Raw genomic sequence first — 72,089 nt, 5'->3', positions numbered from 1 at the left:
AACATTGTGATGAAAAATGCCATGGAGCATTGTCATGACAAGGGTCATGGAGCATTGTGATGACAGCGGTTATGGAGCATTGTGACTACAGGGGGCATGGAATATTTTGCTGAGAGGGGTCATGGGGCATTGTGATGACAGGGGGCATCGAGTATTGTGATGAAAGGCATACTGCAGCATTGTGATGAAAGGGGTCATGGATTATTGTCATGAAAGGGATCATGGTGCATTGTGATGACATGGGCCCTGGAGCATTGTGATGAAAGGCGTACTGGAGCATTGTGTTGTCAGGTATCATGGAGAATTGTGATGTGAAGGGCCACGGAGCCCTGTGATGACAGGGGTCATGGAGCATTGTCATGACAAGGGCATGGAGGATAGTGATGACAGGTGTTATGGAGCATTGTGATGACAAGTGCGATGGAGCCTTGTGATGACAGGGGTCATAGGGCAGTGTGATGACAGGAGTCATGCAGCATTGTGATGACAAGCGCCATGGAGCATTTTGATGACAAGGGAAATTTAGCATTGTGATGAAACGGGTCATGGAGCATTGTGATGAATGTGGTCATGGAGCATTGTGATGACAGTGGCCATGGAGCATTGTGATGACAAGGGCCATAGAGCATAGTGAAAATAAGTGTCATGGAGCATTGTGGTGATAGGGGTCGTGGATCATTGTGATGAAAATGGTACTGGAACACTGTGATGAAAGGGGTCATAGATCATTGTGATGATAGCGATCATGGAGCTCTGTAATGAAAGTGGTCATGGAGCATTGTGATGAAATGGGTCAGGGAGCATTGTGATGACAAGGGCCATGGTTCACTGTGATGACAGGGGTTATGGAGCATTTTCATGACAACAGCCAAGGAGCACTGTGATGATACTCGTCATAGGGCATTGTGATGACAGCGTTCATGGAGCATTGTGATGGCAAGGGCCATGGAGCTTTGTGATGACAGGGTTCATGCAGCATTGTGATGACAAGCACCGTAGAACATTGTGATGACAAGGGCCATTTAGCATTGTGATTCAACGGCTCATAGAGTATTGTGATGAATGTGCTCATGGAGCTTTGTGATGACAGTGGGCATTGAGCATTGTGATGACAAGGGCCATAGAGCATTGTGATGATAGGAGTCATGGAGCGTTGTGATGCAATTGGTCATGGAGCATTGTGATGCAACGGGTCATGGAGCACTGTGATGACAGGGGTAAGGGAGCATTGTGATGAAATGAATCATCGAGCATTGTGATGACAGGTGTCATGGAGCACTGTGATGTCAAAGACCATGGATTCTTGTGATGACAGGGGTCATGGGGCATTGTGATGACGGGGGCATGGAGCATTGTGATGACAAGCACCATGGAGCATTGTGATGACAAGAGCCACTTAGCATTGTGGTGAAACGGGTCATGCAGCATTGTGATGAATGTGGTCATGGAGCATTGTGATGACAAGGGCCATGGAACATTGTGATGACAAGGGTCATAAAGCATTGTGATGACATGGGTCCTGGCGCATTGTGATGACAGGAACCATGGAGCATTGTGATGAAAGGGGGTATTGGAGCATGGTTATGAAAGGGGTCATGGAGCATTGTGATGATAGCGATCATGGAGCATTGTGATGATGTTGGTCCTAGAGCATTGTGATGAAAGGGATCATGGAGCATTGTGATGAATGTGTTCATGGAGCACTGTGATGAAAGTTCATGGAGAATTTTGATGACAGGGGTCATGGAGCACTGTGATGAGACCGGCCATGGAGCATTGTGATGACACGGGTCTTGGATCATTGTGATGACACGAGCATGGAGCCTTTTGATGACAAGATCCATGGTGAATTGTGATGACAGGTGTCGTTGGGCATTGTGATGTCAGGGGTTATGGAGCATTGTGGTGATAGAGGGCCTGGAGAATTGTGATGAAAGGGGTAATGGTGCATTGTGATGAAAGGCGTCATGGAGCATTGTGATGACAAAGGTCAGGGAGTATTGTGATGACAGGAGTCATGTGGCATTGTGATGACAGTTGTCTTGGAGCATTGTGATGACAGGTGTCATAGTGCTTTGTTATGACAGGGATCATGGTGCATTGTGATGATACTGTTCATGGAGCATTGTGATGACACGTGCCAAGGAGCATTGTGATGAAAGGGGTCCTGGAGAATTGTGTTGACATGGGTCACGGAGCATTGTGATGAAAGGGGTTATGGAGCATTGTTTTGACGGGGTCATGGCACATTGTGATGACATGGCTTATGGAGCATTGTGATGTCAGAGGCCATGGAGCATTGTGATGAAAGGAGTCATGGAGCATTGCGATGACCCAGGCCAAGGAGCATTCTAATGAAAGTGGTCATGGAGCATTGTGATGAAAGTTGTCTTGAAGAATTGCGATGAAAGGGGGCATGGAACATTGTGATGAAAAATGCCATGGAGCATTGTCATGACAAGGGTCATGGAGCATTGTGATGACAGCGGTTATGGAGCATTGTGACTACAGGGGGCATGGAATATTTTGCTGAGAGGGGTCATGGGGCATTGTGATGACAGGGGGCATCGAGTATTGTGATGAAAGGCATACTGCAGCATTGTGATGAAAGGGGTCATGGATTACTGTCATGAAAGGGATCATGGTGCATTGTGATGACATGGGCCCTGGAGCATTGTGATGAAAGGCGTACTGGAGCATTGTGTTGTCAGGTATCATGGAGAATTGTGATGTGAAGGGCCACGGAGCTCTGTGATGACAGGGGTCATGGAGTATTGTCATGACAAGGGTATGGAGGAATCTGATGACAGGTGTTATGGAGCATTGTGATGACAAGGGCGATGGAGCCTTGTGATGACAGGGGTCATAGGGCAGTGTGATGACAGGAGACATGCAGCATTGTGATGACAAGCGCCATGGAGCATTTTGATGACAAGGGAAATTTAGCATTGTGATGAAACGGGTCATGGAGCATTGTGATGACAGTGGCCATGGAGCATTGTGATGACAAGGGCGATGGAGCCTTGTGATGACAGGGGTCATAGGGCAGTGTGATGACAGGAGTCATGCAGCATTGTGATGACAAGCGCCATGGAGCATTTTGATGACAAGGGAAATTTAGCATTGTGATGAAACGGGTCATGGAGCATTGTGATGAATGTGGTCATGGAGCATTGTGATGACAGTGGCCATGGAGCATTGTGATGACAAGGGCCATAGAGCATAGTGAAAATAAGTGTCATGGAGCATTGTGGTGATAGGGGTCGTGGATCATTGTGATGAAAATGGTACTGGAACACTGTGATGAAAGGGGTCATGGATCATTGTGATGATAGCGATCATGGAGCTCTGTAATGAAAGTGGTCATGGAGCATTGTGATGAAATGGGTCAGGGAGCATTGTGATGACAAAGGCCATGGTTCACTGTGATGACAGGGGTTATGGAGCATTTTCATGACAACAGCCAAGGAGCACTGTGATGATACTCGTCATAGGGCATTGTGATGACAGCGTTCATGGAGCATTGTGATGGCAAGGTCCATGGAGCATTGTGATGACAGGGGTCATGCAGCATTGTGATGACAAGCACCGTAGAACATTGTGATGACAAGGGACATTTAGCATTGTGATGAAACGGCTCATAGAGTATTGTGATGAATGTGCTCATGGAGCTTTGTGATGACAGTGGGCATTGAGCATTGTGATGAAAAGGGCCATAGAGCATTGTGATGATAGGAGTCATGGAGCGTTGTGATGCAATTGGTCATGGAGCATTGTGATGCAAGGGGTCATGGAGCACTGTGATGACAGGGGTAAGGGAGCATTGTGATGAAACGAATCATCGAGCATTGTGATGACAGGTGTCATGGAGCACTGTGATGTCAAAAACCATGGATTTTTGGGATGACAGGGGTCATGGGGCATTGTGATGACGGGGGCATGGAGCATTGTGATGACAAGCACCATGGAGCATTGTGATGACAAGAGCCACTTAGCATTGTGGTGAAACGGGTCATGCAGCATTGTGATGAATGTGGTCAAGGAGCATTGTGATGACAAGGGCCATGGAACATTGTGATGACAAGTGTCATAGAGCATTGTGATGACATGGGTCCTGGCGCATTGTGATGACAGGAACCATGGAGCATTGTGATGAAAGGGGTATTCGAGCATGGTTATGAAAGGGGTCATGGAGCATTGTGATGATAGCGATCATGGAGCATTGTGATGATGTTGGTCCTAGAGCATTGTGATGAAAGGGATCATGGAGCATTGTGATGAATGTGTTCATGGAGCACTGTGATGAAAGTTCATGGAGAATTTTGATGACAGGGGTCATGGAGCACTGTGATGAGACCGGCCATGGAGCATTGTGATGACTCGGGTCTTGGATCATTGTGATGACACGAGCATGGAGCCTTTTGATGACAAGATCCATGGTGAATTGTGATGACAGGTGTCGTTGGCCATTGTGATGTCATGGGTTATGGAGCATTGTGGTGAGAGAGGGCCTGGAGAATTGTGATGAAAGGGGTAATGGTGCATTGTGATGAAAGGCGTCATGGAGCATTGTGATGACAAAGGTCAGGGAGTATTGTGATGACAGGAGTCATGTGGCATTGTGATGACAGTTGTCTTGGAGCATTGTGATGACAGGTGTCATAGTGCATTGTTATGACAGGGATCATGGTGCATTGTGATGATACTGTTCATGGAGCATTGTGATGACACGTGGCAAGGAGCATTGTGATGAAAGGGGTCCTGGACAATTGGGTTGACATGGGTTACGGAGCATTGTGATGAAAGGGGTTATGGAGCATTGTTTTGACGGGGTCATGGCACATTGTGATGACATGGCTTATGGAGCATTGTGATGTCAGAGGCCATGGAGCATTGTGATGAAAGGAGTCATGGAGCATTGCGATGACCCAGGCCAAGGAGCATTCTGATGAAAGTGGTCATGGAGCATTGTAATGAAAGTTGTCTTGAAGAATTGCGATGAAATGGGGCATGGAACATTGTGATGAAAAATGCCATGGAGCATTGTCATGACAAAGGTCATGGAGCATTGTGATGACAGCGGTTATGGAGCATTGTGACTACAGGGGGCATGGAATATTTTGCTGAGAGGGGTCATGGGGCATTGTGATGACAGGGGGCATCGAGTATTGTGATGAAAGGCATACTGGAGCATTGTGATGAAAGGGGTCATGGATTATTGTCATGAAAGGGATCATGGTGCATTGTGATGACATGGGCCCTGGAGCATTGTGATGAAAGGCGTACTGGAGCATTGTGTTGTCAGGTATCACGGAGAATTGTGATGTGAAGGGCCACGGAGCCCTGTGATGACAGGGGTCATGGAGCATTGTCATGACAAGGGCATGGAGGATTGTGATGACAGGTGTTATGGAGCATTGTGATGACAAGGGCCATGGAGCCTTGTGATGACAGGGGTCATAGGGCAGTGTGATGACAGGAGTCATGCAGCATTGTGATGACAAGCGACATGGAGCATTTTGATGACAAGGGAAATTTAGCATTGTGATGAAACGGGTCATGGAGCATTGTGATGAATGTGGCCATGGAGCATTGTGATGACAAGGGCCATAGAGCATAGTGAAAATAAGTGTCATGGAGCATTGTCGTGATAGGGGTCGTGGATCATTGTGATGAAAATGGTACTGGAACACTGTGATGAAAGGGGTCATGGATCATTGTGATGATAGCGATCATGGAGCTCTGTAATGAAAGTGGTCATGGAGCATTGTGATGAAATGGGTCAGGGAGCATTGTGATGACAAGGGCCATGGTTCACTGTGATGACAGGGGTTATGGAGCATTTTCATGACAACAGCCAAGGAGTACTGTGATAATACTCGTCATAGGGCATTGTGATGACAGCGTTCATGGAGCATTGTGATGGCAAGGTCCATGGAGCATTGTGATGACAGGGGTCATGCAGCATTGTGATGACAAGCACCGTAGAACATTGTGATGACAAGGGCCATTTAGCATTGTGATGAAACGGCTCATAGAGTATTGTGATGAATGTGCTCATGCAGCATTGTGATGACAGTGGGCATTGAGCATTGTGATGACAAGGGCCATAGAGCATTGTGATGATAGGAGTCATGGAGCGTTGTGATGCAATTGGTCATGGAGCATTGTGATGCAAGGGGTCATGGAGCACTGTGATGACAGGGGTAAGGGAGCATTGTGATGAAATGAATCATCGAGCATTGTGATGACAGGTGTCATGGAGCACTGTGATGTCAAAGACCATGGATTCTTGTGATGACAGGGGTCATGGGGCATTGTGATGACAGGGGCATGGAGCATTGTGATGACAAGCACCATGGAGCATTGTGATGACAAGAGCCACTTAGCATTGTGGTGAAACGGGTCATAGAGTATTGTGATGAATGTGGTCATGGAGCATTGTGATGACAAGGGCCATGGAACATTGTGATGACAAGGGTCATAGAGCATTGTGATGACATGGGTCCTGGCGCATTGTGATGACAGGAACCATGGAGCATTGTGATGAAAGGGGGTATTGGAGCATCGTTATGAAAGGGGTCATGGAGCATTGTGATGATAGCGATCATGGAGCATTGTGATGATGTTGGTCCTAGAGCATTGTAATGAAAGGGATCATGGAGCATTGTGATGAATGTGTTCATGGAGCACTGTGATGAAAGTTCATGGAGAATTTTGATGACAGGGGTCATGGAGCACTGTGATGAGACCGGCCATGGAGCATTGTGATGACACGGGTCTTGGATCATTGTGATGACACGAGCATGGAGCCTTTTGATGACAAGATCCATGGTGAATTGTGATGACAGGTGTCGTTGGCCATTGTGATGTCAGGGGTTATGGAGCATTGTGGTGAGAGAGGGCCTGGAGAATTGTGATGAAAGGGGTAATGGTGCATTGTGATGAAAGGCGTCATGGAGCATTGTGATGACAAAGGTCAGGGAGTATTGTGATGACAGGAGTCATGTGGCATTGTGATGACAGTTGTCTTGGAGCATTGTGATGACAGGTGTCATAGTGCATTGTGATGACAGGGATCATGGTGCATTGTGATGATACTGTTCATGGAGCATTGTGATGACACGTGCCAAGGAGCATTGTGATGAAAGGGGTCCTGGACAATTGTGTTGACATGGGTCACGGAGCATTGTGATGAAAGGGGTTATGGAGCATTGTTTTGACGGGGTCATGGCACATTGTGATGACATGGCTTATGGAGCATTGTGATGTCAGAGGCCATGGAGCATTCTGATGAAAGGAGTCATGGAGCATTGCGATGACCCAGGCCAAGGAGCATTCTGATGAAAGTGGTCATGGAGCATTGTGATGAAAGTTGTCTTGAAGAATTGCGATGAAAGGGGGCATGGAACATTGTGATGAAAAATGCCATGGAGCATTGTCATGACAAGGGTCATGGAGCATTGTGATGACAGCGGTTATGGAGCATTGTGACTACAGGGGGCATGGAATATTTTGCTGAGAGGGGTCATGGGGCATTGTGATGACAGGGGGCATCGAGTATTGTGATGAAAGGCATACTGCAGCATTGTGATGAAAGGGGTCATGGATTATTGTCATGAAAGGGATCATGGTGCATTGTGATGACATGGGCCCTGGAGCATTGTGATGAAAGGCGTACTGGAGCATTGTGTTGTCAGGTATCATGGAGAATTGTGATGTGAAGGGCCACGGAGCCCTGTGATGACAGGGGTCATGGAGCATTGTCATGACAAGGGCATGGAGGATAGTGATGACAGGTGTTATGGAGCATTGTGATGACAAGTGCGATGGAGCCTTGTGATGACAGGGGTCATAGGGCAGTGTGATGACAGGAGTCATGCAGCATTGTGATGACAAGCGCCATGGAGCATTTTGATGACAAGGGAAATTTAGCATTGTGATGAAACGGGTCATGGAGCATTGTGATGAATGTGGTCATGGAGCATTGTGATGACAGTGGCCATGGAGCATTGTGATGACAAGGGCCATAGAGCATAGTGAAAATAAGTGTCATGGAGCATTGTGGTGATAGGGGTCGTGGATCATTGTGATGAAAATGGTACTGGAACACTGTGATGAAAGGGGTCATGGATCATTGTGATGATAGCGATCATGGAGCTCTGTAATGAAAGTGGTCATGGAGCATTGTGATGAAATGGGTCAGGGAGCATTGTGATGACAAGGGCCATGGTTCACTGTGATGACAGGGGTTATGGAGCATTTTCATGACAACAGCCAAGGAGCACTGTGATGATACTCGTCATAGGGCATTGTGATGACAGCTTTCATGGAGCATTGTGATGGCAAGGTCCATGGAGCCTTGTGATGACAGGGGTCATGCAGCATTGTGATGACAAGCACCGTAGAACATTGTGATGACAAGGGCCATTTAGCATTGTGATTCAACGGCTCATAGAGTATTGTGATGAATGTGCTCATGGAGCTTTGTGATGACAGTGGGCATTGAGCATTGTGATGACAAGGGCCATAGAGCATTGTGATGATAGGAGTCATGGAGCGTTGTGATGCAATTGGTCATGGAGCATTGTGATGCAAGGGGTCATGGAGCACTGTGATGACAGGGGTAAGGGAGCATTGTGATGAAACGAATCATCGAGCATTGTGATGACAGGTGTCATGGAGCACTGTGATGTCAAAGACCATGGATTCTTGTGATGACAGGGGTCATGGGGCATTGTGATGACGGGGGCATGGAGCATTGTGATGACAAGCACCATGGAGCATTGTGATGACAAGAGCCACTTAGCATTGTGGTGAAACGGGTCATGCAGCATTGTGATGAATGTGGTCATGGAGCATTGTGATGACAAGGGCCAGGGAACATTGTGATGACAAGGGTCATAGAGCATTGTGATGACATGGGTCCTGGCGCATTGTGATGACAGGAACCATGGAGCATTGTGATGAAAGGGGGTATTGGAGCATGGTTATGAAAGGGGTCATGGAGCATTGTGATGATAGCGATCATGGAGCATTGTGATGATGTTGGTCCTAGAGCATTGTGATGAAAGGGATCATGGAGCATTGTGATGAATGTGTTCATGGAGCACTGTGATGAAAGTTCATGGAGAATTTTGATGACAGGGGTCATGGAGCACTGTGATGAGACCGGCCATGGAGCATTGTGATGACACGGGTCTTGGATCATTGTGATGACACGAGCATGGAGCCTTTTGATGACAAGATCCATGGTGAATTGTGATGACAGGTGTCGTTGGCCATTGTGATGTCAGGGGTTATGGAGCATTGTGGTGAGAGAGGGCCTGGAGAATTGTGATGAAAGGGGTAATGGTGCATTGTGATGAAAGGCGTCATGGAGCATTGTGATGACAAAGGTCAGGGAGTATTGTGATGACAGGAGTCATGTGGCATTGTGATGACAGTTGTCTTGGAGCATTGTGATGACAGGTGTCATAGTGCATTGTGATGACAGGGATCATGGTGCATTGTGATGATACTGTTCATGGAGCATTGTGATGACACGTGCCAAGGAGCATTGTGATGAAAGGGGTCCTGGACAATTGTGTTGACATGGGTCACGGAGCATTGTGATGAAAGGGGTTATGGAGCATTGTTTTGACGGGGTCATGGCACATTGTGATGACATGGCTTATGGAGCATTGTGATGTCAGAGGCCATGGAGCATTCTGATGAAAGGAGTCATGGAGCATTGCGATGACCCAGGCCAAGGAGCATTCTGATGAAAGTGGTCATGGAGCATTGTGATGAAAGTTGTCTTGAAGAATTGCGATGAAAGGGGGCATGGAACATTGTGATGAAAAATGCCATGGAGCATTGTCATGACAAGGGTCATGGAGCATTGTGATGACAGCGGTTATGGAGCATTGTGACTACAGGGGGCATGGAATATTTTGCTGAGAGGGGTCATGGGGCATTGTGATGACAGGGGGCATCGAGTATTGTGATGAAAGGCATACTGCAGCATTGTGATGAAAGGGGTCATGGATTATTGTCATGAAAGGGATCATGGTGCATTGTGATGACATGGGCCCTGGAGCATTGTGATGAAAGGCGTACTGGAGCATTGTGTTGTCAGGTATCATGGAGAATTGTGATGTGAAGGGCCACGGAGCCCTGTGATGACAGGGGTCATGGAGCATTGTCATGACAAGGGCATGGAGGATAGTGATGACAGGTGTTATGGAGCATTGTGATGACAAGTGCGATGGAGCCTTGTGATGACAGGGGTCATAGGGCAGTGTGATGACAGGAGTCATGCAGCATTGTGATGACAAGCGCCATGGAGCATTTTGATGACAAGGGAAATTTAGCATTGTGATGAAACGGGTCATGGAGCATTGTGATGAATGTGGTCATGGAGCATTGTGATGACAGTGGCCATGGAGCATTGTGATGACAAGGGCCATAGAGCATAGTGAAAATAAGTGTCATGGAGCATTGTGGTGATAGGGGTCGTGGATCATTGTGATGAAAATGGTACTGGAACACTGTGATGAAAGGGGTCATGGATCATTGTGATGATAGCGATCATGGAGCTCTGTAATGAAAGTGGTCATGGAGCATTGTGATGAAATGGGTCAGGGAGCATTGTGATGACAAGGGCCATGGTTCACTGTGATGACAGGGGTTATGGAGCATTTTCATGACAACAGCCAAGGAGCACTGTGATGATACTCGTCATAGGGCATTGTGATGACAGCTTTCATGGAGCATTGTGATGGCAAGGTCCATGGAGCCTTGTGATGACAGGGGTCATGCAGCATTGTGATGACAAGCACCGTAGAACATTGTGATGACAAGGGCCATTTAGCATTGTGATTCAACGGCTCATAGAGTATTGTGATGAATGTGCTCATGGAGCTTTGTGATGACAGTGGGCATTGAGCATTGTGATGACAAGGGCCATAGAGCATTGTGATGATAGGAGTCATGGAGCGTTGTGATGCAATTGGTCATGGAGCATTGTGATGCAAGGGGTCATGGAGCACTGTGATGACAGGGGTAAGGGAGCATTGTGATGAAACGAATCATCGAGCATTGTGATGACAGGTGTCATGGAGCACTGTGATGTCAAAGACCATGGATTCTTGTGATGACAGGGGTCATGGGGCATTGTGATGACGGGGGCATGGAGCATTGTGATGACAAGCACCATGGAGCATTGTGATGACAAGAGCCACTTAGCATTGTGGTGAAACGGGTCATGCAGCATTGTGATGAATGTGGTCATGGAGCATTGTGATGACAAGGGCCAGGGAACATTGTGATGACAAGGGTCATAGAGCATTGTGATGACATGGGTCCTGGCGCATTGTGATGACAGGAACCATGGAGCATTGTGATGAAAGGGGGTATTGGAGCATGGTTATGAAAGGGGTCATGGAGCATTGTGATGATAGCGATCATGGAGCATTGTGATGATGTTGGTCCTAGAGCATTGTGATGAAAGGGATCATGGAGCATTGTGATGAATGTGTTCATGGAGCACTGTGATGAAAGTTCATGGAGAATTTTGATGACAGGGGTCATGGAGCACTGTGATGAGACCGGCCATGGAGCATTGTGATGACACGGGTCTTGGATCATTGTGATGACACGAGCATGGAGCCTTTTGATGACAAGATCCATGGTGAATTGTGATGACAGGTGTCGTTGGCCATTGTGATGTCAGGGGTTATGGAGCATTGTGGTGAGAGAGGGCCTGGAGAATTGTGATGAAAGGGGTAATGGTGCATTGTGATGAAAGGCGTCATGGAGCATTGTGATGACAAAGGTCAGGGAGTATTGTGATGACAGGAGTCATGTGGCATTGTGATGACAGTTGTCTTGGAGCATTGTGATGACAGGTGTCATAGTGCTTTGTTATGACAGAGATCATGGTGCATTGTGATGATACTGTTCATGGAGCATTGTGATGACACGTGCCAAGGAGCATTGTGATGAAAGGGGTCCTGGACAATTGTGTTGACATGGGTCACGGAGCATTGTGATGAAAGGGGTTATGGAGCATTGTTTTGACGGGGTCATGGCACATTGTGATGACATGGCTTATGGAGCATTGTGATGTCAGAGGCCATGGAGCATTGTGATGAAAGGAGTCATGGAGCATTGCGATGACCCAGGCCAAGGAGCATTCTGATGAAAGTGGTCATGGAGCATTTTGATGAAAGTTGTCTTGAAGAATTGCGATGAAAGGGGGCATGGAACATTGTGATGAAAAATGCCATGGAGCATTGTGATGACAAGGGTCATGGAGCATTGTGATGACAGCGGTTATGGAGCATTGTGACTACAGGGGGCATGGAATATTTTGCTGAGAGGGGTCATGGGGCATTGTGATGACAGGGGGCATCGAGTATTGTGATGAAAGGCATACTGCAGCATTGTGATGAAAGGGGTCATGGATTATTGTCATGAAAGGGATCATGGTGCATTGTGATGACATGGGCCCTGGAGCATTGTGATGAAAGGCGTACTGGAGCATTGTGTTGTCAGGTATCATGGAGAATTGTGATGTGAAGGGCCACGGAGCCCTGTGATGACAGGGGTCATGGAGCATTGTTATGACAAGGGCATGGAGGATTGTGATGACAGGTGTTTTGGAGGATTGTGATGACAAGGGCGATGGAGCCTTGTGATGACAGGGGTCATAGGGCAGTGTGATGACAGGAGTCATGCAGCATTGTGATGACAAGCGCCATGGAGCATTTTGATGACAAGGGAAATTTAGCATTGTGATGAAACGGGTCATGGAGCATTGTGATGAATGTGGTCATGGAGCATTGTGATGACAGTGGCCATGGAGCATTGTGATGACAAGGGCCATAGAGCATAGTGAAAATAAGTGTCATGGAGCATTGTGGTGATAGGGGTCGTGGATCATTGTGATGAAAATGGTACTGGAACACTGTGATGAAAGGGGTCATGGATCATTGTGATGATAGCGATCATGGAGCTCTGTAATGAAAGTGGTCATGGAGCATTGTGATGAAATGGGTCAGGGAGCATTGTGATGACAAGGGCCATGGTTCACTGTGAAGACAGGGGTTATGGAGCATTTTCATGACAACAGCCAAGGAGCACTGTGATGATACTGGTCATAGGGCATTGTGATGACAGCGTTCATGGAGCATTGTGATGGCAAGGTCCATGGAGCCTTGTGATGACAGGGGTCATGCAGCATTGTGATGACAAGCACCGTAGAACATTGTGATGACAAGGGCCATTTAGCATTGTGATTCAACGGCTCATAGAGTATTGTGATGAATGTGCTCATGGAGCTTTGTGATGACAGTGGGCATTGAGCATTGTGATGACAAGGGCCATAGAGCATTGTGATGATAGGAGTCATGGAGCGTTGTGATGCAATTGGTCATGGAGCATTGTGATGCAAGGGGTCATGGAGCACTGTGATGACAGGGGTAAGGGAGCATTGTGATGAAACGAATCATCGAGCATTGTGATGACAGGTGTCATGGAGCACTGTGATGTCAAAGACCATGGATTCTTGTGATGACAGGGGTCATGGGGCATTGTGATGACGGGGGCATGGAGCATTGTGATGACAAGCACCATGGAGCATTGTGATGACAAGAGCCACTTAGCATTGTGGTGAAACGGGTCATGCAGCATTGTGATGAATGTGGTCATGGAGCATTGTGATGACAAGGGCCAGGGAACATTGTGATGACAAGGGTCATAGAGCATTGTGATGACATGGGTCCTGGCGCATTGTGATGACAGGAACCATGGAGCATTGTGATGAAAGGGGGTATTGGAGCATGGTTATGAAAGGGGTCATGGAGCATTGTGATGATAGCGATCATGGAGCATTGTGATGATGTTGGTCCTAGAGCATTGTGATGAAAGGGATCATGGAGCATTGTGATGAATGTGTTCATGGAGCACTGTGATGAAAGTTCATGGAGAATTTTGATGACAGGGGTCATGGAGCACTGTGATGAGACCGGCCATGGAGCATTGTGATGACACGGGTCTTGGATCATTGTGATGACACGAGCATGGAGCCTTTTGATGACAAGATCCATGGTGAATTGTGATGACAGGTGTCGTTGGCCATTGTGATGTCAGGGGTTATGGAGCATTGTGGTGACAGAGGGCCTGGAGAATTGTGATGAAAGGGGTAATGGTGCATTGTGATGAAAGGCGTCATGGAGCATTGTGATGACAAAGGTCAGGGAGTATTGTGATGAGAGGAGTCATGTGGCATTGTGATGACAGTTGTCTTGGAGCATTGTGATGACAGGTGTCATAGTGCTTTGTTATGACAGGGATCATGGTGCATTGTGATGATACTGTTCATGGAGCATTGTGATGACACGTGCCAAGGAGCATTGTGATGAAAGGGGTCCTGGACAATTGTGTTGACATGGGTCACGGAGCATTGTGATGAAAGGGGTTATGGAGCATTGTTTTGACGGGGTCATGGCACATTGTGATGACATGGCTTATGGAGCATTGTGATGTCAGAGGCCATGGAGCATTGTGATGAAAGGAGTCATGGAGCATTGCGATGACCCAGGCCAAGGAGCATTCTGATGAAAGTGGTCATGGAGCATTGTGATGAAAGTTGTCTTGAAGAATTGCGATGAAAGGGGGCATGGAACATTGTGATGAAAAATGCCATGGAGCATTGTGATGACAAGGGTCATGGAGCATTGTGATGACAGCGGTTATGGAGCATTGTGACTACAGGGGGCATGGAATATTTTGCTGAGAGGGGTCATGGGGCATTGTGATGACAGGGGGCATCGAGTATTGTGATGAAAGGCATACTGCAGCATTGTGATGAAAGGGGTCATGGATTATTGTCATGAAAGGGATCATGGTGCATTGTGATGACATGGGTCCTGGAGCATTGTGATGAAAGGTGTACTGGAGCATTGTGTTGTCAGGTATCATGGAGAATTGTGATGTGAAGGGCCACGGAGCCCTGTGATGACAGGGGTCATGGAGCATTGTCATGACAAGGGCATGGAGGATTGTGATGACAGGTGTTTTGGAGCATTGTGATGACAAGGGCGATGGAGCCTTGTGATGACAGGGGTCATAGGGCAGTGTGATGACAGGAGTCATGCAGCATTGTGATGACAAGCGCCATGGAGCATTTTGATGACAAGGGAAATTTAGCATTGTGATGAAATGGGTCATGGAGCATTGTGATGAATGTGGTCATGGAGCATTGTGATGACAGTGGCCATGGAGCATTGTGATGACAAGGGCCATAGAGCATAGTGAAAATAAGTGTCATGGAGCATTGTGGTGATAGGGGTCGTGGATCATTGTGATGAAAATGGTACTGGAACACTGTGATGAAAGGGGTCATGGATCATTGTGATGATAGCGATCATGGAGCTCTGTAATGAAAGTGGTCATGGAGCATTGTGATGAAATGGGTCAGGGAGCATTGTGATGACAAGGGCCATGGTTCACTGTGAAGACAGGGGTTATGGAGCATTTTCATGACAACAGCCAAGGATCACTGTGATGATACTGGTCAGAGGGCATTGTGATGACAGCGTTCATGGAGCATTGTGATGGCAAGGGCCATGGAGCATTGTGATGACAGGGGTCATGCAGCATTGTGATGACAAGCACCGTAGAACATTGTGATGACAAGGGCCATTTAGCATTGTGATTCAACGGCTCATAGAGTATTGTGATGAATGTGCTCATGGAGCTTTGTGATGACAGTGGGCATTGAGCATTGTGATGACAAGGGCCATAGAGCATTGTGATGATAGGAGTCATGGAGCGTTGTGATGCAATTGGTCATGGAGCATTGTGATGCAAGGGGTCATGGAGCACTGTGATGACAGGGGTAAGGGAGCATTGTGATGAAACGAATCATCGAGCATTGTGATGACAGGTGTCCTGGAGCACTGTGATGTCAAAGACCATGGATTCTTGTGATGACAGGGGTCATGGGGCATTGTGATGACGGGGGCATGGAGCATTGTGATGACAAGCACCATGGAGCATTGTGATGACAAGAGCCACTTAGCATTGTGGTGAAACGGGTCATGCAGCATTGTGATGAATGTGGTTATGGAGCATTGTGATGACAAGGGCCATGGAACTTTGTGATGACAAGGGTCATAGAGCATTGTGATGACATGGGTCCTGGCGCATTGTGATGACAGGAACCATGGAGCATTGTGATGAAAGGGGGTATTGTAGCATGGTTATGAAAGGGGTCATGGAGCATTGTGATGATAGCGATCATGGAGCATTGTGATGATGTTGGTCCTAGAGCATTGTGATGAAAGGGATCATGGAGCATTGTGATGAATGTGTTCATGGAGCACTGTGATGAAAGTTCATGGAGAATTTTGATGACAGGGGTCATGGAGCACTGTGATGAGACCGGCCATGGAGCATTGTGATGACACGGGTCTTGGATCATTGTGATGACACGAGCATGGAGCCTTTTGATGACAAGATCCATGGTGAATTGTGATGACAGGTGTCGTTGGCCATTGTGATGTCAGGGGTTATGGAGCATTGTGGTGAGAGAGGGCCTGGAGAATTGTGATGAAAGGGGTAATGGTGCATTGTGATGAAAGGCGTCATGGAGCATTGTGATGACAAAGGTCAGGGAGTATTGTGATGACAGGAGTCATGTGGCATTGTGATGACAGTTGTCTTGGAGCATTGTGATGACAGGTGTCATAGTGCTTTGTTATGACAGGGATCATGGTGCATTGTGATGATACTGTTCATGGAGCATTGTGATGACACGTGCCAAGGAGCATTGTGATGAAAGGGGTCCTGGACAATTGTGTTGACATGGGTCACGGAGCATTGTGATGAAAGGGGTTATGGAGCATTGTTTTGACGGGGTCGTGGCACATTGGGATGACATGGCTTATGGAGCATTGTGATGTCAGAGGCCATGGAGCATTGTGATGAAAGGAGTCATGGAGCATTGCGATGACCCAGGCCAAGGAGCATTCTGATGAAAGTGGTCATGGAGCATTGTGATGAAAGTTGTCTTGAAGAATTGCGATGAAAGGGGGCATGGAACATTGTGATGAAAAATGCCATGGAGCATTGTCATGACAAGGGTCATGGAGCATTGTGATGACAGCGGTTATGGAGCATTGTGACTACAGGGGGCATGGAATATTTTGTTGAGAGGGGTCATGGGGCATTGTGATGACAGGGGGCATCGAGTATTGTGATGAAAGGCATACTGCAGCATTGTGATGAAAGGGGTCATGGATTATTGTCATGAAAGGGATCATGGTGCATTGTGATGACATGGGCCCTGGAGCATTGTGATGAAAGGCGTACTGGAGCATTGTGTTGTCAGGTATCATGGAGAATTGTGATGTGAAGGGCCACGGAGCCCTGAGATGACAGGGGTCATGGAGCATTGTCATGACAAGGGCATGGAGGATTGTGATGACAGGTGTTATGGAGCATTGTGATGACAAGGGCGATGGAGCCTTGTGATGACAGGGGTCATAGGGCAGTGTGATGACAGGAGTCATGCAGCATTGTGATGACAAGCGCCATGGAGCATTTTGATGACAAGGGAAATTTAGCATTGTGATGAAACGGGTCATGGAGCATTGTGATGAATGTGGTCATGGAGCATTGTGATGACAGTGGCCATGGAGCATTGTGATGACAAGGGCCATAGAGCATAGTGAAAATAAGTGTCATGGAGCATTGTGGTGATAGGGGTCGTGGATCATTGTGATGAAAATGGTACTGGAACACTGTGATGAAAGGGGTCATGGATCATTGTGATGATAGCGATCATGGAGCTCTGTAATGAAAGTGGTCATGGAGCATTGTGATGAAATGGGTCAGGGAGCATTGTGATGACAAGGGCCATGGTTCACTGTGAAGACAGGGGTTATGGAGCATTTTCATGACAACAGCCAAGGAGCACTGTGATGATACTGGTCATAGGGCATTGTGATGACAGCATTCATGGAGCATTGTGATGGCAAGGTCCATGGAGCCTTGTGATGACAGGGGTCATGCAGCATTGTGATGACAAGCACCGTAGAACATTGTGAATGACAAGGGCCATTTAGCATTGTGATTCAACGGCTCATAGAGTATTGTGATGAATGTGCTCATGGAGCTTTGTGATGACAGTGGGCATTGAGCATTGTGATGACAAGGGCCATAGAGCATTGTGATGATAGGAGTCATGGAGCGTTGTGATGCAAGGGGTCATGGAGCACTGTGATGACAGGGGTAAGGGAGCATTGTGATGAAACGAATCATCGAGCATTGTGATGACAGGTGTCCTGGAGCACTGTGATGTCAAAGACCATGGATTCTTGTGATGACAGGGGTCATGGGGCATTGTGATGACGGGGGCATGGAGCATTGTGATGACAAGCACCATGGAGCATTGTGATGACAAGAGCCACTTAGCAGTGTGGTGAAACGGGTCATGCAGCATTGTGATGAATGTGGTCATGGAGCATTGTGATGACAAGGGCCATGGAACATTGTGATGACAAGGGTCATAGAGCATTGTGATGACATGGGTCCTGGCGCATTGTGATGACAGGAACCATGGAGCATTGTGATGAAAGGGGGTATTGGAGCATGGTTATGAAAGGGGTCATGGAGCATTGTGATGGCAGGTGTCATGGAGCATTGTGATGGCAAGGGCCATGGAGCATTGTGATGACAGGGGTCAGGCAGCATTGTGATGACAAGCACCGCAGAACATTGTGATGACAAGGGCCATTTAGCATTGTGATGAAACGGCTCATAGAGTATTGTGATGAATGTGCTCATGGAGCTTTGTGATGACAGTGGGCATTGAGCATTGTGATGACAAGGGCCATAGAGCATTGTGATGACAGGAGTCATGGAGCGTTGTGATGCAATTGGTCATGGAGCATTGTGATGCAAGGGGTCATGGAGCACTGTGATGACAGGGGTAAGGGAGCATTGTGATGAAACGAATCATCGAGCATTGTGATGACAGGTGTCATGGAGCACTGTGATGTCAAAGACCATGGATTCTTGTGATGACAGGGGTCATGGGGCATTGTGATGACGGGGGCATGGAGCATTGTGATGACAAGCACCATGGAGCATTGTGATGACAAGAGCCACTTAGCATTGTGGTGAAACGGGTCATGCAGCATTGTGATGAATGTGGTCATGGAGCATTGTGATGACAAGGGCCAGGGAACATTGTGATGACAAGGGTCATAGAGCATTGTGATGACATGGGTCCTGGCGCATTGTGATGACAGGAACCATGGAGCATTGTGATGAAAGGGGGTATTGGAGCATGGTTATGAAAGGGGTCATGGAGCATTGTGATGATAGCGATCATGGAGCATTGTGATGATGTTGGTCCTAGAGCATTGTGATGAAAGGGATCATGGAGCATTGTGATGAATGTGTTCATGGAGCACTGTGATGAAAGTTCATGGAGAATTTTGATGACAGGGGTCATGGAGCACTGTGATGAGACCGGCCATGGAGCATTGTGATGACACGGGTCTTGGATCATTGTGATGACACGAGCATGGAGCCTTTTGATGACAAGATCCATGGTGAATTGTGATGACAGGTGTCGTTGGCCATTGTGATGTCAGGGGTTATGGAGCATTGTGGTGAGAGAGGGCCTGGAGAATTGTGATGAAAGGGGTAATGGTGCATTGTGATGAAAGGCGTCATGGAGCATTGTGATGACAAAGGTCAGGGAGTATTGTGATGACAGGAGTCATGTGGCATTGTGATGACAGTTGTCTTGGAGCATTGTGATGACAGGTGTCATAGTGCTTTGTTATGACAGGGATCATGGTGCATTGTGATGATACTGTTCATGGAGCATTGTGATGACACGTGCCAAGGAGCATTGTGATGAAAGGGGTCCTGGACAATTGTGTTGACATGGGTCACGGAGCATTGTGATGAAAGGGGTTATGGAGCATTGTTTTGACGGGGTCATGGCACATTGTGATGACATGGCTTATGGAGCATTGTGATGTCAGAGGCCATGGAGCATTGTGATGAATGGAGTCATGGAGCATTGCGATGACCCAGGCCAAGGAGCATTCTGATGAAAGTGGTCATGGAGCATTGTGATGAAAGTTGTCTTGAAGAATTGCGATGAAAGGGGGCATGGAACATTGTGATGAAAAATGCCATGGAGCATTGTCATGACAAGGGTCATGGAGCATTGTGATGACAGCGGTTATGGAGCATTGTGACTACAGGGGGCATGGAATATTTTGCTGAGAGGGGTCATGGGGCATTGTGATGACAGGGGGCATCGAGTATTGTGATGAAAGGCATACTGCAGCATTGTGATGAAAGGGGTCATGGATTATTGTCATGAAAGGGATCATGGTGCATTGTGATGACATGGGCCCTGGAGCATTGTGATGAAAGGCGTACTGGAGCATTGTGTTGTCAGGTATCATGGAGAATTGTGATGTGAAGGGCCACGGAGCCCTGTGATGACAGGGGTCATGGAGCATTGTCATGTCAAGGGCATGGAGGATTGTGATGACAGGTGTTATGGAGCATTGTGATGACAAGGGCGATGGAGCCTTGTGATGACAGGGGTCATAGGGCAGTGTGATGACAGGAGTCATGCAGCATTGTGATGACAAGCGCCATGGAGCATTTTGATGACAAGGGAAATTTAGCATTGTGATGAAACGGGTCATGGAGCATTGTGATGAATGTGGTCATGGAGCATTGTGATGACAGTGGCCATGGAGCATTGTGATGACAAGGGCCATAGAGCATAGTGAAAATAAGTGTCATGGGGCATTGTGGTGATAGGGGTCGTGGATCATTGTGATGAAAATGGTACTGGAACACTGTGATGAAAGGGGTCATGGATCATTGTGATGATAGCGATCATGGAGCTCTGTAATGAAAGTGGTCATGGAGCATTGTGATGAAATGGGTCAGGGAGCATTGTGATGACAAGGGCCATGGTTCACTGTGATGACAGGGGTTATGGAGCATTTTCATGACAACAGCCAAGGAGCACTGTGATGATAGTCGTCATAGGGCATTGTGATGACAGCGTTCATGGAGCATTGTGATGGCAAGGTCCATGGAGCCTTGTGATGACAGGGGTCATGCAGCATTGTGATGACAAGCACCGTAGAACATTGTGATGACAAGGGCCATTTAGCATTGTGATTCAACGGCTCATAGAGTATTGTGATGAATGTGCTCATGGAGCTTTGTGATGACAGTGGGCATTGAGCATTGTGATTACAAGGGCCATAGAGCATTGTGATGATAGGAGTCATGGAGCGTTGTGATGCAATTGGTCATGGAGCATTGTGATGCAAGGGGTCATGGAGCACTGTGATGAGAGGGGTAAGGGAGCATTGTGATGAAACGAATCATCGAGCATTGTGATGACAGGTGTCCTGGAGCACTGTGATGTCAAAGACCATGGATTCTTGTGATGACAGGGGTCATGGGGCATTGTGATGACAGGGGCATGGAGCATTGTGATGACAAGCACCATGGAGCATTGTGATGACAAGAGCCACTTAGCATTGTGGTGAAACGGGTCATGCAGCATTGTGATGAATGTGGTTATGGAGCATTGTGATGACAAGGGCCATGGAACTTTGTGATGACAAGGGTCATAGAGCATTGTGATGACATGGGTCCTGGCGCATTGTGATGACAGGAACCATGGAGCATTGTGATGAAAGGGGGTATTGGAGCATCGTTCTGAAAGGGGTCATGGAGCATTGTGATGATAGCGATCATGGAGCATTGTGATGATGTTGGTCTTAGAGCATTGTGATGAAAGGGATCATGGAGCATTGTGATGAATGTGTTCATGGAGCACTGTGATGAAAGTTCATGGAGAATTTTGATGACAGGGGTCATGGAGCACTGTGATGAGACCGGCCATGGAGCATTGTGATGACACGGGTCTTGGATCATTGTGATGACACGAGCATGGAGCCTTTTGATGACAAGATCCATGGTGAATTGTGATGACAGGTGTCGTTGGCCATTGTGATGTCAGGGGTTATGGAGCATTGTGGTGAGAGAGGGCCTGGAGAATTGTGATGAAAGGGGTAATGGTGCATTGTGATGAAAGGCGTCATGGAGCATTGTGATGACAAAGGTCAGGGAGTATTGTGATGACAGGAGTCATGTGGCATTGTGATGACAGTTGTCTTGGAGCATTGTGATGACAGGTGTCATAGTGCATTGTTATGACAGGGATCATGGTGTATTGTGATGATACTGTTCATGGAGCATTGTGATGACACGTGCCAAGGAGCATTGTGATGAAAGGGGTCCTGGACAATTGTGTTGACATGGGTCACGGAGCATTGTGATGAAAGGGGTTATGGAGCATTGTTTTGACGGGGTCATGGCACATTGGGATGACATGGCTTATGGAGCATTGTGATGTCAGAGGCCATGGAGCATTGTGATGAAAGGAGTCATGGAGCATTGCGATGACCCAGGCCAAGGAGCATTCTGATGAAAGTGGTCATGGAGCATTGTGATGAAAGTTGTCTTGAAGAATTGCGATGAAAGGGGGCATGGAACATTATGATGAAAAATGCCATGGAGCATTGTCATGACAAGGGTCATGGAGCATTGTGATGACAGCAGTTATGGAGCATTGTGACTACAGGGGGCATGGAATATTTTGCTGAGAGGGATCATGGGGCATTGTGATGACAGGGGGCATCGAGTATTGTGATGAAAGGCATACTGCAGCATTGTGATGAAAGGGGTCATGGATTATTGTCATGAAAGGGATCATGGTGCATTGTGATGGCATGGGCCTTGGAGCATTGTGATGAAAGGCGTACTGGAGCATTGTGTTGTCAGGTATCATGGAGAATTGTGATGTGAAGGGCCACGGAGCCCTGTGATGACAGGGGTCATGGAGCATTGTCATGTCAAGGGCATGGAGGATTGTGATGACAGGTGTTATGGAGCATTGTGATGACAAGGGCGATGGAGCCTTGTGATGACAGGGGTCATAGGGCAGTGTGATGACAGGAGTCATGCAGCATTGTGAAGACAAGCGCCATGGAGCATTTTGATGACAAGGGAAATTTAGCATTGTGATGAAACGGGTCATGGAGCATTGTGATGAATGTGGTCATGGAGCATTGTGATGACAGTGGCCATGGAGCATTGTGATGACAAGGGCCATAGAGCATAGTGAAAATAAGTGTCATGGGGCATTGTGGTGATAGGGGTCGTGGATCATTGTGATGAAAATGGTACTGGAACACTGTGATGAAAGGGGTCATGGATCATTGTGATGATAGCGATCATGGAGCTCTGTAATGAAAGTGGTCATGGAGCATTGTGATGAAAAGGGTCAGGGAGCATTGTGATGACAAGGGCCATGGTTCACTGTGATGACAGGGGTTATGGAGCATTTTCATGACAACAGCCAAGGAGCACTGTGATGATACTGGTCAGAGGGCATTGTGATGACAGCGTTCATGGAGCATTGTGATGGCAAGGTCCATGGACCCTTGTGATGACAGGGGTCATGCAGCATTGTGATGACAAGCACCGTAGAACATTGTGATGACAAGGGCCATTTAGCATTGTGATTCAACGGCTCATAGAGTATTGTGATGAATGTGCTCATGGAGCTTTGTGATGACAGTGGGCATTGAGCATTGTGATGACAAGGGCCATAGAGCATTGTGATGATAGGAGTCATGGAGCGTTGTGATGCAATTGGTCATGGAGCATTGTGATGCAAGGGGTCATGGAGCACTGTGATGACAGGGGTAAGGGAGCATTGTGATGAAACGAATCATCGAGCATTGTGATGACAGGTGTCCTGGAGCACTGTGATGTCAAAGACCATGGATTCTTGTGATGACAGGGGTCATGGGGCATTGTGATGACGGGGGCATGGAGCATTGTGATGACAAGCACCATGGAGCATTGTGATGACAAGAGCCACTTAGCATTGTGGTGAAACGGGTCATGCAGCATTGTGATGAATGTGGTTATGGAGCATTGTGATGACAAGGGCCATGGAACATTGTGATGACAAGGGTCATAGAGCATTGTGATGACATGGGTCCTGGCGCATTGTGATGACAGGAACCATGGAGCATTGTGATGAAAGGGGGTATTGGAGCATGGTTATGAAAGGGGTCATGGAGCATTGTGATGATAGCGATCATGGAGCATTGTGATGATGTTGGTCCTAGAGCATTGTGATGAAAGGGATCATGGAGCATTGTGATGAATGTGTTCATGGAGCACTGTGATGAAAGTTCATGGAGAATTTTGATGACAGGGGTCATGGAGCACTGTGATGAGACCGGCCATGGAGCATTGTGATGACACGGGTCTTGGATCATTGTGATGACACGAGCATGGAGCCTTTTGATGACAAGATCCATGGTGAATTGTGATGACAGGTGTCGTTGGCCATTGTGATGTCAGGGGTTATGGAGCATTGTGGTGAGAGAGGGCCTGGAGAATTGTGATGAAAGGGGTAATGGTGCATTGTGATGAAAGGCGTCATGGAGCATTGTGATGACAAAGGTCAGGGAGTATTGTGATGACAGGAGTCATGTGGCATTGTGATGACAGTTGTCTTGGAGCATTGTGATGACAGGTGTCATAGTGCTTTGTTATGACAGGGATCATGGTGCATTGTGATGATACTGTTCATGGAGCATTGTGATGACACGTGCCAAGGAGCATTGTGATGAAAGGGGTCCTGGACAATTGTGTTGACATGGGTCACGGAGCATTGTGATGAAAGGGGTTATGGAGCATTGTTTTGACGGGGTCATGGCACATTGTGATGACATGGCTTATGGAGCATTGTGATGTCAGAGGCCATGGAGCATTGTGATGAAAGGAGTCATGGAGCATTGCGATGACCCAGGCCAAGGAGCATTGTGATGAAAGTGGTCATGGAGCATTGTGATGAAAGTTGTCTTGAAGAATTGCGATGAAAGGGGGCATGGAACATTGTGATGAAAAATGCCATGGAGCATTGTCATGACAAGGGTCATGGAGCATTGTGATGACAGCAGTTATGGAGCATTGTGACTACAGGGGGCATGGAATATTTTGCTGAGAGGGGTCATGGGGCATTGTGATGACAGGGGGCATCGAGTATTGTGATGAAAGGCATACTGCAGCATTGTGATGAAAGGGGTCATGGATTATTGTCATGAAAGGGATCATGGTGCATTGTGATGGCATGGGCCCTGGAGCATTGTGATGAAAGGCGTACTGGAGCATTGTGTTGTCAGGTATCATGGAGAATTGTGATGTGAAGGGCCACGGAGCCCTGTGATGACAGGGGTCATGGAGCATTGTCATGTCAAGGGCATGGAGGATTGTGATGACAGGTGTTATGGAGCATTGTGATGACAAGGGCGATGGAGCCTTGTGATGATAGGGGTCATAGGGCAGTGTGATGACAGGAGTCATGCAGCATTGTGATGACAAGCGCCATGGAGCATTTTGATGACAAGGGAAATTTAGCATTGTGATGAAACGGGTCATGGAGCATTGTGATGAATGTGGTCATGGAGCATTGTGATGACAGTGGCCATGGAGCATTGTGATGACAAGGGCCATAGAGCATAGTGAAAATAAGTGTCATGGGGCATTGTGGTGATAGGGGTCGTGGATCATTGTGATGAAAATGGTACTGGAACACTGTGATGAAAGGGGTCATGGATCATTGTGATGATAGCAATCATGGAGCTCTGTAATGAAAGTGGTCATGGAGCATTGTGATGAAATGGTTCAGGGAGCATTGTGATGACAAGGGCCATGGTTCACTGTGATGACAGGGGTTATGGAGCATTTTCATGACAACAGCCAAGGAGCACTGTGATGATACTGGTCATAGGGCATTGTGATGACAGCGTTCATGGAGCATTGTGATGGCAAGGGCCATAGAGCATTGTGATGACAGGGGTCATGCAGCATTGTGATGACAAGCACCGTAGAACATTGTGATGACAAGGGCCATTTAGCATTGTGATTCAACGGCTCATAGAGTATTGTGATGAATATGCTCATGGAGCTTTGTGATGACAGTGGGCATTGAGCATTGTGATGACAAGGGCCATAGAGCATTGTGATGATAGGAGTCATGGAGCGTTGTGATGCAATTGGTCATGGAGCATTGTGATGCAAGGGGTCATGGAGCACTGTGATGACAGGGGTAAGGGAGCATTGTGATGAAACGAATCATCGAGCATTGTGATGACAGGTGTCATGGAGCACTGTGATGTCAAAGACCATGGATTCTTGTGATGACAGGGGTCATGGGGCATTGTGATGACGGGGGCATGGAGCATTGTGATGACAAGCACCATGGAGCATTGTGATGACAAGAGCCACTTAGCATTGTGGTGAAACGGGTCATGCAGCATTGTGATGAATGTGGTCATGGAGCATTGTGATGACAAGGGCCATGGAACATTGTGATGACAAGGGTCATAGAGCATTGTGATGACATGGGTCCTGGCGCATTGTGATGACAGGAACCATGGAGCATTGTGATGAAAGGGGGTATTGGAGCATGGTTATGAAAGGGGTCATGGAGCATTGTGATGATAGCGATCATGGAGCATTGTGATGATGTTGGTCCTAGAGCATTGTGATGAAAGGGATCATGGAGCATTGTGATGAATGTGTTCATGGAGCACTGTGATGAAAGTTCATGGAGAATTTTGATGACAGGGGTCATGGAGCACTGTGATGAGACCGGCCATGGAGCATTGTGATGACACGGGTCTTGGATCATTGTGATGACACGAGCATGGAGCCTTTTGATGACAAGATCCATGGTGAATTGTGATGACAGGTGTCGTTGGCCATTGTGATGTCATGGGTTATGGAGCATTGTGGTGATAGAGGGCCTGGAGAATTGTGATGAAAGGGGTAATGGTGCATTGTGATGAAAGGCGTCATGGAGCATTGTGATGACAAAGTCAGGGAGTATTGTGATGACAGGAGTCATGTGGCAATGTGACGACAGTCGTCTTGGAGCATTGTGATGACAGGTGTCATAGTGCATTGTGATGACAGGGATTATGGTGCATTGTGATGATACTGTTCATGGAGCATTGTGATGACACGTGCCAAGGAGCATTGTGATGAAAGGGGTCCTGGACAATTGTGTTGACATGGGTCACGGAGCATTGTGATGAAAGGGGTTATGGAGCATTGTTTTGACGGGGTCATGGCACATTGTGATGACATGGCTTATGGAGCATTGTGATGTAAGAGGCCATGGAGCATTGTGATGAAAGGAGTCATGGAGCATTGCGATGACCCAGGCCAAGGAGCATTCTGATGAAAGTGGTCATGGAGCATTGTGATGAAAGTTGTCTTGAAGAATTGTGATGAAAGGGGGCATGGAACATTGTGATGAAAAATGCCATGGAGCATTGTCATGACAAGGGTCATGGAGCATTGTGATGACAGCAGTTATGGAGCATTGTGACTACAGGGGGCATGGAATATTTTGCTGAGAGTGGTCATGGGGCATTGTGATGACAGGGGGCATCGAGTATTGTGATGAAAGGCATACTGAAGCATTGTGATGAAAGGGGTCATGGATTATTGTCATGAAAGGGAACATGGTGCATTGTGATGACAGGGGGCCTGGAGCATTGTGATGAAAGGCGTACTGGAGCATTGTGTTGTCAGGTGTCATGGAGAATTGTGATGTCAAGGGCCACGGAGCCTTGTGATGACAGGGGTCATGGAGCATTGTCATGACAAGGGCATGGAGGATTTTGATGACAGGTGTTATGGAGCATTGTGATGACAAGGGCCATGGAGCCTTGTGATGACAGGGGTCATAGGGCAGTGTGATGACAGGAGTCATGCAGCATTGTGATGACAAGCGCTATGGAGCATTTTGATGACAAGGGAAATTTAGCATTGTGATGAAACGGGTCATGGAGCATTGTGATGACAGTGGCCATGGAGCATTGTGATGACAAGGGCCATAGAGCATAGTGAAAATAAGTGTCATGGAGCATTGTGGTGATAGGGGTCGTGGATCATTGTGATGAAAATGGTACTGGAACACTGTGATGAAAGGGGTCATGGATCATTGTGATGATAGTGATCATGGAGCTCTGTAATGAAAGTGGTCATGGAGCATTGTGATGAAATGGGTCAGGGAGCATTGTGATGACAAGGGCCAAGGTTCACTGTGATGACAGGGGTTATGGAGCATTTTCATGACAACAGCCAAGGAGCACTGTGATGATACTGGTCAGAGGGCATTGTGATGACAGCGTTCATGGAGCATTGTGATGGCAAGGTCCATGGACCCTTGTGATGACAGGGGTCATGCAGCATTGTGATGACAAGCACCGTAGAACATTGTGATGACAAGGGCCATTTAGCATTGTGATTCAACGGCTCATAGAGTATTGTGATGAATGTGCTCATGGAGCTTTGTGATGACAGTGGGCATTGAGCATTGTGATGACAAGGGCCATAGAGCATTGTGATGATAGGAGTCATGGAGCGTTGTGATGCAATTGGTCATGGAGCATTGTGATGCAAGGGGTCATGGAGCACTGTGATGACAGGGGTAAGGGAGCATTGTGATGAAACGAATCATCGAGCATTGTGATGACAGGTGTCCTGGAGCACTGTGATGTCAAAGACCATGGATTCTTGTGATGACAGGGGTCATGGGGCATTGTGATGACGGGGGCATGGAGCATTGTGATGACAAGCACCATGGAGCATTGTGATGACAAGAGCCACTTAGCATTGTGGTGAAACGGGTCATGCAGCATTGTGATGAATGTGGTTATGGAGCATTGTGATGACAAGGGCCATGGAACATTGTGATGACAAGGGTCATAGAGCATTGTGATGACATGGGTCCTGGCGCATTGTGATGACAGGAACCATGGAGCATTGTGATGAAAGGGGGTATTGGAGCATGGTTATGAAAGGGGTCATGGAGCATTGTGATGATAGCGATCATGGAGCATTGTGATGATGTTGGTCCTAGAGCATTGTGATGAAAGGGATCATGGAGCATTGTGATGAATGTGTTCATGGAGCACTGTGATGAAAGTTCATGGAGAATTTTGATGACAGGGGTCATGGAGCACTGTGATGAGACCGGCCATGGAGCATTGTGATGACACGGGTCTTGGATCATTGTGATGACACGAGCATGGAGCCTTTTGATGACAAGATCCATGGTGAATTGTGATGACAGGTGTCGTTGGCCATTGTGATGTCAGGGGTTATGGAGCATTGTGGTGAGAGAGGGCCTGGAGAATTGTGATGAAAGGGGTAATGGTGCATTGTGATGAAAGGCGTCATGGAGCATTGTGATGACAAAGGTCAGGGAGTATTGTGATGACAGGAGTCATGTGGCATTGTGATGACAGTTGTCTTGGAGCATTGTGATGACAGGTGTCATAGTGCTTTGTTATGACAGGGATCATGGTGCATTGTGATGATACTGTTCATGGAGCATTGTGATGACACGTGCCAAGGAGCATTGTGATGAAAGGGGTCCTGGACAATTGTGTTGACATGGGTCACGGAGCATTGTGATGAAAGGGGTTATGGAGCATTGTTTTGACGGGGTCATGGCACATTGTGATGACATGGCTTATGGAGCATTGTGATGTCAGAGGCCATGGAGCATTGTGATGAAAGGAGTCATGGAGCATTGCGATGACCCAGGCCAAGGAGCATTGTGATGAAAGTGGTCATGGAGCATTGTGATGAAAGTTGTCTTGAAGAATTGCGATGAAAGGGGGCATGGAACATTGTGATGAAAAATGCCATGGAGCATTGTCATGACAAGGGTCATGGAGCATTGTGATGACAGCAGTTATGGAGCATTGTGACTACAGGGGGCATGGAATATTTTGCTGAGAGGGGTCATGGGGCATTGTGATGACAGGGGGCATCGAGTATTGTGATGAAAGGCATACTGCAGCATTGTGATGAAAGGGGTCATGGATTATTGTCATGAAAGGGATCATGGTGCATTGTGATGGCATGGGCCCTGGAGCATTGTGATGAAAGGCGTACTGGAGCATTGTGTTGTCAGGTATCATGGAGAATTGTGATGTGAAGGGCCACGGAGCCCTGTGATGACAGGGGTCATGGAGCATTGTCATGTCAAGGGCATGGAGGATTGTGATGACAGGTGTTATGGAGCATTGTGATGACAAGGGCGATGGAGCCTTGTGATGATAGGGGTCATAGGGCAGTGTGATGACAGGAGTCATGCAGCATTGTGATGACAAGCGCCATGGAGCATTTTGATGACAAGGGAAATTTAGCATTGTGATGAAACGGGTCATGGAGCATTGTGATGAATGTGGTCATGGAGCATTGTGATGACAGTGGCCATGGAGCATTGTGATGACAAGGGCCATAGAGCATAGTGAAAATAAGTGTCATGGGGCATTGTGGTGATAGGGGTCGTGGATCATTGTGATGAAAATGGTACTGGAACACTGTGATGAAAGGGGTCATGGATCATTGTGATGATAGCAATCATGGAGCTCTGTAATGAAAGTGGTCATGGAGCATTGTGATGAAATGGTTCAGGGAGCATTGTGATGACAAGGGCCATGGTTCACTGTGATGACAGGGGTTATGGAGCATTTTCATGACAACAGCCAAGGAGCACTGTGATGATACTGGTCATAGGGCATTGTGATGACAGCGTTCATGGAGCATTGTGATGGCAAGGGCCATAGAGCATTGTGATGACAGGGGTCATGCAGCATTGTGATGACAAGCACCGTAGAACATTGTGATGACAAGGGCCATTTAGCATTGTGATTCAACGGCTCATAGAGTATTGTGATGAATATGCTCATGGAGCTTTGTGATGACAGTGGGCATTGAGCATTGTGATGACAAGGGCCATAGAGCATTGTGATGATAGGAGTCATGGAGCGTTGTGATGCAATTGGTCATGGAGCATTGTGATGCAAGGGGTCATGGAGCACTGTGATGACAGGGGTAAGGGAGCATTGTGATGAAACGAATCATCGAGCATTGTGATGACAGGTGTCATGGAGCACTGTGATGTCAAAGACCATGGATTCTTGTGATGACAGGGGTCATGGGGCATTGTGATGACGGGGGCATGGAGCATTGTGATGACAAGCACCATGGAGCATTGTGATGACAAGAGCCACTTAGCATTGTGGTGAAACGGGTCATGCAGCATTGTGATGAATGTGGTCATGGAGCATTGTGATGACAAGGGCCATGGAACATTGTGATGACAAGGGTCATAGAGCATTGTGATGACATGGGTCCTGGCGCATTGTGATGACAGGAACCATGGAGCATTGTGATGAAAGGGGGTATTGGAGCATGGTTATGAAAGGGGTCATGGAGCATTGTGATGATAGCGATCATGGAGCATTGTGATGATGTTGGTCCTAGAGCATTGTGATGAAAGGGATCATGGAGCATTGTGATGAATGTGTTCATGGAGCACTGTGATGAAAGTTCATGGAGAATTTTGATGACAGGGGTCATGGAGCACTGTGATGAGACCGGCCATGGAGCATTGTGATGACACGGGTCTTGGATCATTGTGATGACACGAGCATGGAGCCTTTTGATGACAAGATCCATGGTGAATTGTGATGACAGGTGTCGTTGGCCATTGTGATGTCATGGGTTATGGAGCATTGTGGTGATAGAGGGCCTGGAGAATTGTGATGAAAGGGGTAATGGTGCATTGTGATGAAAGGCGTCATGGAGCATTGTGATGACAAAGTCAGGGAGTATTGTGATGACAGGAGTCATGTGGCAATGTGACGACAGTCGTCTTGGAGCATTGTGATGACAGGTGTCATAGTGCATTGTGATGACAGGGATTATGGTGCATTGTGATGATACTGTTCATGGAGCATTGTGATGACACGTGCCAAGGAGCATTGTGATGAAAGGGGTCCTGGACAATTGTGTTGACATGGGTCACGGAGCATTGTGATGAAAGGGGTTATGGAGCATTGTTTTGACGGGGTCATGGCACATTGTGATGACATGGCTTATGGAGCATTGTGATGTAAGAGGCCATGGAGCATTGTGATGAAAGGAGTCATGGAGCATTGCGATGACCCAGGCCAAGGAGCATTCTGATGAAAGTGGTCATGGAGCATTGTGATGAAAGTTGTCTTGAAGAATTGTGATGAAAGGGGGCATGGAACATTGTGATGAAAAATGCCATGGAGCATTGTCATGACAAGGGTCATGGAGCATTGTGATGACAGCAGTTATGGAGCATTGTGACTACAGGGGGCATGGAATATTTTGCTGAGAGTGGTCATGGGGCATTGTGATGACAGGGGGCATCGAGTATTGTGATGAAAGGCATACTGAAGCATTGTGATGAAAGGGGTCATGGATTATTGTCATGAAAGGGAACATGGTGCATTGTGATGACAGGGGGCCTGGAGCATTGTGATGAAAGGCGTACTGGAGCATTGTGTTGTCAGGTGTCATGGAGAATTGTGATGTCAAGGGCCACGGAGCCTTGTGATGACAGGGGTCATGGAGCATTGTCATGACAAGGGCATGGAGGATTTTGATGACAGGTGTTATGGAGCATTGTGATGACAAGGGCCATGGAGCCTTGTGATGACAGGGGTCATAGGGCAGTGTGATGACAGGAGTCATGCAGCATTGTGATGACAAGCGCTATGGAGCATTTTGATGACAAGGGAAATTTAGCATTGTGATGAAACGGGTCATGGAGCATTGTGATGACAGTGGCCATGGAGCATTGTGATGACAAGGGCCATAGAGCATAGTGAAAATAAGTGTCATGGAGCATTGTGGTGATAGGGGTCGTGGATCATTGTGATGAAAATGGTACTGGAACACTGTGATGAAAGGGGTCATGGATCATTGTGATGATAGTGATCATGGAGCTCTGTAATGAAAGTGGTCATGGAGCATTGTGATGAAATGGGTCAGGGAGCATTGTGATGACAAGGGCCAAGGTTCACTGTGATGACAGGGGTTATGGAGCATTTTCATGACAACAGCCAAGGAGCACTGTGATGATACTGGTCATAGGGCATTGTGATGACAGCGTTCATGGAGCATTGTGATATCAAGGGCCATGGAGCCTTGTGATGACAGGGGTCATGCAGCATTGTGATGACAAGCACCGTAGAACATTGTGATGACAAGGGCCATTTAGCATTGTGATTCAACGGCTCATAGAGTATTGTGATGAATGTGCTCATGGAGCTTTGTGATGACAGTGGGCATTGAACATTGTGATGACAAGGGCCATAGAGCATTGTGATGATAGGAGTCATGGAGCGTTGTGATGCAATTGGTCATGGAGCATTGTGATGCAAGGGGTCATGGAGCACTGTGATGACAGGGGTAAGGGAGCATTGTGATGAAACGAATCATCGAGCATTGTGATGACAGGTGTCCTGGAGCACTGTGATGTCAAAGACCATGGATTCTTGTGATGACAGGGGTCATGGGGCATTGTGATGACGGGGGCATGGAGCATTGTGATGACAAGCACCATGGAGCATTGTGATGACAAGAGCCACTTAGCATTGTGGTGAAACGGGTCATGCAGCATTGTGATGAATGTGGTTATGGAGCATTGTGATGACAAGGGCCATGGAACATTGTGATGACAAGGGTCATAGAGCATTGTGATGACATGGGTCCTGGCGCATTGTGATGACAGGAACCATGGAGCATTGTGATGAAAGGGGGTATTGGAGCATGGTTATGAAAGGGGTCATGGAGCATTGTGATGATAGCGATCATGGAGCATTGTGATGATGTTGGTCCTAGAGCATTGTGATGAAAGGGATCATGGAGCATTGTGATGAATGTGTTCATGGAGCACTGTGATGAAAGTTCATGGAGAATTTTGATGACAGGGGTCATGGAGCACTGTGATGAGACCGGCCATGGAGCATTGTGATGACACGGGTCTTGGATCATTGTGATGACACGAGCATGGAGCCTTTTGATGACAAGATCCATGGTGAATTGTGATGACAGGTGTCGTTGGCCATTGTGATGTCAGGGGTTATGGAGCATTGTGGTGAGAGAGGGCCTGGAGAATTGTGATGAAAGGGGTAATGGTGCATTGTGATGAAAGGCGTCATGGAGCATTGTGATGACAAAGGTCAGGGAGTATTGTGATGACAGGAGTCATGTGGCATTGTGATGACAGTTGTCTTGGAGCATTGTGATGACAGGTGTCATAGTGCTTTGTTATGACAGGGATCATGGTGCATTGTGATGATACTGTTCATGGAGCATTGTGATGACACGTGCCAAGGAGCATTGTGATGAAAGGGGTCCTGGACAATTGTGTTGACATGGGTCACGGAGCATTGTGATGAAAGGGGTTATGGAGCATTGTTTTGACGGGGTCATGGCACATTGTGATGACATGGCTTATGGAGCATTGTGATGTCAGAGGCCATGGAGCATTGTGATGAAAGGAGTCATGGAGCATTGCGATGACCCAGGCCAAGGAGCATTCTGATGAAAGTGGTCATGGAGCATTGTGATGAAAGTTGTCTTGAAGAATTGCGATGAAAGGGGGCATGGAACATTGTGATGAAAAATGCCATGGAGCATTGTCATGACAAGGGTCATGGAGCATTGTGATGACAGCAGTTATGGAGCATTGTGACTACAGGGGGCATGGAATATTTTGCTGAGAGGGGTCATGGGGCATTGTGATGACAGGGGGCATCGAGTATTGTGATGAAAGGCATACTGCAGCATTGTGATGAAAGGGGTCATGGATTATTGTCATGAAAGGGATCATGGTGCATTGTGATGGCATGGGCCCTGGAGCATTGTGATGAAAGGCGTACTGGAGCATTGTGTTGTCAGGTATCATGGAGAATTGTGATGTGAAGGGCCACGGAGCCCTGTGATGACAGGGGTCATGGAGCATTGTCATGTCAATGGCATGGTGGATTGTGATGACAGGTGTTATGGAGCATTGTGATGACAAGGGCGATGGAGCCTTGTGATGATAGGGGTCATAGGGCAGTGTGATGACAGGAGTCATGCAGCATTGTGATGACAAGCGCCATGGAGCATTTTGATGACAAGGGAAATTTAGCATTGTGATGAAACGGGTCATGGAGCATTGTGATGAATGTGGTCATGGAGCATTGTGATGACAGTGGCCATGGAGCATTGTGATGACAAGGGCCATAGAGCATAGTGAAAATAAGTGTCATGGGGCATTGTGGTGATAGGGGTCGTGGATCATTGTGATGAAAATGGTACTGGAACACTGTGATGAAAGGGGTCATGGATCATTGTGATGATAGCAATCATGGAGCTCTGTAATGAAAGTGGTCATGGAGCATTGTGATGAAATGGTTCAGGGAGCATTGTGATGACAAGGGCCATGGTTCACTGTGATGACAGGGGTTATGGAGCATTTTCATGACAACAGCCAAGGAGCACTGTGATGATACTGGTCATAGGGCATTGTGATGACAGCGTTCATGGAGCATTGTGATGGCAAGGGCCATAGAGCATTGTGATGACAGGGGTCATGCAGCATTGTGATGACAAGCACCGTAGAACATTGTGATGACAAGGGCCATTTAGCATTGTGATTCAACGGCTCATAGAGTATTGTGATGAATGTGCTCATGGAGCTTTGTGATGACAGTGGGCATTGAGCATTGTGATGACAAGGGCCATAGAGCATTGTGATGATAGGAGTCATGGAGCGTTGTGATGCAATTGGTCATGGAGCATTGTGATGCAAGGGGTCATGGAGCACTGTGATGACAGGGGTAAGGGAGCATTGTGATGAAACGAATCATCGAGCATTGTGATGACAGGTGTCATGGAGCACTGTGATGTCAAAGACCATGGATTCTTGTGATGACAGGGGTCATGGGGCATTGTGATGACGGGGGCATGGAGCATTGTGATGACAAGCACCATGGAGCATTGTGATGACAAGAGCCACTTAGCATTGTGGTGAAACGGGTCATGCAGCATTGTGATGAATGTGGTCATGGAGCATTGTGATGACAAGGGCCATGGAACATTGTGATGACAAGGGTCATAGAGCATTGTGATGACATGGGTCCTGGCGCATTGTGATGACAGGAACCATGGAGCATTGTGATGAAAGGGGGTATTGGAGCATGGTTATGAAAGGGGTCATGGAGCATTGTGATGATAGCGATCATGGAGCATTGTGATGATGTTGGTCCTAGAGCATTGTGATGAAAGGGATCATGGAGCATTGTGATGAATGTGTTCATGGAGCACTGTGATGAAAGTTCATGGAGAATTTTGATGACAGGGGTCATGGAGCACTGTGATGAGACCGGCCATGGAGCATTGTGATGACACGGGTCTTGGATCATTGTGATGACACGAGCATGGAGCCTTTTGATGACAAGATCCATGGTGAATTGTGATGACAGGTGTCGTTGGGCATTGTGATGTCAGGGGTTATGGAGCATTGTGGTGATAGAGGGCCTGGAGAATTGTGATGAAAGGGGTAATGGTGCATTGTGATGAAAGGCGTCATGGAGCATTGTGATGACAAAGTCAGGGAGTATTGTGATGACAGGAGTCATGTGGCAATGTGACGACAGTCGTCTTGGAGCATTGTGATGACAGGTGTCATAGTGCATTGTGATGACAGGGATTATGGTGCATTGTGATGATACTGTTCATGGAGCATTGTGATGACACGTGCCAAGGAGCATTGTGATGAAAGGGGTCCTGGACAATTGTGTTGACATGGGTCACGGAGCATTGTGATGAAAGGGGTTATGGAGCATTGTTTTGACGGGGTCATGGCACATTGTGATGACATGGCTTATGGAGCATTGTGATGTCAGAGGCCATGGAGCATTGTGATGAAAGGAGTCATGGAGCATTGCGATGACCCAGGCCAAGGAGCATTCTGATGAAAGTGGTCATGGAGCATTGTGATGAAAGTTGTCTTGAAGAATTGTGATGAAAGGGGGCATGGAACATTGTGATGAAAAATGCCATGGAGCATTGTCATGACAAGGGTCATGGAGCATTGTGATGACAGCGGTTATGGAGCATTGTGACTACAGGGGGCATGGAATATTTTGCTGAGAGTGGTCATGGGGCATTGTGATGACAGGGGGCATCGAGTATTGTGATGAAAGGCATACTGAAGCATTGTGATGAAAGGGGTCATGGATTATTGTCATGAAAGGGAACATGGTGCATTGTGATGACAGGGGGCCTGGAGCATTGTGATGAAAGGCGTACTGGAGCATTGTGTTGTCAGGTGTCATGGAGAATTGTGATGTCAAGGGCCACGGAGCCTTGTGATGACAGGGGTCATGGAGCATTGTCATGACAAGGGCATGGAGGATTTTGATGACAGGTGTTATGGAGCATTGTGATGACAAGGGCCATGGAGCCTTGTGATGACAGGGGTCATAGGGCAGTGTGATGACAGGAGTCATGCAGCATTGTGATGACAAGCGCTATGGAGCATTTTGATGACAAGGGAAATTTAGCATTGTGATGAAACGGGTCATGGAGCATTGTGATGACAGTGGCCATGGAGCATTGTGATGACAAGGGCCATAGAGCATAGTGAAAATAAGTGTCATGGAGCATTGTGGTGATAGGGGTCGTGGATCATTGTGATGAAAATGGTACTGGAACACTGTGATGAAAGGGGTCATGGATCATTGTGATGATAGTGATCATGGAGCTCTGTAATGAAAGTGGTCATGGAGCATTGTGATGAAATGGGTCAGGGAGCATTGTGATGACAAGGGCCAAGGTTCACTGTGATGACAGGGGTTATGGAGCATTTTCATGACAACAGCCAAGGAGCACTGTGATGATACTGGTCATAGGGCATTGTGATGACAGCGTTCATGGAGCATTGTGATATCAAGGGCCATGGAGCCTTGTGATGACAGGGGTCATGCAGCATTGTGATGACAAGCACCGTAGAACATTGTGATGACAAGGGCCATTTAGCATTGTGATTCAACGGCTCATAGAGTATTGTGATGAATGTGCTCATGGAGCTTTGTGATGACAGTGGGCATTGAGCATTGTGATGACAAGGGCCATAGAGCATTGTGATGATAGGAGTCATGGAGCGTTGTGATGCAATTGGTCATGGAGCATTGTGATGCAAGGGGTCATGGAGCACTGTGATGACAGGGGTAAGGGAGCATTGTGATGAAACGAATCATCGAGCATTGTGATGACAGGTGTCCTGGAGCACTGTGATGTCAAAGACCATGGATTCTTGTGATGACAGGGGTCATGGGGCATTGTGATGACGGGGGCATGGAGCATTGTGATGACAAGCACCATGGAGCATTGTGATGACAAGAGCCACTTAGCATTGTGGTGAAACGGGTCATGCAGCATTGTGATGAATGTGGTTATGGAGCATTGTGATGACAAGGGCCATGGAATATTGTGATGACAAGGGTCATAGAGCATTGTGATGACATGGGTCCTGGCGCATTGTGATGACAGGAACCATGGAGCATTGTGATGAAAGGGGGTATTGGAGCATGGTTATGAAAGGGGTCATGGAGCATTGTGATGATAGCGATCATGGAGCATTGTGATGATGTTGGTCCTAGAGCATTGTGATGAAAGGGATCATGGAGCATTGTGATGAATGTGTTCATGGAGCACTGTGATGAAAGTTCATGGAGAATTTTGATGACAGGGGTCATGGAGCACTGTGATGAGACCGGCCATGGAGCATTGTGATGACACGGGTCTTGGATCATTGTGATGACACGAGCATGGAGCCTTTTGATGACAAGATCCATGGTGAATTGTGATGACAGGTGTCGTTGGGCATTGTGATGTCAGGGGTTATGGAGCATTGTGGTGATAGAGGGCCTGGAGAATTGTGATGAAAGGGGTAATGGTGCATTGTGATGAAAGGCGTCATGGAGCATTGTGATGACAAAGTCAGGGAGTATTGTGATGACAGGAGTCATGTGGCAATGTGACGACAGTCGTCTTGGAGCATTGTGATGACAGGTGTCATAGTGCATTGTGATGACAGGGATTATGGTGCATTGTGATGATACTGTTCATGGAGCATTGTGATGACACGTGCCAAGGAGCATTGTGATGAAAGGGGTCCTGGACAATTGTGTTGACATGGGTCACGGAGCATTGTGATGAAAGGGGTTATGGAGCATTGTTTTGACGGGGTCATGGCACATTGTGATGACATGGCTTATGGAGCATTGTGATGTCAGAGGCCATGGAGCATTGTGATGAAAGGAGTCATGGAGCATTGCGATGACCCAGGCCAAGGAGCATTCTGATGAAAGTGGTCATGGAGCATTGTGATGAAAGTTGTCTTGAAGAATTGTGATGAAAGGGGGCATGGAACATTGTGATGAAAAATGCCATGGAGCATTGTCATGACAAGGGTCATGGAGCATTGTGATGACAGCGGTTATGGAGCATTGTGACTACAGGGGGCATGGAATATTTTGCTGAGAGTGGTCATGGGGCATTGTGATGACAGGGGGCATCGAGTATTGTGATGAAAGGCATACTGAAGCATTGTGATGAAAGGGGTCATGGATTATTGTCATGAAAGGGAACATGGTGCATTGTGATGACAGGGGGCCTGGAGCATTGTGATGAAAGGCGTACTGGAGCATTGTGTTGTCAGGTGTCATGGAGAATTGTGATGTCAAGGGCCACGGAGCCTTGTGATGACAGGGGTCATGGAGCATTGTCATGACAAGGGCATGGAGGATTTTGATGACAGGTGTTATGGAGCATTGTGATGACAAGGGCCATGGAGCCTTGTGATGACAGGGGTCATAGGGCAGTGTGATGACAGGAGTCATGCAGCATTGTGATGACAAGCGCTATGGAGCATTTTGATGACAAGGGAAATTTAGCATTGTGATGAAACGGGTCATGGAGCATTGTGATGACAGTGGCCATGGAGCATTGTGATGACAAGGGCCATAGAGCATAGTGAAAATAAGTGTCATGGAGCATTGTGGTGATAGGGGTCGTGGATCATTGTGATGAAAATGGTACTGGAACACTGTGATGAAAGGGGTCATGGATCATTGTGATGATAGTGATCATGGAGCTCTGTAATGAAAGTGGTCATGGAGCATTGTGATGAAATGGGTCAGGGAGCATTGTGATGACAAGGGCCAAGGTTCACTGTGATGACAGGGGTTATGGAGCATTTTCATGACAACAGCCAAGGAGCACTGTGATGATACTGGTCATAGGGCATTGTGATGACAGCGTTCATGGAGCATTGTGATATCAAGGGCCATGGAGCCTTGTGATGACAGGGGTCATGCAGCATTGTGATGACAAGCACCGTAGAACATTGTGATGACAAGGGCCATTTAGCATTGTGATTCAACGGCTCATAGAGTATTGTGATGAATGTGCTCATGGAGCTTTGTGATGACAGTGGGCATTGAGCATTGTGATGACAAGGGCCATAGAGCATTGTGATGATAGGAGTCATGGAGCGTTGTGATGCAATTGGTCATGGAGCATTGTGATGCAAGGGGTCATGGAGCACTGTGATGACAGGGGTAAGGGAGCATTGTGATGAAACGAATCATCGAGCATTGTGATGACAGGTGTCCTGGAGCACTGTGATGTCAAAGACCATGGATTCTTGTGATGACAGGGGTCATGGGGCATTGTGATGACGGGGGCATGGAGCATTGTGATGACAAGCACCATGGAGCATTGTGATGACAAGAGCCACTTAGCATTGTGGTGAAACGGGTCATGCAGCATTGTGATGAATGTGGTTATGGAGCATTGTGATGACAAGGGCCATGGAATATTGTGATGACAAGGGTCATAGAGCATTGTGATGACATGGGTCCTGGCGCATTGTGATGACAGGAACCATGGAGCATTGTGATGAAAGGGGGTATTGGAGCATGGTTATGAAAGGGGTCATGGAGCATTGTGATGATAGCGATCATGGAGCATTGTGATGATGTTGGTCCTAGAGCATTGTGATGAAAGGGATCATGGAGCATTGTGATGAATGTGTTCATGGAGCACTGTGATGAACGTTCATGGAGAATTTTGATGACAGGGGTCATGGAGCACTGTGATGAGACCGGCCATGGAGCATTGTGATGACACGGGTCTTGGATCATTGTGATGACACGAGCATGGAGCCTTTTGATGACAAGATCCATGGTGAATTGTGATGACAGGTGTCGTTGGCCATTGTGATGTCAGGGGTTATGGAGCATTGTGGTGAGAGAGGGCCTGGAGAATTGTGATGAAAGGGGTAATGGTGCATTGTGATGAAAGGCGTCATGGAGCATTGTGATGACAAAGGTCAGGGAGTATTGTGATGACAGGAGTCATGTGGCATTGTGATGACAGTTGTCTTGGAGCATTGTGATGACAGGTGTCATAGTGCTTTGTTATGACAGGGATCATGGTGCATTGTGATGATACTGTTCATGGAGCATTGTGATGACACGTGCCAAGGAGCATTGTGATGAAAGGGGTCCTGGACAATTGTGTTGACATGGGTCACGGAGCATTGTGATGAAAGGGGTTATGGAGCATTGTTTTGACGGGGTCATGGCACATTGTGATGACATGGCTTATGGAGCATTGTGATGTCAGAGGCCATGGAGCATTGTGATGAAAGGAGTCATGGAGCATTGCGATGACCCAGGCCAAGGAGCATTGTGATGAAAGTGGTCATGGAGCATTGTGATGAAAGTTGTCTTGAAAAATTGCGATGAAAGGGGGCATGGAACCTAGTGATGAACAATGCCATGGAGCATTGTCATGACAAGTGTCATGGAGCATTGTGATGAAAGCTGTTATGGAGCATTGTGACTACAGGGGGCATGGAATATTTTGCTGAGAGGGTTCATGGGGCATTGTGATGACAGGGGGCATCGGGTATTGTGATGAAAGGCATACTGGGGCATTGTGATGAAAGGGGTCATGGATTATTGTCATGAAAGGGATCATGGTGCGTTGTGATGACAGGGGGCCTGGAGCATTGTGATGAAAGGCGTACTGGAGCATTGTGTTGTCAGGTATCATGGAGAATTGTGATGTGAAGGGCCACGGAGCCCTGTGATGACAGGGGTCATGGAGCATTGTCATGTCAAGGGCATGGAGGATTGTGATGACAGGTGTTATGGAGCATTGTGATGACAAGGGCGATGGAGCCTTGTGATGATAGGGGTCATAGGGCAGTGTGATGACAGGAGTCATGCAGCATTGTGATGACAAGCGCCATGGAGCATTTTGATGACAAGGGAAATTTAGCATTGTGATGAAACGGGTCATGGAGCATTGTGATGAATGTGGTCATGGAGCATTGTGATGACAGTGGCCATGGAGCATTGTGATGACAAGGGCCATAGAGCATAGTGAAAATAAGTGTCATGGGGCATTGTGGTGATAGGGGTCGTGGATCATTGTGATGAAAATGGTACTGGAACACTGTGATGAAAGGGGTCATGGATCATTGTGATGATAGCAATCATGGAGCTCTGTAATGAAAGTGGTCATGGAGCATTGTGATGAAATGGTTCAGGGAGCATTGTGATGACAAGGGCCATGGTTCACTGTGATGACAGGGGTTATGGAGCATTTTCATGACAACAGCCAAGGAGCACTGTGATGATACTGGTCATAGGGCATTGTGATGACAGCGTTCATGGAGCATTGTGATGGCAAGGGCCATAGAGCATTGTGATGACAGGGGTCATGCAGCATTGTGATGACAAGCAACGTAGAACATTGTGATGACAAGGGCCATTTAGCATTGTGATTCAACGGCTCATAGAGTATTGTGATGAATGTGCTCATGGAGCTTTGTGATGACAGTGGGCATTGAGCATTGTGATGACAAGGGCCATAGAGCATTGTGATGATAGGAGTCATGGAGCGTTGTGATGCAATTGGTCATGGAGCATTGTGATGCAAGGGGTCATGGAGCACTGTGATGACAGGGGTAAGGGAGCATTGTGATGAAACGAATCATCGAGCATTGTGATGACAGGTGTCATGGAGCACTGTGATGTCAAAGACCATGGATTCTTGTGATGACAGGGGTCATGGGGCATTGTGATGACGGGGGCATGGAGCCTTGTGATGACAAGCACCATGGAGCATTGTGATGACAAGAGCCACTTAGCATTGTGGTGAAACGGGTCATGCAGCATTGTGATGAATGTGGTCATGGAGCATTGTGATGACAAGGGCCAGGGAACATTGTGATGACAAGGGTCATAGAGCATTGTGATGACATGGGTCCTGGCGCATTGTGATGACAGGAACCATGGAGCATTGTGATGAAAGGGGGTATTGGAGCATGGTTATGAAAGGGGTCATGGAGCATTGTGATGATAGCGATCATGGAGCATTGTGATGATGTTGGTCCTAGAGCATTGTGATGAAAGGGATCATGGAGCATTGTGATGAATGTGTTCATGGAGCACTGTGATGAAAGTTCATGGAGAATTTTGATGACAGGGGTCATGGAGCACTGTGATGAGACCGGCCATGGAGCATTGTGATGACACGGGTCTTGGATCATTGTGATGACACGAGCATGGAGCCTTTTGATGACAAGATCCATGGTGAATTGTGATGACAGGTGTCGTTGGCCATTGTGATGTCATGGGTTATGGAGCATTGTGGTGATAGAGGGCCTGGAGAATTGTGAAGAAAGGGGTAATGGTGCATTGTGATGAAAGGCGTCATGGAGCATTGTGATGACAAAGTCAGGGAGTATTGTGATGACAGGAGTCATGTGGCAATGTGACGACAGTCGTCTTGGAGCATTGAGATGACAGGTGTCATAGTGCATTGTGATGACAGGGATTATGGTGCATTGTGATGATACTGTTCATGGAGCATTGTGATGACACGTGCCAAGGAGCATTGTGATGAAAGGGGTCCTGGACAATTGTGTTGACATGGGTCACGGAGCATTGTGATGAAAGGGGTTATGGAGCATTGTTTTGACGGGGTCATGGCACATTGTGATGACATGGCTTATGGAGCATTGTGATGTAAGAGGCCATGGAGCATTGTGATGAAAGGAGTCATGGATCATTGCGATGACCCAGGCCAAGGAGCATTCTGATGAAAGTGGTCATGGAGCATTGTGATGAAAGTTGTCTTGAAGAATTGTGATGAAAGGGGGCATGGAACATTGTGATGAAAAATGCCATGGAGCATTGTCATGACAAGGGTCATGGAGCATTGTGATGACAGCGGTTATGGAGCATTGTGACTACAGGGGGCATGGAATATTTTGCTGAGAGTGATCATGGGGCATTGTGATGACAGGGGGCATCGAGTATTGTGATGAAAGGCATACTGCAGCATTGTGATGAAAGGGGTCATGGATTATTGTCATAAAGGGAACATGGTGCATTGTGATGACAGGGGGCCTGGAGCATTGTGATGAAAGGCGTACTGGAGCATTGTGTTGTCAGGTGTCATGGAGAATTGTGATGTCAAGGGCCACGGAGCCTTGTGATGACAGGGGTCATGGAGCATTGTCATGACAAGGGCATGGAGGATTTTGATGACAGGTGTTATGGAGCATTGTGATGACAAGGGCCATGGAGCCTTGTGATGACAGGGGTCATAGGGCAGTGTGATGACAGGAGTCATGCAGCATTGTGATGACAAGCGCTATGGAGCATTTTGATGACAAGGGAAATTTAGCATTGTGATGAAACGGGTCATGGAGCATTTTGATGACAGTGGCCATGGAGCATTGTGATGACAAGGGCCATAGAGCATAGTGAAAATAAGTGTCATGGAGCATTGTGGTGATAGGGGTCGTGGATCATTGTGATGAAAGTTGTCTTGAAGAATTGTGATGAAAGGGGGCATGGAACATTGTGATGAAAAATGCCATGGAGCATTGTCATGACAAGGGTCATGGAGCATTGTGATGACAGCTGGTATGGAGCATTGTGACTACAGGGGGCATGGAATATTTTGCTGAGAGGGGTCATGGGGCTTTGTGATGACAGTGGGCATCAAGTATTGTGCTGAAAGGCATACTGGAGCATTGTGATGAAAGGGGTCATGGATTATTGTCATGAAAGGGATCATGGTGCATTGTGATTACAGGGGCCCTGGAGCATTGGGATGAAAGGCGTAATGGAGAATTGTGTTGTCAGGTGTCATGGAGAATTGTGATGTCAAGGGCCACGGAGCCTTGTGATGACAGGGGTCATGGAGCATTGTCATGACAAGAGCCTGGAGGATTGTGATGACAGGTGTTATAGAGCATTGTGATTACCAGGGCCATGGAGCCTTGTGATGACAGGGGTCATAGGGCAGTGTGATGACAGGAGTCATGCAGCATTGTGATGACAGTGGCCATGGAGCATTGTGATGACAAGGGCCATAGAGCATAGTGAAAATAAGTGTCATGGAACATTGTGGTGATAGGGGTCGTGGATCATTGTGATGAAAATGGTACTGGAACACTGTGATGAAAGGGGTCATGGATCATTGTGATGATAGCGATCATGGAGCACTGTAATGAAAGTGGTCATGGAGCATTGTGATGAAATGGGTCAGGGAGCATTCTGATGACAAGGGCCATGGTTCACTGTGATGACAGGGGTTATGGAGCATTTTCATGACAACAGCCAACGAGCACTGTGATGATACTGGTCATAGGGCATTGTGATGACAGCGTTCATGGAGCATTGTGATGGCAAGGGCCATGGAGCATTGTGATGACAGGGGTCATGCAGCATTGTGATGACAAGCACCGTAGAACATTGTGATGACAAGGGCCATTTAGCATTGTGATGAAACGGCTCATACAGTATTGTGATGAATGTGCTCATGGAGCATTGTGATGACAGTGGGCATTGAGCATTGTGATGACAAGGGCCATAGAGCATTGTGATGATAGGAGTCATGGAGCGTTGTGATGAAATTGGTCATGGAGCGTTGTGATGCAAGGGGTCATGGAGCACTGTGATGACAGGGGTAAGGGAGCATTGTGATGAAAGGAATCATCGAGCATTGTGATGACAGGTGTCATGGAGCACTGTGATGTCAAAGACCATGGATTCTTGTGATGACAGGGGTCATGGGGCATTGTGATGACGGGGGCATGGAGCATTGTGATGACAAGCACCATGGAGCATTGTGATGACAAGAGCCACTTAGCATTGTGGTGAAACGGGTCATGCAGCATTGTGATGAATGTGGTTATGGAGCATTGTGATGACAAGGGCCATGGAACATTGTGATGACAAGGGTCATAGAGCATTGTGATGACATGGGTCCTGGTGCATTGTGATGACAGGAACCATGGAGCATTGTGATGAAAGGGGGTATTGGAGCATGGTTATGAAAGGGGTCATGGAGCATTGTGATGATAGCGATCATGGAGCATTGTGATGATGTTGGTCCTAGAGCATTGTGATGAAAGGGATCATGGAGCATTGTGATGAATGTGTTCATGGAGCACTGTGATGAAAGTTCATGGAGAATTTTGATGACAGGGGTCATGGAGCACTGTGATGAGACCGGCCATGGAGCATTGTGATGACACGGGTCTTGGATCATTGTGATGACACGAGCATGGAGCCTTTTGATGACAAGATCCATGGTGAATTGTGATGACAGGTGTCGTTGGCCATTGTGATGTCAGGGGTTATGGAGCATTGTGGTGAGAGAGGGCCTGGAGAATTGTGATGAAAGGGGTAATGGTGCATTGTGATGAAAGGCGTCATGGAGCATTGTGATGACAAAGGTCAGGGAGTATTGTGATGACAGGAGTCATGTGGCATTGTGATGACAGTTGTCTTGGAGCATTGTGATGACAGGTGTCATAGTGCTTTGTTATGACAGGGATCATGGTGCATTGTGATGATACTGTTCATGGAGCATTGTGATGACACGTGCCAAGGAGCATTGTGATGAAAGGGGTCCTGGACAATTGTGTTGACATGGGTCACGGAGCATTGTGATGAAAGGGGTTAAGGAGCATTGTTTTGACGGGGTCATGGCACATTGTGATGACATGGCTTATGGAGCATTGTGATGTCAGAGGCCAAGGAGCATTGTGATGAAAGTGGTCATGGAGCATTGTGATGAAAGTTGTCTTGAAGAATTGCGATGAAAGGGGGCATGGAACATTGTGATGAAAAATGCCATGGAGCATTGTCATGACAAGGGTCATGGAGCATTGTGATGACAGCAGTTATGGAGCATTGTGACTACAGGGGGCATGGAATATTTTGCTGAGAGGGGTCATGGGGCATTGTGATGACAGGGGGCATCGAGTATTGTGATGAAAGGCATACTGGAGCATTGTGATGAAAGGGGTCATGGATTATTGTCATGAAAGGGATCATGGTGCATTGTGATGGCATGGGCCCTGGAGCATTGTGATGAAAGGCGTACTGGAGCATTGTGTTGTCAGGTATCATGGAGAATTGTGATGTGAAGGGCCACGGAGCCCTGTGATGACAGGGGTCATGGAGCATTGTCATGTCAAGGGCATGGAGGATTGTGATGACAGGTGTTATGGAGCATTGTGATGACAAGGGCGATGGAGCCTTGTGATGATAGGGGTCATAGGGCAGTGTGATGACAGGAGTCATGCAGCATTGTGATGACAAGCGCCATGGAGCATTTTGATGACAAGGGAAATTTAGCATTGTGATGAAACGGGTCATGGAGCATTGTGATGAATGTGGTCATGGAGCATTGTGATGACAGTGGCCATGGAGCATTGTGATGACAAGGGCCATAGAGCATAGTGAAAATAAGTGTCATGGGGCATTGTGGTGATAGGGGTCGTGGATCATTGTGATGAAAATGGTACTGGAACACTGTGATGAAAGGGGTCATGGATCATTGTGATGATAGCAATCATGGAGCTCTGTAATGAAAGTGGTCATGGAGCATTGTGATGAAATGGTTCAGGGAGCATTGTGATGACAAGGGCCATGGTTCACTGTGATGACAGGGGTTATGGAGCATTTTCATGACAACAGCCAAGGAGCACTGTGATGATACTGGTCATAGGGCATTGTGATGACAGCGTTCATGGAGCATTGTGATGGCAAGGGCCATAGAGCATTGTGATGACAGGGGTCATGCAGCATTGTGATGACAAGCACCGTAGAACATTGTGATGACAAGGGCCATTTAGCATTGTGATTCAACGGCTCATAGAGTATTGTGATGAATGTGCTCATGGAGCTTTGTGATGACAGTGGGCATTGAGCATTGTGATGACAAGGGCCATAGAGCATTGTGATGATAGGAGTCATGGAGCGTTGTGATGCAATTGGTCATGGAGCATTGTGATGCAAGGGGTCATGGAGCACTGTGATGACAGGGGTAAGGGAGCATTGTGATGAAACGAATCATCGAGCATTGTGATGACAGGTGTCATGGAGCACTGTGATGTCAAAGACAATGGATTCTTGTGATGACAGGGTTCATGGGGCATTGTGATGACGAGGGCATGGAGCATTGTGATGACAAGCACCATGGAGCATTGTGATGACAAGAGCCACTTAGCATTGTGGTGAAACGGGTCATGCAGCATTGTGATGAATGTGGTCATGGAGCATTGTGATGACAAGGGCCATGGAACATTGTGATGACAAGGGTCATAGAGCATTGTGATGACATGGGTCCTGGCGCATTGTGATGACAGGAACCATGGAGCATTGTGATGAAAGGGGGTATTGGAGCATGGTTATGAAAGGGGTCATGGAGCATTGTGATGATAGCGATCATGGAGCATTGTGATGATGTTGGTCCTAGAGCATTGTGATGAAAGGGATCATGGAGCATTGTGATGAATGTGTTCATGGAGCACTGTGATGAAAGTTCATGGAGAATTTTGATGACAGGGGTCATGGAGCACTGTGATGAGACCGGCCATGGAGCATTGTGATGACACGGGTCTTGGATCATTGTGATGACACGAGCATGGAGCCTTTTGATGACAAGATCCATGGTGAATTGTGATGACAGGTGTCGTTGGCCATTGTGATGTCATGGGTTATGGAGCATTGTGGTGATAGAGGGCCTGGAGAATTGTGATGAAAGGGGTAATGGTGCATTGTGATGAAAGGCGTCATGGAGCATTGTGATGCCACAGTCAGGGAGTATTGTGATGACAGGAGTCATGTGGCAATGTGACGACAGTCGTCTTGGAGCATTGTGATGACTGGTGTCATAGTGCATTGTGATGACAGGGATTATGGTGCATTGTGATGATACTGTTCATGGAGCATTGTGATGACACGTGCCAAGGAGCATTGTGATGAAAGGGGTCCTGGACAATTGTGTTGACATGGGTCACGGAGCATTGTGATGAAAGGGGTTATGGAGCATTGTTTTGACGGGGTCATGGCACATTGTGATGACATGGCTTATGGAGCATTGTGATGTAAGAGGCCATGGAGCATTGTGATGAAAGGAGTCATGGAGCAGTGCGATGACCCAGGCCAAGGAGCATTGTGATGAAAGTGGTCATGGAGCATTGTGATGAAAGTTGTCTTGAAGAATTGTGATGAAAGGGGGCATGGAACATTGTGATGAAAAATGCCATGGAGCATTGTCATGACAAGGGTCATGGAGCATTGTGATGACAGCGGTTATGGAGCATTGTGACTACAGGGGGCATGGAATATTTTGCTGAGAGTGGTCATGGGGCATTGTGATGACAGGGGGCATCGAGTATTGTGATGAAAGGCATACTGCAGCATTGTGATGAAAGGGGTCATGGATTATTGTCATGAAAGGGAACATGGTGCATTGTGATGACAGGGGGCCTGGAGCATTGTGATGAAAGGCGTACTGGAGCATTGTGTTGTCAGGTGTCATGGAGAATTGTGATGTCAAGGGCCACGGAGCCTTGTGATGACAGGTGTCATGGAGCATTGTCATGACAAGGGCATGGAGGATTTTGATGACAGGTGTTATGGAGCATTGTGATGACAAGGGCCATGGAGCCTTGTGATGACAGGGGTCATAGGGCAGTGTGATGACAGGAGTCATGCAGCATTGTGATGACAAGCGCTATGGAGCATTGTGATGACAAGGGAAATTTAGCATTGTGATGAAACGGGTCATGGAGCATTGTGATGACAGTAGCAATGGAGCATTGTGATGACAAGGGCCATAGAGCATAGTGAAAATAAGTGTCATGGAGCATTGTGGTGATAGGGGTCGTGGATCATTGTGATGAAAATGGTACTGGAACACTGTGATGAAAGGGGTCATGGATCATTGTGATGATAGTGATCATGGAGCTCTGTAATGAAAGTGGTCATGGAGCATTGTGATGAAATGGGTCAGGGAGCATTGTGATGACAAGGGTCAAGGTTCACTGTGATGACAGGGGTTATGGAGCATTTTCATGACAACAGCCAAGGAGCACTGTGATGATACTGGTCATAGGGCATTGTGATGACACCGTTCATGGAGCATTGTGATATCAAGGGCCATGGAGCCTTGTGATGACAGGGGTCATGCAGCATTGTGATGACAAGCACCGTAGAACATTGTGATGACAAGGGCCATTTAGCATTGTGATTCAACGGCTCATAGAGTATTGTGATGAATGTGCTCATGGAGCTTTGTGATGACAGTGGGCATTGAGCATTGTGATGACAAGGGCCATAGAGCATTGTGATGATAGGAGTCATGGAGCATTGTGATGCAATTGGTCATGGAGCGTTGTGATGCAAGGGGTCATGGAGCACTGTGATGACAGGGGTAAGGAAGCATTGTGATGAAAGGAATCATCGAGCATTGTGATGACAGGTGTCATGGAGCACTGTGATATCAAAGACCATGGATTCTTGTGATGACAGGGTTCATGGGGCATTGTGATGACGGGGGCATGGAGCATTGTGATGACAAGCACCATGGAGCATTGTGATGACAAGGGCCACTTAGCATTGTGGTGAAACGGGTCATGCAGCATTGTGATGAATGTGGTCATGGAGCATTGTGATGACAAGGGTCATAGAGCATTGTGATGACATGGGTCCTGGCACATTGTGATGACAGGAACCATGGAGCATTGTGATGAAAGGGGGTATTGGAGCATCGTTATGAAAGGTGTCATGGAGCATTGTGATGATAGCGATCATGGAGCATTGTGATGATGTTGGCCCTAGAGCATTGTGATGAAAGGGATCATGGAGCATTGTGATGAATGTGTTCATGGAGCACTGTGATGAAAGTTCATGGAGAATTTTGATGACAGGGGTCATGGAGCACTGTGATGAGACCGGCCATGGAGCATTGTGATGACACGGGTCTTGGATCATTGTGATGTCACGAGCATGGAGCCTTTTGATGACAAGATCCATGGTGAATTGTGATGACAGGTGTCGTTGGCCATTGTGATGTCAGGGGTTATGGAGCATTGTGGTGACAAAGGGCCTGGAGAATTGTGATGAAAGGGGTAATGGTGCATTGTGATGAAAGGCGTCATGGAGCATTGTGATGACAAAGGTCAGGGAGTATTGTGATGACAGGAGTCATGTGGCATTGTGATGACAGTTGTCTTGGAGAATTGTGATGACAGGTGTCATAGTGCATTGTGATGACAGGGATCATGGTGCATTGTGATGACACGTGCCAAGGAGCATTGTGATGAAAGGGGTCCTGGACAATTGTTTTGACATGGGTCACGGAGCATTGTGATGAAAGGGGTTATGGAGCATTGTTTTGACGGGGTCATGGCACATTGGGATGACATGGCTTATGGAGCATTGTGATGTCAGAGGCCATGGAGCATTGTGATGAAAGGAGTCATGGAGCATTGCGATGACCCAGGCCAAGGAGCATTCTGATGAAAGTGGTCATGGAGCATTGTGATGAAAGTTGTCTTGAAGAATTGCGATGAAAGGGGGCATGGAACATTGTGATGAAAAATGCCATGGAGCATTGTCATGACAAGGGTCATGGAGCATTGTGATGACAGCGGTTATGGAGCATTGTGACTACAGGGGGCATGGAATATTTTGCTGAGAGGGGTCATGGGGCATTGTGATGACAGGGGGCATCGAGTATTGTGATGAAAGGCATACTGCAGCATTGTGATGAAAGGGGTCATGGATTATTGTCATGAAAGGGATCATGGTGCATTGTGATGACATGGGCCCTGGAGCATTGTGATGAAAGGCGTACTGGAGCATTGTGTTGTCAGGTATCATGGAGAATTGTGATGTGAAGGGCCACGGAGCCCTGTGATGACAGGGGTCATGGAGCATTGTCATGACAAGGGCATGGAGGATTGTGATGACAGGTGTTATGGAGCATTGTGATGACAAGGGCCATGGAGCCTTGTGATGACAGGGGTCATAGGGCAGTGTGATGACAGGAGTCATGCAGCATTGTGATGACAAGCGATATGGAGCACTGTGATGACAAGGGAAATTTAGCATTGTGATGAAACGGGTCATGGAGCATTGTGATGACAGTGGCCATGGAGCATTGTGATGACAAGGGCCATAGAGCATAGTGAAAATAAGTGTCATGGAGCATTGTGGTGATAGGGGTCGTGGATCATTGTGATGAAAATGGTACTGGAACACTGTGCTGAAAGGGGTCATGGATCATTGTGATGATAGTGATCATGGAGCTCTGTAATGAAAGTGGTCATGGAGCATTGTGATGAAATGGGTCAGGGAGCATTGTGATGACAAGGGCCATGGTTCACTGTGATGACAGGGGTTATGGAGCATTTTCATGACAACAGCCAAGGAGCACTGTGATGATACTGGTCATAGGGCATTGTGATGAGAGCGTTCATGGAGCATTGTGATGGCAAGGGCCATAGAGCATTGTGATGACAGGGGTCATGCAGCATTGTGATGACAAGCACCGTAGAACATTGTGATGACAAGGGCCATTTAGCATTGTGATTCAACGGCTCATAGAGTATTGTGATGAATGTGCTCATGGAGCATTGTGATAACAGTGGGCATTGAGCATTGTGATGACAAGGGCCATAGAGCATTGTGATGATAGGAGTCATGGAGCGTTGTGATGAAATTGGTCATGGAGCGTTGTTATGCAAGCGGGCAGGGAGCACTGTGATGACAGGGGTAAGGGAGCATTGTGATGAAACGAATCATCGAGCATTGTGAAGACAGGTGTCATAGAGCACTGTGATGTCAAAGACCATGGATTCTTGTGATGACAGGGTTCATGGGGCATTGTGATGATGGGGGCATGGAGCATTGTGATGACAAGCACCATGGAGCATTGTGATGACAAGGGCCACTTAGCATTGTGGTGAAACGGGTCATGCAGCATTGTGATGAATGTGGTCATGGAGCATTGTGATGACAAGGGCCATGGAACATTGTGATGAGAAGGGTCATAGAGCATTGTGATGACATGGGTCCTGGCGCATTGTGATGACAGGAACCATGGAGCATTGTGATGAAAGGGGGTATTGGAGCATCGTTATGAAAGGGGTCATGGAGCATTGTGATGATAGCGATCATGGAGCATTGTGATGATGTTGGTCCTAGAGCATTGTGATGAAAGGGATCATGGAGCATTGTGATGAATGTGTTCATGGAGCACTGTGATGAATGTTCATGGAGAATTTTGATGACAGGGGTCATGGAGCACTGTGATGAGACCGGCCATAGAGCATTGTGATGACACGGGTCTTGGATCATTGTGATGTCACGAGCATGGAGCCTTTTGATGACAAGATCCATGGTGAATTGTGATGACAGGTGTCGTTGGCCATTGTGATGTCAGGGGTTATGGAGCATTGTGGTGACAGAGGGCCTGGAGAATTGTGATGAAAGGGGTAATGGTGCATTGTGATGAAAGGCGTCATGGAGCATTGTGATGACAAAGGTCAGGGAGTATTGTGATGACAGGAGTCATGTGGCATTGTGATGACTGTTGTCTTGGAGAATTGTGATGACAGGTGTCATAGTGCATTGTGATGACAGGGATCATGGTGCATTGTGATGATACGTGCCAAGGAGCATTGTGATGAAAGGGGTCCTTGACAATTGTTTTGACATGGGTCACGGAGCATTGTGATGAAAGGGGTTATGGAGCATTGTTTTGACGGGGTCATGGCACATTGGGATGACATGGCTTATGGAGCATTGTGATGTCAGTGGCCATGGAGCATTGTGATGAAAGGAGTCATGGAGCATTGCGATGACCCAGGCCAAGGAGCATTCTGATGAAAGTGGTCATGGAGCATTGTGATGAAAGTTGTCTTGAAGAATTGCGATGAAAGGGGGCATGGAACATTGTGATGAAAAATGCCATGGAGCATTGTCATGACAAGGGTCATGGAGCATTGTGATGACAGCGGTTATGGAGCATTGTGACTACAGGGGGCATGGAATATTTTGCTGAGAGGGGTCATGGGGCATTGTGATGACAGGGGGCATCGAGTATTGTGATGAAAGGCATACTGCAGCATTGTGATGAAAGGGGTCATGGATTATTGTCATGAAAGGGATCATGGTGCATTGTGATGACATGGGCCCTGGAGCATTGTGATGAAAGGCGTACTGGAGCATTGTGTTGTCAGGTATCATGGAGAATTGTGATGTGAAGGGCCACGGAGCCCTGTGATGACAGGGGTCATGGAGCATTGTCATGACAAGGGCATGGAGGATTGTGATGACAGGTGTTATGGAGCATTGTGATGACAAGGGCGATGGAGCCTTGTGATGACAGGGGTCATAGGGCAGTGTGATGACAGGAGTCATGCAGCATTGTGATGACAAGCGCCATGGAGCATTTTGATGACAAGGGAAATTTAGCATTGTGATGAAACGGGTCATGGAGCATTGTGATGAATGTGGTCATGGAGCATTGTGATGACAGTGGCCATGGAGCATTGTGATGACAAAGGCCATAGAGCATAGTGAAAATAAGTGTCATGGAGCATTGTGGTGATAGGGGTCGTGGATCATTGTGATGAAAATGGTACTGGAACACTGTGATGAAAGGGGTCATGGATCATTGTGATGATAGCGATCATGGAGCTCTGTAATGAAAGTGGTCATGGAGCATTGTGATGAAATGGGTCAGGGAGCATTGTGATGACAAGGGCCATGGTTCACTGTGATGACAGGGGTTATGGAGCATTTTCATGACAACAGCCAAGGAGCACTGTGATGATACTGGTCATAGGGCATTGTGATGACAGCGTTCATGGAGCATTGTGATGGCAAGGGCCATGGAGCCTTGTGATGACAGGGGTCATGCAGCATTGTGATGACAAGCACCGTAGAACATTGTGATGACAAGGGCCATTTAGCATTGTGATTCAACGGCTCATAGAGTATTGTGATGAATGTGGTCATGGAGCATTGTGATGACAGTGGGCATTGAGCATTGTGATGACAAGGGCCATAGAGCATTGTGATGATAGGAGTCATGGAGCGTTGTGATGAAATTGATCATGGAGCGTTGTGATGCAAGGGGTCATGGAGCACTGTGATGACAGGGGTAAGGGAGCATTGTGATGAAAGGAATCATTGAGCATTGTGATGACAGGTATCATGGAGCACTGTGATATCAAAGACCATGGATTCTTGTGATGACAGGGGTCATGGGGCATTGTGATGCCGGGGGCATGGAGGATTGTGATGACAAGCACCATGGAGCATTGTGATGACAAGAGCCACTTAGCATTGTGGTGAAACGGGTCATGCAGCATTGTGATGAATGTGGTCATGGAGCATTGTGATGACAAGGGCCATGGAACATTGTGATGACAAGGGTCATAGAGCATTGTGATGACATGGGTCCTGGCGCATTGTGATGACAGGAACCATGGAGAATTGTGATGACAAGGGCCATGGAACATTGTGATGACAAGGGTCATAGAGCATTGTGATGACATGGGTCCTGGCGCATTGTGATGACAGGAACCATGGAGCATTGTGATGAAAGGGGGTATTGGAGCATGGTTATGAAAGGGGTCATGGAGCACTGTGATGATAGCGATCATGGAGCATTGTGATGATGTTGGTCCTAGAGCATTGTGATGAAAGGGATCATGGAGCATTGTGATGAATGTGTTCATGGAGCACTGTGATGAAAGTTCATGGAGAATTTTGATGACAGGGGTCATGGAGCACTGTGATGAGACCGGCCATGGAGCATTGTGATGACACGGTTCTTGGATCATTGTGATGTCACGAGCATGGAGCCTTTTGATGACAAGATCCATGGTGAATTGTGATGACAGGTGTCGTTGGCCATTGTGATGTCAGGGGTAATGGAGCATTGTGGTGAGAGAGGGCCTCGAGAATTGTGATGAAAGGGTTAATGGTACATTGTGATGAAAGGCGTCATGGAGCATTGTGATGACAAAGGTCAGGGAGTATTGTGATGACAGGAGTCATGTGACATTGTGATGACAGTTGTCTTGGAGCATTGTGATGACAGGTGTCATAGTGCATTGTTAGGACAGGGATCATGGTGCATTGTGATGATACTGTTCATGGAGCATTGTGATGACACGTGCCAAGGAGCATTGTGATGAAAGGGGTCCAGGACAATTGTGTTGACATGGGTCACGGAGCATTGTGATGAAAGGGGTTATGGAGCATTGTTTTGACGGGGTCATGGCACATTGTGATGATATGGCTTATGGAGCATTGTGATGTCAGAGGCCATGGAGCATTGTGATGAAAGGAGTCATGGAGCATTGCGATGACCCAGGCCAAGGAGCATTGTGATGAAAGTGGTCATGGAGCATTGTGATGAAAGTTGTCTTGAAAAATTGCGATGAAAGCGGGCATGGAACATTGTGATGAACAATGCCATGGAGCATTGTCATGACAAGTGTCATGGAGCATTGTGATGACAGCGGTTATGGAGCATTGTGACTACAGGGGGCATGGAATATTTTGCTGAGAGGGGTCATGGGGCATTGGGATGACAGGGGGCATCGAGTATTGTGATGAAAGGCATACTGGAGCATTGTGATGAAAGGGGTCATGGATTATTGTCATGAAAGGGATCATGGTGCATTGTGATGACGGGGGTCATGGAGCATTGTCATGACAAGGGCATGGAGGATTGTGATGACAGGTGTTATGGAGCTTTGTGATGACAAGGGCCATGGAGCCTTGTGATGACAGGGGTCATAGGGCAGTGTGATGACAGGAGTCATGCAGCATTGTGAAGACAAGCGCTATGGAGCATTGTGATGACAAGGGAAATTTAGCATTGTGATGAAACGGGTCATGGAGCATTGTGATGACAGTGGCCATGGAGCATTGTGATGACAAGGGCCATAGAGCATAGTGAAAATAAGTGTCATGGAGCATTGTGGTGATAGGGGTCGTGGATCATTGTGATGAAAATGGTACTGGAACACTGTGATGAAAGGGGTCATGGATCATTGTGATGATAGCGATCATGGAGCTCTGTAATGAAAGTGGTCATGGAGCATTGTGATGAAATGGGTCAGGGAGCATTGTGATGACAAGGGCCAAGGTTCACTGTGATGACAGGGGTTATGGAGCATTTTCATGACAACAGCCAAGGAGCACTGTGATGATACTGGTCATAGGGCATTGTGATGACAGCGTTCATGGAGCATTGTGATGGCAAGGGCCATAGAGCATTGTGATGACAGGCGTCATGCAGCATTGTGATGAGAAGCACCATAGAACATTGTGATGACAAGGGCCATTTAGCATTGTGATTCAACGGCTCATAGAGTATTGTGATGAATGTGCTCATGGAGCATTGTGATGACAGTGGGCATTGAGCATTGTGATGACAAGGGCCATAGAGCATTGTGATGATAGGAGTCATGGAGCGTTTTGATGAAATTGGTCATGGAGCGTTGTGATGCAAGGGGGCATGGAGCACTGTGATGACAGGGGTAAGGGAGCATTGTGATGAAACGAATCATCGAGCATTGTGAAGACAGGTGTCATGGAGCACTGTGATGTCAAAGACCATGGATTCTTGTGATGACAGGGTTCATGGGGCATTGTGATGACGGGGGCATGGAGCATTGTGATGACAAGCACCATGGAGCATTGTGATGACAAGGGCCACTCAGCATTGTGGTGCAACGGGTCATGCAGCATTGTGATGAATGTGGTCATGGAGCATTGTGATGACAAGGGCCATGGAACATTGTGATGACAAGGGTCATAGAGCATTGTGATGACATGGGTCCTGGCGCATTGTGATGACAGGAACCATGGAGCATTGTGATGAAAGGGGGTATTGGAGCATGGTTATGAAAGGGGTCATGGAGCATTGTGATGATAGCGATCATGGAGCATTGTGATGATGTTGGTCCTAGAGCATTGTGATGAAAGGGATCATGGAGCATTGTGATGAATGTGTTCATGGAGCACTGTGATGAAAGTTCATGGACAATTTTGATGACAGGGGTCATGGAGCACTGTGATGAGACCGGCCATGGAGCATTGTGATGACACGGGTCTTGGATCATTGTGATGTCACGAGCATGGAGCCTTTTGATGACAAGATCCATGGTGAATTGTGATGACAGGTGTCGTTGGCCATTGTGATGTCAGGGGTTATGGAGCATTGTGGTGACAGAGGGCCTGGAGAATTGTGATGAAAGGGGTAATGGTGCATTGTGATGAAAGGCGTCATGGAGCATTGTGATGAGAAAGGTCAGGGAGTATTGTGATGACAGGAGTCATGTGGCATTGTGATGACAGTTGTCTTGGAGCATTGTGATGACAGGTGTCATAGTGCATTGTGATGACAGGGATCATGGTGCATTGTGATGATACGTGCCAAGGAGCATTGTGATGAAAGGGGTCCTGGACAATTGTTTTGACATGGGTCACGGAGCATTGTGATGAAAGGGGTTATGGAGCATTGTTTTGACGGGGTCATGGCACATTGGGATGACATGGCTTATGGAGCATTGTGATGTCAGAGGCCATGGAGCATTGTGATGAAAGGAGTCATGGAGCATTGCAATGACCCAGGCCAAGGAGCATTCTGATGAAAGTGGTCATGGAGCATTGTGATGAAAGTTGTCTTGAAGAATTGCGATGAAAGGGGGCATGGAACATTGTGATGAAAAATGCCATGGAGCATTGTCATGACAAGGGTCATGGAGCATTGTGATGACAGCGGTTATGGAGCATTGTGACTACAGGGGACATGGAATATTTTGCTGAGAGGGGTCATGGGGCATTGTGATGACAGGGGGCATCGAGTATTGTGATGAAAGGCATACTGGAGCATTGTGATGAAAGGGGTCATGGATTATTGTCATGAAAGGGATCATGGTGCATTGTGATGACATGGGCCCTGGAGCATTGTGATGAAAGGCGTACTGGAGCATTGTGTTGTCAGGTATCATGGAGAATTGTGATGTGAAGGGCCACGGAGCCCTGTGATGACAGGGGTCATGGAGCATTGTCATGACAATGGCATGGAGGATTGTGATGACAGGTGTTATGGAGCATTGTGATGACAAGGGCGATGGAGCCTTGTGATGACAGGGGTCATAGGGCAGTGTGATGACAGGAGTCATGCAGCATTGTGATGACAAGCGCCATGGAGCATTTTGATGACAAGGGAAATTTAGCATTGTGATGAAACGGGTCATGGAGCATTGTGATGAATGTGGTCATGGAGCATTGTGATGACACTGGCCATGGAGCACTGTGATGACAAGGGCCATAGAGTATAGTGAAAATAAGTGTCATGGAGCATTGTGGTGATAGGGGTCGTGGATCATTGTGATGAAAATGGAACTGGAACACTGTGATGAAAGGGGTCATGGATCATTGTGATGATAGCGATCATGGAGCTCTGTAATGAAAGTGGTCATGGAGCATTGTGATGAAATGGGTCAGGGAGCATTGTGAGGACAAGGGCCATGGTTCACTGTGATGACAGGGGTTATGGAGCATTTTCATGACAACAGCCAAGGAGCACTGTGATGATACTGGTCATAGGGCATTGTGATGACAGCGTTCATGGAGCATTGTGATGGCAAGGGCCATGGAGCCTTGTGATGACAGGGGTCATGCAGCATTGTGATGACAAGCACCGTAGAACATTGTGATGACAAGGGCCATTTAGCATTGTGATGAAACGGCTCATAGAGTATTGTGATGAATGTACTCATGGAGCATTGTGATGACAGTGGGCATTGAGCATTGTGATGACAAGGGCCATAGAGCATTGTGATGTTAGGAGTCATGGAGCGTTGTGATGAAATTGATCATGGAGCGTTGTGATGCAAGGGGTCATGGAGCACTGTGATGACAGGGGTAAGGGAGCATTGTGATGAAAGGAATCATTGAGCATTGTGATGACAAGTATCATGGAGCACTGTGATATCAAAGACCATGGATTCTTGTGATGACAGGGGTCATGGGGCATTGTGATGCCGGGGGCATGGAGGATTGTGATGACAAGCACCATGGAGCATTGTGATGACAAGAGCCACTCAGTATTGTGGTGAAACGGGTCATGCAGCATTGTGATGAATGTGGTCATGGAGCATTGTGATGACAAGGGCCATGGAACATTGTGATGACAAGGGTCATAGAGCATTGCGATGACATGGGTCCTGGCGCATTGTGATGACAGGAACCATGGAGCATTGTGATGAAAGGGGGTATTGGAGCATGGTTATGAAAGGGGTCATGGAGCACTGTGATGATAGCGATCATGGAGCATTGTGATGATGTTGGTCCTAGAGCATTGTGATGAAATGGATCATGGAGCATTGTGATGAATGTGTTCATGGAGCACTGTGATGAAAGTTCATGGAGAATTTTGATGACAGGGGTCATGGAGCACTGTGATGAGACCGGCCATGGAGCATTGTGATGACACGGGTCTTGGATCATTGTGATGACACGAGCATGGGGCCTTTTGATGACAAGATCCATGGTGAATTGTGATGACAGGTGTCGTTGGCCATTGTGATGTCAGGGGTTATGGAGCATTGTGGTGACAGAGGGCCTGGAGAATTGTGATGAAAGGGGTAATGGTGCATTGTGATGAAAGGCGTCATGGAGCATTGTGATGACAAAGGTCAGGGAGTATTGTGATGACAGGAGTCATGTGACATTGTGATGACAGTTGTCTTGGAGCATTGTGATGACAGGTGTCATAGTGCATTGTGATGACAGGGATCATGGTGCATTGTGATGATACTGTTCATGGAGCATTGTGATGACACGTGCCAAGGAGCATTGTGATGAAAGGGGTCCAGGACAATTGTGTTGACATGGTTCACGGAGCATTGTGATGAAAGGGGTTATGGAGCATTGTTTTGACGGGGTCATGGCACATTGTGATGATATGGCTTATGGAGCATTGTGATGTCAGAGGCCATGGAGCATTGTGATGAAAGGAGTCATGGAGCATTGCGATGACCCAGGCCAAGGAGCATTGTGATGAAAGTGGTCATGGAGCATTGTGATGAAAGTTGTCTTGAAAAATTGCGATGAAAGCGGGCATGGAACATTGTGATGAACAATGCCATGGAGCATTGTCATGACAAGTGTCATGGAGCATTGTGATGACAGCTGTTATGGAGCATTGTGACTACAGGGGGCATGGAATATTTTGCTGAGAGGGGTCATGGGGCATTGTGATGACAGGGGGCATCGAGTATTGTGATGAAAGGCATACTGGAGCATTGTGATGAAAGGGGTCATGGATTATTGTCATGAAAGGGATCATGGTGCATTGTGATGACAGGGGGCCTGGAGCATTGTGATGAAAGGCGTACTGGAGCATTGTGTTGTCAGGTGTCATGGAGAATTGTGATGTCAAGGGCCACGGAGCCTTGTGATGACAGGGGTCATGGAGCATTGTCATGATAAGGGCATGGAGGATTGTGATGACAGGTGTTATGGAGCATTGTGATGAGAAGGGCGATGGAGCCTTGTGATGACAGGGGTCATAGGGCAGTGTGATGACAGGAGTCATGCAGCATTGTGATGAGAAGCGCTAGGGAGCATTGTGATGACAAGGGAAATTTAGCATTGTGATGAAACGGGTCATGGAGCATTGTGATGACAGGGGCCATGGAGCATTGTGATGACAAGGGCCATAGAGCATAGTGAAAATAAGTGTCATGGAGCATTGTGGTGATAGGGGTCGTGGATCATTGTGATGAAAATGGTACTGGAACACTGTGATGAAAGGGGTCATGGATCATTGTGATGATAGCGATCATGGAGCTCTGTAATGAAAGTGGTCATGGAGCATTGTGATGAAATGGGTCAGGGAGCATTGTGATGACAAGGGCCAAGGTTCACTGTGATGACAGGGGTTATGGAGCATTTTCATGACAACAGCCAAGGAGCACTGTGATGATACTGGTCATAGGGCATTGTGATGACAGCGTTCATGGAGCATTGTGATGGCAAGGGCCATAGAGCATTGTGATGACAGGCGTCATGCAGCATTGTGATGAGAAGCACCGTAGAACATTGTGATGACAAGGGCCATTTAGCATTGTGATTCAACGGCTCATAGAGTATTGTGATGAATGTGCTCATGGAGCATTGTGATGACAGTGGGCATTGAGCATTGTGATGACAAGGGCCATAGAGCATTGTGATGATAGGAGTCATGGAGCGTTGTGATGAAATTGGTCATGGAGCGTTGTGATGCAAGGGGGCATGGAGCACTGTGATGACAGGGGTAAGGGAGCATTGTGATGAAACGAATCATCGAGCATTGTGAAGACAGGTGTCATGGAGCACTGTGATGTCAAAGACCATGGATTCTTGTGATGACAGGGTTCATGGGGCATTGTGATGACGGGGGCATGGAGCATTGTGATGACAAGCACCATGGAGCATTGTGATGACAAGGGCCACTCAGCATTGTGGTGCAACGGGTCATGCAGCATTGTGATGAATGTGGTCATGGAGCATTGTGATGACAAGGGCCATGGAACATTGTGATGACAAGGGTCATAGAGCATTGTGATGACATGGGTCCTGGCGCATTGTGATGACAGGAACCATTGGGCATTGTGATGAAAGGGGGTATTGGAGCATGGTTATGAAAGGGGTCATGGAGCATTGTGATGATAGCGATCATGGAGCATTGTGATGATGTTGGTCCTAGAGCATTGTGATGAAAGGGATCATGGAGCATTGTGATGAATGTGTTCATGGAGCACTGTGATGAAAGTTCATGGAGAATTTTGATGACAGGGGTCATGGAGCACTGTGATGAGACCGGCCATGGAGCATTGTGATGACACGGGTCTTGGATCATTGTGATGTCACGAGCATGGAGCCTTTTGATGACAAGATCCATGGTGAATTGTGATGACAGGTGTCGTTGGCCATTGTGATGTCAGGGGTTATGGAGCATTGTGGTGACAGAGGGCCTGGAGAATTGTGATGAAAGGGGTAATGGTGCATTGTGATGAAAGGCGTCATGGAGCATTGTGATGACAAAGGTCAGGGAGTATTGTGATGACAGGAGTCATGTGGCATTGTGATGACAGTTGTCTTGGAGCATTGTGATGACAGGTGTCATAGTGCATTGTGATGACAGGGATCATGGTGCATTGTGATGATACGTGCCAAGGAGCATTGTGATGAAAGGGGTCCTGGACAATTGTGTTGACATGGGTCACGGAGCATTAGATGAAAGGGGTTATGGAGCATTGTTTTGACGGGGTCATGGCACATTGGGATGACATGGCTTATGGAGCATTGTGATGTCAGAGGCCATGGAGCATTGTGATGAAAGGAGTCATGGAGCATTGCGATGACCCAGGCCAAGGAGCATTCTGATGAAAGTGGTCATGGAGCATTGTGATGAAAGTTGTCTTGAAGAATTGCGATGAAAGGGGGCATGGAACATTGTGATGAAAAATGCCATGGAGCATTGTCATGACAAGGGTCATGGAGCATTGTGATGACAGCGGTTATGGAGCATTGTGACTACAGGGGGCATGGAATATTTTGCTGAGAGGGGTCATGGGGCATTGTGATGACATGGGGCATCGAGTATTGTGATGAAAGGCATACTGGAGCATTGTGATGAAAGGGGTCATGGATTATTGTCATGAAAGGGATCATGGTGCATTGTGATGACATGGGCCCTGGAGCATTGTAATGAAAGGCGTACTGGAGCATTGTGTTGTCAGGTATCATGGAGAATTGTGATGTGAAGGGCCACGGAGCCCTGTGATGACAGGGGTCATGGAGCATTGTCATGACAAGGGCATGGAGGATTGTGATGACAGGTGTTATGGAGCATTGTGATGACAAGGGCAATGGAGCCTTGTGATGACAGGGGTCATAGGGCAGTGTGATGACAGGAGTCATGCAGCATTGTGATGACAAGCGCCATGGAGCATTTTGATGACAAGGGAAATTTAGCATTGTGATGAAATGGGTCATGGAGCATTGGGATGAATGTGGTCATGGAGCATTGTGATGACAGTGGCCATGGAGCATTGTGATGACAAGGGCCATAGAGCATAGTGAAAATACGTGTCATGGAGCATTGTGGTGATAGGGGTCGTGGATCATTGTGATGAAAATGGTACTGGAACACTGTGATGAAAGGGGTCATGGATCATTGTGATGATAGCGATCATGGAGCTCTGTAATGAAAGTGGTCATGGAGCATTGTGATGAAATGGGTCAGGGAGCATTGTGATGACAAGGGCCATGGTTCACTGTGATGACAGGGGTTATGGAGCATTTTCATGACAACAGCCAAGGAGCACTGTGATGATACTGGTCATAGGGCATTGTGATGACAGCGTTCATGGAGCATTGTGATGGCAAGGGCCATGGAGCCTTGTGATGACAGGGGTCATGCAGCATTGTGATGACAAGCACCGTAGAACATTGTGATGACAAGGGCCATTTAGCATTGTGATGAAACGGCTCATAGAGTATTGTGATAAATGTGGTCATGGAGCATTGTGATGACAGTGGGCATTGAGCATTGTGATGACAAGGGCCATAGAGCATTGTGATGATAGGAGTCATGGAGCGTTGTGATGAAATTGATCATGGAGCGTTGTGATGCAAGGGGTCATGGAGCACTGTGATGACAGGGGTAAGGGAGCATTGTGATGAAAGGAGTCATGGAGCATTGCGATGACCCAGGCCAAGGAGCATTGTGATGAAAGTGGTCATGGAGCATTGTGATGAAAGTTGTCTTGAAGAATTGCGATGAAAGGGAGCATGGAACATTGTGATGAAAAATGCCATGGAGCATTGTCATGACAAGGGTCATGGAGCATTGTGATGACAGCGGTTATGGAGCATTGTGACTACAGGGGTCATGGAATATTTTGCTGACAGGGGTCATGGGGCATTGTGATGACAGGGGGCATCGAGTATTGTGATGAAAGGCATACTGGAGCATTGTGATGAAAGGGGTCATGGATTATTGTCATGAAAGGGATCATGGTGCATTGTGATGACAGGGGGCCTGGAGCATTGTGATGAAAGGCGTACTGGAGCATTGTGTTGTTGTCAGGTGTCATTGAGAATTGTGATGTCAAGGGCCACGGAGCCTTGTGATGACAGGGATCATGGAGCATTGTCATGACAAGGGCATGGAGGATTGTGATGACAGGTGTTATGGAGCATTGTGATGACAAGGGCCATGGAGCCTTGTGATGACAGGGGTCATAGGGCAGTGTGATGACAGGAGTCATGCAGCATTGTGATGACAAGCGCCATGGAGCATTGTGATGACAAGGGAAATTTAGCATTGTGATGAAACGGGTCATGGAGCATTGTGATGACAGGGGCCATGGAGCATTGTGATGACAAGGGCCATAGAGCATAGTGAAAATAAGTGTCATGGAGCATTGTGGTGATAGGGGTCGTGGATCATTGTGATGAAAATGGTACTGGAACACTGTGATGAAAGGGGTCATGGATCATTGTGATGATAGCAATCATGGAGCTCTGTAATGAAAGTGGTCATGGAGCATTGTGATGAAATGGTTCAGGGAGCATTGTGATGACAAGGGCCATGGTTCACTGTGATGACAGGGGTTATGGAGCATTTTCATGACAACAGCCAAGGAGCACTGTGATGATACTGGTCATAGGGCATTGTGATGACAGCGTTCATGGAGCATTGTGATGGCAAGGGCCATGGAGCCTTGTGATGACAGGGGTCATGCAGCATTGTGATGACAAGCACCGTAGAACATTGTGATGACAATGGCCATTTAGCATTGTGATGAAACGGCTCATAGAGTATTGTGATGAATGTGGTCATGGAGCATTGTGATGACAGTGGGCATTGAGCATTGTGATGACAAGGGCCATAGAGCATTGTGATGATAGGAGTCATGGAGCGTTGTGATGAAATTGATCATGGAGCGTTGTGATGCAAGGGGTCATGGAGCACTGTGATGACAGGGGTAACGGAGCATTGTGATGAAAGGAATCGTTGAGCATTGTGATGACAGGTATCATGCAGCACTGTGATATCAAAGACCATGGATTCTTGTGATGACAGGGGTCATGGGGCATTGTGATGCCGGGGGCATGGAGGATTGTGATGACAAGCACCATGGAGCATTGTGATGACAAGAGCCACTTAGCATTGTGGTGAAACGGGTCATGCAGCATTGTGATGAATGTGGTCATGGAGCATTGTGATGACAAGGGCCATGGAACATTGTGATGACAAGGGTCATAGAGCATTGTGATGACATGGGTCCTGGCGCATTGTGATGACAGGAACCATGGAGCATTGTGATGAAAGGGGGTATTGGAGCATGGTTATGAAAGGGGTCATGGAGCATTGTGATGATAGCGATCATGGAGCATTGTGATGATGTTGGTCCTAGAGCATTGTGATGAAAGGGATCATGGAGCATTGTGATGAATGTGTTCATGGAGCACTGTGATGAAAGTTCATGGAGAATTTTGATGACAGGGGTCATGGAGCACTGTGATGAGATCGGCCATGGAGCATTGTGATGACACGGTTCTTGGATCATTGTGATGTCACGAGCATGGAGCCTTTTGATGACAAGATCCATGGTGAATTGTGATGACAGGTGTCGTTGGCCATTGTGATGTCAGGGGTAATGGAGCATTGTGGTGAGAGAGAGCCTGGAGAATTGTGATGAAAGGGGTAATGGTGCATTGTGATGAAAGGCGTCATTGAGCATTGTGATGACAAAGGTCAGGGAGTATTGTGACGACAGGAGTCATGTGACATTGTGATGACAGTTGTCTTGGAGCATTGTGATGACAGGTGTCATAGTGCATTGTGATGACAGGGATCATGGTGCATTGTGATGATACTGTTCATGGAGCATTGTGATGACACGTGCCAAGGAGCATTGTGATGAAAGGGGTCTAGGACAATTGTGTTGACATGGGTCACGGAGCATTGTGATGAAAGGGGTTATGGAGCATTGTTTTGATGGGGTCATGGCACATTGTGATGATATGGCTTATGGAGCATTGTGATGTCAGAGGCCATGGAGCATTGTGATGAAAGTGGTCATGGAGCATTGTGATGAAAGTTGTCTTGAAAAATTGCGATGAAAGCGGGCATGGAACATTGTGATGAACAATGCCATGGAGCATTGTCATGACAAGTGTCATGGAGCATTTTGATGACAGCTGTTATGGAGCATTGTGACTACAGGGGGCATGGAATATTTTGCTGAGAGGGGTCATGGGGCATTGTGATGACAGGGGGCATCGAGTATTGTGATGAAAGGCATACTGGAGCATTGTGATGAAAGGGGTCATGGATTATTGTCATGAAAGGGATCATGGTGCATTGTGATGACGGGGGCCTGGAGCATTGTGATGAAAGGCGTACTGGAGCATTGTGTTGTCAGGTGTCATGGAGAATTGTGATGTCAAGGGCCACGGAGCCTTGTGATGACAGGGGTCATGGAGCATTGTCATGACAAGGGCATGGAGGATTTTGATGACAGGTGTTATGGAGCATTGTGATGACAAGGGCCATGGAGCCTTGTGATGACAGGGGTCATAGGGCAGTGTGATGACAGGAGTCATGCAGCATTGTGATGACAAGCGCCATGGAGCATTTTGATGACAAGGGCGATGGAGCCTTGTGATGACAGGGGTCATAGGGCAGTGTGATGACAGGAGTCATGCAGCATTGTGATGACAAGCGCCATGGAGCATTTTGATGACAAGGGAAATTTAGCATTGTGATGAAACGGGTCATGGAGCATTGTGATGAATGTGGTCATGGAGCATTGTGATGACAGTGGCCATGGAGCATTGTGATGACAAGGGCCATAGAGCATAGTGAAAATAAGTGTCATGGAACATTGTGGTGATAGGGGTCGTGGATCATTGTGATGAAAATGGTACTGGAACACTGTGATGAAAGGGCTCATGGATCATTGTGATGATAGCGATCATGGAGCACTGTAATGAAAGTGGTCATGGAGCATTGTGATGAAATGGGTCAGGGAGCATTCTGATGACAAGGGCCATGGTTCACTGTGATGACAGGGGTTATGGAGCATTTTCATGACAACAGCCAAGGAGCACTGTGATGATACTGGTCATAGGGCATTGTGATGACAGCGTTCATGGGGCATTGTGATGGCAAGGGCCATGGAGCATTGTGATGACAGGGGTCATGCAGCATTGTGATGACAAGCACCGTAGAACATTGTGATGACAAGGGCCATTTAGCATTGTGATGAAACGGCTCATACAGTATTGTGATGAATGTGCTCATGGAGCATTGTGATGACAGTGGGCATTGAGCATTGTGATGACAAGGGCCATAGAGCATTGTGATGATAGGAGTCATGGAGCGTTGTGATGCAATTGGTCATGGAGCGTTGTGATGCAAGGGGTCATGGAGCACTGTGATGACAGGGGTAAGGGAGCATTGTGATGAAAGGAATCATCGAGCATTGTGATGACAGGTGTCATGGAGCACTGTGATGTCAAAGACCATGGATTCTTGTGATGACAGGGGTCATGGGGCATTGTGATGAATGTGGTCATGGAGCATTGTGATGACAAGGGCCACGGAACATTGTGATGACAAGGGTCATAGAGCATTGTGATGAAATGTGTCCTGGCGCATTGTGATGACAGGAACCATGGAGCATTGTGATGAAAGTTGTCTTGAAGAATTGCGATGAAAGGGGGCATGGAACATTGTGATGAACAATGCCATGGAGCATTGTCATGACAAGGGTCATGGAGCATTGTGATGACAGCTGGTATGGAGCATTGTGACTACAGGGGGCATGGAATATTTTGCTGAGAGGGGTCATGGGGCTTTGTGATGACAGTGGGCATCAAGTATTGTGCTGAAAGGCATACTGGAGCATTGTGATGAAAGGGGTCATGGATTATTGTCATGAAAGGGATCATGGTGCATTGTGATTACAGGGGCCCTGGAGCATTGGGATGAAAGGCGTAATGGAGAATTGTGTTGTCAGGTGTCATGGAGAATTGTGATGTCAAGGGCCACGGAGCCTTGTGATGACAGGGGTCATGGAGCATTGTCATGACAAGAGCCTGGAGGATTGTGATGACAGGTGTTATAGAGCATTGTGATTACCAGGGCCATGGAGCCTTGTGATGACAGGGGTCATAGGGCAGTGTGATGACAGGCGTCATGCAGCATTGTGATGACAAGCGCCATGGAGCATTGTGATGACAAGGGAAATTTAGCATTGTGATGAAACGGGTCATGGAGCATTGTGATGAATGTGGTCATGGAGCATTGTGATGACAGTGGCCATGGAGCATTGTGATGACAAGTGCCATAGAGCATAGTGAAAATAAGTGTCATGGAGCATTGTGGTGATAGGGGTCGTGTATCATTGTGATGAAAATGGTACTGGAACACGGTGATGAAAGGGGTCATGGATCATTGTGATGATAGCGATCATTCAGCTCTGTAATGAAAGTGGTCATGGAGCATTGTGATGAAATGGGTCAGGGAGCATTGTGATGACAAGGGCCATGGTTCACTGTGATGACAGGGGTTATGGAGCATTTTCATGACAACAGCCAAGGAGCACTGTGATGATACTGGTCATAGGGCATTGTGATGACAGCATCCATGGAGCATTGTGATGGCAAGGGCCATGGAGCATTGTGATGACAGGGGTCATGCAGCATTGTGATGACAAGCACTGTAGAACATTGTGATGACAAGGGCCATTTAGCATTGTGATGAAACGGCTCATAGAGTATTGTGATGAATGTGCTCATGGAGCATTGTGATGACAGTGGGCATTGAGCATTGTGATGACAAGGGCTATAGAGCATTGTGATGATAGGAGTCATGGAGCGTTGTGATGCAATTGGTCATGGAGCGTTGTGATGCAAGGGGTCATGGAGCACTGTGATGGCAAGGGCCATGGAGCATTGTGATGACAGGGGTCATGCAGCATTGTGATGACAAGCACCGTAGAACATTGTGATGACAAGGGCCATTTAGCATTGTGATTCAACGGCTCATAGAGTATTGTGATGAATGTGCTCATGGAGCACTGTGATGACTGTGGGCATAGAGCATTGTGATGACAAGGGCCATAGAGCATTGTGATGATAGGAGTCATGGAGCATTGTGATGAAATTGGTCATGGAGGGTTGTGATGCAAGGGGTCATGGAGCACTGTGATGACAGGGGTAAGGGAGCATTGTGATGAAACGAATCATCGAGCATTGTGATGACAGGTGTCATGGAGCACTGTGATGTCAAAGACCATGTATTCTTGTGATGACAGGTGTCATGGGGCATTGTGATGACGGGGGCATGGAGCATTGTGATGACAAGCACCATGGAGCATTGTGATGACAAGGGCCACTGAGCATTGTGGTGAAACGGGTCATGCAGCATTGTGATGAATATGGTCATGGACCATTGTGATGACAAGGGCCATGGAACATTGTGATGCCAAGGGTCATAGAGCATTGTGATGACATGGGTCCTGGCGCATTGTGATGATAGGAACTATGGAGCATTGTGATGAAAGGGGGTATTGGAGCATGGTTATGAAAGGGGTCATGGAGCATTGTGATGATAGCGATCATGGAGCATTGTGATGATGTAGTTCCTAGAGCATTGTGATGAAAGGGATCATGGAGCATTGTGATGAATGTGTTCATGGAGCACTGTGATGAAAGTTCATGGAGAATTTTCATGACAGGGGTCATGGAGCACTGTGATGAGACTGGCCATGGAGCATTCTGATGACACGGGTCTTGGAGCATTCAGATGACACGAGCATGGAGCCTCTTGATGACAAGATCCATGGTGAATTGTGATGACAGGTGTCGTTGGCCATTGTGATGTCAGGGGTTATGGAGCATTGTGGTGACAGAGGGCCTGGAGAATTGTGATGAAAGGGGTAATGGTGCAGTGTGATGAAAGGCATCATGGAGCATTGTGATGACAAAGGTCAGGGAGTATTTTGATGACAGGAGTCATGTGGCATTGTGATGACAGTTGTCTTGGAGCATTGTGATGACAGGTGTCATAGTGCATTGTTATGACAGGGATCATGGTGCACTGTAATGACACTGACACTCTTCATGGAGCATTGTGATGACACGTGCCAAGGAGCATTGTGATGAAAGGGGTGCTGGACAATTGTGTTGACATGGGTCACGGAGCATTGTGATGAAAGGGGTTATGGAGCATTGTTTTCACGGGGTCATGGCACATTGTGATGACATGGCTTATGGAGCATTGTGATGTCAGAGGCCATGGAGCATTGTGATGAAAGGAGTCATGGAATATTGCGATGACCCAGGCCAAGGAGCATTGTGATGAAAGTGGTCATGGAGCATTGTGATGAAAGTTGTCTTGAAAAATTGCGATGAAAGGGGGCATCGAACATTGTGATGAACAATGCCATGGAGCATTGTCATGACAAGGGTCATGGAGCATTGTGATGACAGCGGTTATGGAGCATTGTGACTACAGGGGGCATGGAATATTTTGCTGAGAGGGGTCATGGGGCATTG

The sequence above is a fragment of the Balaenoptera ricei genome, chromosome 1 (genome assembly GCF_028023285.1).
Source record: "Balaenoptera ricei isolate mBalRic1 chromosome 1, mBalRic1.hap2, whole genome shotgun sequence".
Classification (NCBI taxonomy): Eukaryota; Metazoa; Chordata; class Mammalia; order Artiodactyla; family Balaenopteridae; genus Balaenoptera; species Balaenoptera ricei.
The sequence above is the reverse complement of the archived record's forward strand: the minus strand, read 5'-3'. Positions refer to the sequence as shown.